The following is a 72089-nucleotide window of genomic DNA, read 5'->3' as shown; positions in this document are numbered from 1 at the left end:
CTGAATGGGTGTCTGCCCACCATGTTAATGCTCCTGATTTACTTAACCGTTTCCACCTTGCTTATCCTTTGAAGCCTGCTGCTTAATGTATTCTTCATTTTGGGTGGGCAGTGTGTCATGTTCACTGATTCAATGTAGTGTATACATTGTAATGTTTCACATGCCATGGCGCTGACACCATGAGTTTGGGAGGGAGCTGCTGTGAGACCTTGTACCAAGCTCTGTATGTGAAATCAGTACAATGGAATGTGTTTGGGTTATGTTATCTGTTCAAGGCCTTTTCCTGCAGACCATCAGAAACCGTTAGGAGCACCTGGGATTGTGAACTTGAGAAGATTTTACAGGGGGAGGGATTTCATTTGCACCGAGGGTTTTTACTTTGAATTTGGTGCGCTTTCATCATTCTCAGCTTTCTTTGTGATCCTGCATAGTATTCTTTAATAAATCAGATATCTTTGAATTCCTACTCATGAGTCTGATGGTGTTTTAGAATAGGCAACCGTTACAGCCATACTATTAGCTGAGAATCATTATTAGCTATGAATGTTTAATAAATCATATGATGCCATGGATCTGAAATGCAATGTATCAAAGACCAAGGTAGTTTTGTTTGACAAGGAAAATATAATGAACAACTGCAGGCTATATATAAATGGTGAAAAGCAAAAGCAAGATTAATGTCTGTACCTCGGTGGAATGTTTAAATGGATATGGACATTTTAAGATGTGCAAATACTGGTAGAAAGGTAATGGATATTAGGTCGTCATGAGGAATTAATGGATGTTATAAGAAGCAAGTATGGTTCTGTATAAGAACATGCTTCTGTCAGCTTTGTTGTATGGAAGTGAACATTGGATATGTCAGGAAAAAGATGTGGATTCAGTGGGAATAGTTTATTTAATTTAATTTATTTATTTATCAAACTTTATCACTGCCCATCTCCCTCCCAAGTAGGGACTCTGGGTGGTTTACAATAAAAATAGTTACTTAAGTAGTAGTAAACCTAGAAGAGAAAAGATCAAAAATGGCTGGATGGCTGGCTGGCTGGCTGAGGAGTGAATACAACAATAAGTGAACAATATAAAAGAAGTACTTTTGAAGAGGTCTGGTAATAAAAAGAGAATAAGGATTAAATCGCAATACAAATAGGAAATGAAATGATTGAGAGGAAGTGAAAGGCTTAATTGAGTAGAGGTGATGAGCTCTCTGAAGAGAGAGGTGAAATTTTTAAAGAACAAAGGCAACATATGAGTTGCTGTATGGATGTAGTGGAAGTAAAGATGCTTTGAATAGAATGGTATGGTGAAGTACACTGAATAGTGCCAGTGTGAATTCACTTATTCATTTCAATCATTTTATATCCTAGCTTTAATTTGTATATCTCAAGATGGAATATATACTTCTCTCTCCTCCTAGTTTCCCCACAACAACAACCCTGTGAGAGGGGTTGGGCTGAGAGAGAGTGAAAGGCCCAATGTCACCCAGCTGCTTTTGTTCCTAAGGGAGAACTAGAACTCACAGTCTCCCAGTTTTTAGTCTAGCACTTTCACCACTATACCAAATAGTCTGTAAACTAGATTAATTAGATTTTCCTTTATTTTTTGCCTCTTATCACCTGCTTTTAAATCCTTTTGCAAATATTTCTTTATATTTTCTGCTCTTTTCATAAAGTTTCTTATACCAAATAAGCATAGCATGATATGCATGTATGCAAGTACTGTAATAGCAATAATGAAATGTTTCATATTAGGAAAGCTGGTGCTTAGTTTTTAAAACCTATTTTTATGAAAAGTGGAGTTCTTGAGAAATCATTGTCTCATTAAAGGAAAAACTGTTCTCAAGCCACTTTTGGCTAAAAAGGAAAGGGCAAAACAGTTGTACAGTTCTATATTGATAGTTCTCCAGGGTCAACCATGCAACTGTATTAAAGTAAAGCACTTTCTTGTAACTTTTTAGAAAAAATAATGATTTGAAGGATGTGAAAAGATTTCTGTGTGACATTTCACCATCAATCACTGATATTTTTCTTATTATTGTGACAAAGCTCAGTGCTCCACAAGGACAAAATAACAAATTTTATAGTGACATGTATAAAGACTTCAGAAACTGATGATCTATCCTGAGATGGCTGTGTGATCCTAAATGCACTGAGATCCCAAATAAGTTAACTCAGAAGTACAGTAATGTCATCCAAGAACAATGTTTTCCATTTTTCCTCTGGAAATTAGAGGTAATTGTTTACACAGAAGGCAAATTATAGATACACAATGTCTACAGAACTATCTATATTGAGAATATATGTCCAGAATGCAAACAACAATAATTGTGGATGTTGAGGATTTTTAAAAATGATTTGCTGAAATAATTGGTGGAAAGAATTAGATGTGTTTGAATATTGCACTGATAAGGAGTTTGTTTAAGCTGATCACTAGTAGAATCTCTCCTATCTTCTCTTGCTTTTTCTTGGAATCAATTAGTTCTATGTTGGGCTATATTCACAATTTATCTAAGAATCACTATCTATTTTGAAGCTTGCAGAACTGCACTTCTGATCAGCAAACCAATTCATCATAGCATTGTTCTTCATAAAAATCACACTTTTCATCTTTGAAACTCAATTGAAGATGACATAGTGCTAAAATGTAAAATGTGAGAGTTTTGAAATGTGAATATAATAAAACCATAAATCAAGACAACATACAACATGTTTCTGATACTAAAGCAAGAAAGAGATTAAATAAAAACTACGCCAAATGTTATGTTTTTCAATATACTCCTATGAGTAATGGATCATTGGGTATTTTAAAATGTTGTTAATTTGCAAGTCATTTGTGAGATGTTGAGAATATCAAGGACCATGCTATTCATAATAAACAAAAGCATGCTGGACAGAGAAATCAATGGGCATAATATAGGAGATTAGGAACTCAGCTTCATGCATTCCTACCATGAAGGACATGTTTGTGAAGAAAGACAAAATCAGGAGGAGCACACATCTACTAAGTGTAGCTAAGGTTGCTATTACCTTAGCTACACTAACTGATCTATCAAGAGTCACATTTGCATCATCAGTTGGGAGAGTTAAGCAAGAGGATATAAACTAAGAAGATCTAAGTTAAGTTTCAGCCCAGCTAGTCTCATAATTGATAGACTGCTTTTTTTATCTGGAGCTTTACATTTTTAACTGTGTCAAAATTGGAACTGGAGATCAGTCCCTAAGTTACTTGAAGTACCCAAAGGAACTTTCCTGGAAAAGGTACAGTGATTTTGTCATGAAGTTTCTTACAAATATCCACAAATACCTTGGAATAGATATCCATAAATTCTTTAGCTTTACTTTAGATTCCAAAAAAGGGAAAAAGGGGCATATAAGACTCCAAAAAAATAAGTTTATTCTGCCAGTTATATTGATATTATATAAATACTCAACCCAAACAAAAGTTCAAAATTTATTATAAAAAACAAGCAACTAGAGCTGTGGACATTCATTTTCTAGATTTCCTGGAACAAGAGCTGTTCTTGTTCTGCTTAACACAGTTATGCTTAGAAAAAAGAAGAGTGACATGGCAGGAGGGGGACAGATTAGACAAAAATTTGGGGTTAGGGCGTGGTGATTCATGAAACATACATTGCACAATATTTGTTCCTTTCACATAAAAAAAATATTTTGATTATCAGCTTCTAGTTATCTGCCTGGGAAAACTAATTTAGGTATTACTAGGAAAGTTGCCTATTTCTTAACTGTTGTTATCAGACTCTTGATTGTAATCTTGAACTCATACTTAAGTGCCTATTTTTTTACAGTTAGTTGACTAATAAAATTAATTATAACATGGTTGTGATAAAAAACCAATATCCCTTCCTCAGCCTTTTTCCTCTTTTTCCAGTAGCATTTGAGAAACCAACCATGATGAGGTACCAGTTCTCCAAGTTTCACTGGGCCTTTCAATCTGAATTGTAATAATCTCTAAGAAAAGGGAAACTTCATTGTGGCAACATCTCAGTCCATGTTTTATTTCTCTGAAGTTACAACAGCAGCATCACTCTCTCTTTCTCACAGTGATCCAGTTGCATTTATTTCTATGCTGTACATGGGCAGCAGAAGAGAATTTGTTCTCTCTTTTCTATTCCTCAGTTTTTCAGATGCATCACAGAACAAACCCACAGAACAAACTTGTCCACTTTTTGTCAAGTAGGGCAAGAGTTCAGGAAGTGATTCACTTTACATGGTGTTCAGCTACAGAAGGAGAGGGCAGAAAGAGACAAGCCAGAAATAAATCTGATGTAGGTAGGTGCCTGATATTTCTACCTGATGGTTCTAGGCTTGTTTCTCAGCAAGGAGAAACCTAGATAATCTGAACAAAGAATCATCAAGACACATTCAAGACAACAAAGCATAATGGTAGAACCTGCAGACTTTTACAGAATTCCCTTCACTCTGTCAGCCTTGTGTGGTAGACCAGACAGGAAACATAGCCGGATGAGCTAATTCTACTTTATTATAAAATTACATTAACAGAATCTTGCAAGTCTGAAAGTATATACTATACTAGCCGGCAGGGGTGCCTCACTCACTCTTCCCCCTCCTTGACTCTCATCCAAGGAGAGAGGATCCACATACAAACCTCAATCAGTCCTGGGCTTCCTACCCATCTCTCACACTAGGTAGGGAGCACCCCACTCAACACACCCCAGGACAGTGTGGTGGTCAAATAGGACAGATGACTGCAGCTGAGGTTAGGGGTAAATGGTGCCCAGGCACTTTAGAGACTTCCTGGGGAGGCCTGGAGGACTTGACCTGGAGAGTGGAGGTGGCCCAGTGAAGCTAATCGGACCCCCACAAGGACCCCCCAGAGTGATGGAGCAGCTGAGTGGCAGAGGTGGCTGTGTCAAGGCTGAGAGGCATCTGCTGGCTGAGTGCCACAGAGACCCCCTGGAGTGGCCTGGAGGACTCAGGTTGGAGAGCAGTGGATGGCCCAGGGAGCCCAGTTGGGGCCCTGCAGAGTGCCCCACGGTGGTGGAGCGATGGAGTGGTGGAGATGTGACGTGGTGGTAAAGTGGCAAGGACGCCGGTGGTGAGGCCCAAAGGTACATAGTGATCAAGCACTGTGAAGATCTCCCTGACGGACCCAGATGGACCCCTATGGAGCTTCTGAGAGTGGGGGAGAGACAGAGCAGCGGAGGTGTGGCGGAGTGGCCAGATGGTGCAGGTTGCTGTGATGAGGCCAAGAGTTGGGACATAGTGGCCAGATGCAGAGATACCTTGGGGTGACCAGACAGATTTGGGTTGGAGCCCCACAGAACAGCAGAGGCACGGCGTGAGCCCCCAGTCATCGAAATAAGGAATTAAACATTCAGTGGACAATACCCCAACAGAAAGATCCGAGTGGGCGAGTGAGCCACCTGGAGCAAAGATCATAGCTGGGGTCCCTTTGGTGTGTTCCCTACCTAGTGTGAGAAACAGGTAGGAAGCCCAGGAGTGATTGAGGTTTGTATGTGGATTCTCTCTCCTTGGGTGAGAGGGAGGGGGAAGAGTGAGTGAGGTGCCTCCACCAGCTAGTGAGAGAGGCTGGTTACGAGGTGCAGTAGATATGTCAGAGGGGGGATGTGGGTGGGGGTTGGGTGTCCTCAGCACTGAAAGCATGAGCTGAAGTGCTGGGGAACTCGCCATCACCCTGTGACTGCTCGGGTGTTTGCTTGTTTGGTTGAATGGAGGGACCCCTAACCAGGGATCCCAGAGGCCTAGAATCTGGGGGAAATAGGAAGAGGAGCTCTGGGGGATTTAGAGTGGGGCATTCGATTCAGGTGGTGATAGGATGGGGCACCATGTTGGGAATCAGAGGGCAGGTCACCTTCAGGGAAGATGCCCCTTGTATTTGGTACTGGTGGCATGTTCAGGACCTCTGTGCTCAGACCCAGGCCCTGGACAGCAGACCCATCAAGGCCCTGGCTTTTGGCTGCTGCTTCTTAACACGGTTAACAACAAAACCCCCCTCATAAGTGATCTGATCATCAAGGAGGGGGCAGACCTGTCAGGTATTATCAAGACCTGGCTGGGCCCTGAAGGGGGGGTGCCCCTTTCAGAAATGTGCCCAGCCGGGTTTACAGTTTTGCACCAGCTGAGATCCCAGGGCAGGGGAGGTGGGGTGGCAGTTGTCATCTGGGAATCTCTAGTGGACTTCAGGGGCACTGCTCCACAAGTAGCAGGTTGTGAGACCCTGTTTTTCAAGTTGGGCTTCTGAGAACAGTTGGGAGTGTTCCCCAGGCTTATGGTTCTGGGGTACTTCAATCTGCCCTCCCTGGGGTGGGCCTCAGAAGTGGCTCAGGAGTTCATGGCCACCCTGGAGGCCATAGGCCTGTCTCAGATTATTCAGGATCCAACTCGAGAGAGTGGCCTTACGCCAGACTTGGTTTTCCTGTCAGAGCAGTGGCAATGTGATCTGAGGGTAGGGTTACATCTGTCCCCATTGTCATGGTCAGATCATGCCCTGGTGGCCTTGAGATTCTCCTATGCTGCCCCACTCCACGGGGAGGCAGGACCCATTCGATTGGTCTGCCCATGGTGACTGATGGGCCCAGCGGGGTTTCAGAGGGAGCTGGGGATTATACTCAAGGATCTGCTGCACAGTCCAGCAGAGGCCCTGGCTGCTGCCTGGAATAGGGAGGCAGTTGAGGCCTTGGATAGGATTGTTCCTGTGCAACCTCTCTTGTCCCATCGATCCTGGCACTCCCCATGGTTTACGGAGGAGCTGAGGTTTCTGAAGAGGATTAAGAGACTTCTAGAGTGCTGCTGGAGGAAGACAAAGACCAAATCTGACCGAACACAAGCTACAGCTGCTATTAAGGCCTACCCTGTGGTGTTAAGAGTGGTGAAATGGCAGTATTTATCTGCTCTTATTGCATCTGCAGAATGCCGCCTGAAGGCCCTGTTTAAGATCACTCGATCCCTTTTGGGGAAGGTGGACCCAGCAATCCACCTGCAGGACTGTGTGGAGGAGTTTTCTGAGCATCTGCAGGATAAAATCGCTCAGATCTGTTCCAAGTTGGATTCCAAGTGTGAAGCAGGGTCTGTGGACATGCCCGGGGACTGTACTTACCCAGTTATCTGGGAACAGTTTGATCCTGTTGGACCCAAGGAAGTGGACAGGATTCTCCAAGCTGTAAATGCCACTACTTGTCAACTAGACCTATGCCCCTCCTGGCTGATGAAGGCAGCCTGTGAGGTGACATGTGGTTGGGTCCAGGCAATGGTTAATACTTCCTTGAGAGAGGGGGATTTCCAGCTGCCTTTAAAGAGGCACTAGTGCACTCCCTCCTCAAGAAACTATCACTGGACCCTACTGTGCTGGACAATTTTTGTCCAGTTCCCCATCTCCCCTTTCTAGGGAAGGTAGTTGAGAACGTTGTGGTGTTACAGCTCCAGAGGATCCTGGATGAAACTGATTATCTGGACCCTTTTCAGTCAGGTTTCAGGCCCAGATATGGGATGGAAACAGCATTGGTCACACTTATGGATGATTTCTGGTGAGGGTGGGATGGATGCAGTACATCCATCCTGGCTCTCCTTGACCTCTCAGTGGCTTTTGATACCATCGACCATGGTCTCCCTTTGGGACAGCTCAGGAAGCTGGGGGTGAGCAGTGTGGTCTTGCACTGATTCACCTCCTTCCTCCAGTGCCGGTCCCAATCAGTGTTGATAGGGAGTGAGAGATCCAGCCCACAGCCCCTCTTTGTGGGGTGCCACAGGGTTTGATACTCTCTCTGCTCCTTTTTAACATCTACATGAAACCTCTGGGTGAGATCATCAGCTACCACAGGGTGAGATATCATCAATATGCGGATGATACTCAATTATACATCTCCATCCCGGGTGGTGTAAGTGATGCTGTGACCACCTTTTCTTGGTGCCTGGAGGCTGTAGGGGTCTGGTTGGGGAACAACAGGCTTCAGCTGAACCATGGTAAGATGGAGTGGCTGTGGGTTGGGGGCTCCTGGGTATCCGGGAATTTAACATCTTTGGATCTGGATTGGGTTGCACTGCCCCAGACAGGTCCAGTGTGTAACCTGGGGGTTCACTTGGACTCATGACTCCTGCTTAAAGAGCAGGTGGCAGTCATGGCCAGGGAGGCCTTTGCACAGCTTTGTGTGGTGCACCAGCTACACCCCTTCCTCAACTGAAAGTCTCTCCAAACAGTCATTCATGCCCTAGTCATCTCCCACATAAGCTACTGCAGTGTGCTCTACATGGGGCTACCCTTGAAGAGTATCTGAAAGCTACAGCTGGTACAGAACGTGGCTGTACAAGCAGTCTTAGGAGCCCCAAGGAGGGCACAAATAACACCATTGCTGCATGAGCTGCACTGGGTGCCAGTTTGCTTCTGGGTCCAATTCAAGGTGTTGGTTATCACCTTTAAAGCCCTACATGGCATGGGTCCAGGCTACCTGAGGAACCACCTCACCCCTATCACATCAACCCATCCCACCCAGTCAGAGAGAGAGCATGTTACTGACCCTGTCAATGAGGAATTGCCAATTGGTAGGGTCCAGGAGGAGGGCCTTCTTTGCCATGGGCCCCACCCTTTGGAATAACTTACCCCCAGAGATGAGGCTGGTGCCCACTCTGCCCTTTAGGAAGGGAGTTAAGGCCTGGCTTTGCCACCTCGCTTGTGGCAGAGGGAGGACAGTAGATCATGGAGGTGGCTGGTGCCATGATGTGGCCCCCATAAATTCCATCATAACCATCTTGGATTTTATATTTTATATTTTATATTTATCATATTATATTGTATAATGAATTTTTATTCTTTTACTTATTGTAAGCCACCCAGAGTCATCATTGAACGAGATTGGGCAGTGTTAAATAAAATAAATAAATAAATTGATTGATTGATTGATTGATTGATTAAAAATTTTTTTCCCCCAACCCCTTTACAGTCCACAAAACTGGGGAGGGTCACTTCTGAGCTGCTTGCCCCACCCACATTCCTGCTGCAGGATAAGCTGCCTTTTATCTGACTGTTCACTTGGCTGAGTCTCTTGCCATTGCTCCCAAGGTCGTTCCCACATATCATTACACACTCTGAGATAATATGGGTAGTCCTCAACTTATGATGACAATTGGACAAAAATTCAGTGGGGAACCAGTAGGAAGTTGCAAGTCCCAGACTGGCAGGTAGGTAAGTGGCTGCTGCCGGGTGGGGAGAGAATGAGGGGTTGTGTGGGGGTGTGGGGAAAGTGTGAGGGGACATGCAAGAGGAGCTGCGTGGGTCAGGAAGTGTGCAAGGGGATGCAATGGAAGCGCAAGAGGTGCTGCGCAGGTTGGGAAGGGTGTGGGTGGGTGACACAGGTCATGAAGGGCACAAGGGAGTGTACAAGAGGTGCTGCGCATATCAGAGTGGGTGTGCAGGGGTGCAGTGTGGGTCAGGAAGGACATGGTGTGACGTGGGTCAGGGAGGGCACATGGGTGTGGTGCAGATCTGGAAGGGCATGCAGGGGTGCAGCGTGGGTCAAGAAGGGTGTGTGGGGGTGTGTGGCACGGTTCAGGAAGGGTATGTGCAAGAGGTGCTGCATGAGTCAGGGAAAGTGCCATGTGGGTTAAGAAGGGCATGCGGGGATGTGATGCCAGTCAGGAAGGATGTGCAGGATGCAATGGGGTGCATGAGAGGTGCTGCGCACATCATGGAGGGTGCACAGGTGCAGCACGGGTTGGGTAGGGTACATGGGGTTGTGCGAGTGGCCAACGCAGTGTGATTACAGAGTGGCTGGGGAGGGGGAGTGGGTGCATGGGTGGGGGAGACTTACCCAAGTGACTTGCGACTTTCTCTGCCTGCTTCCCCACTGACAATCTGGGGGAGGTGGCAGGGAACTTTGCAAATGGTGATCATGCAATCACAGAGTGCTTGGCAACCAGTTGTAATTGTGAATGGGTTGCCAAGTGCCCAGATTGTGATTACATGACTGCAGGGGTGCTGCAATGGCCGTAACTTTGGGGACTGGTCATAAGTCCCTTTGTTTAGCACCATCATAACTTTGAATGGTTGTTGAACAAATGGTTGTAAGTTGAGGACTGCCTATAGTGCAAGGATAGCTGCCAGTCATGTGATGGCCTTATTAACAATTTTTAAACCAATTACCCAAACCAATTATCTAAGGAAGAAGCAGTGAGCTATTTGGGGGTATTGCTTTGGTTTGGCTTTTTCTGTATATGCATTTTGAAGTGGATATAATGCTAATACCAATTAGAATTATGAATAGTGTGTGCTTCCTTCAACAACAGACTAAGTGTACCCAGATGGGCAGAAACAGCCAACATACTGGTTTTGGTTCAAGAAAAAACCAGAAACAGTCATTGCCCTCTGTAGGCATCATAAGTTATTCCTTGCCTTGAAGAATGTTCCCACACAGCTAAGTATATAAGGATTTAATGCTAAGTTTTGATGAAGTTGTGATCCTAGCTAACAAGTGCCTTGCCTCTTCATTCCAAGGGTTAGCACAACTTTTATAGCATCTCTGCTACAAAACTGTTTAGCTGAGTCCATATTTAGGAGGGAAGTATTCAAGTGTTGGGAAATTAAGTTCTCAGTGTGGACTCTCCCATTTTTTTATGTATAAAAATTGTACTGCTGAGTATCTCAACTTTCCCTTCTGCTTGCAAGTAAATAACACTAATCCCAGCAAAACAGCAAAGAAAAAAACTTCCTCATTTCTTTGTTAGTGCAGCTGCAATGCAGTAAACTGCAATTTCTGAATGGCAAGAAATTTTCCTGCTGTGAACCTGGAAACATAAACAACAGGTGGCAACAGTGGAAACAGAAAGACAAAAAAGCAAATTTTGGTCCTAAAACTCCAATTAGAAGGTAAACATCTGCTGCAATCATGAATGCTATAGGGAAATGACAGAATTTTGAACGGATGAAGTGAACACATTGAGCTGTTGGTAAATAGTCACCTGGGGTAGGTAGAAAGAGACAGATACTAGAAAAACGTGTATTTTGTATTATTCCTGTTTCTTAAGAAGCACAGTACCATTTTTATGAAAGCCAATTACAGGGTCCTTCCTGCCTTTTTGTTAGAGCAGAAATGAAAATCAAGATAAGACTATAGGGAGGGGTAAGTTTATAGAGATAGGAGTCAGTCAAATGAGAGTAATAGATGCTTCTTCAAGACACAGGGCCAGCAGATGTGGTGAAAGCTGAATACGCCACAACTCCACTGCTATCCTTGAATCCACCTTGGGGCCTTTTTAAAAATTCTATGTATATTTTCCTTCAGTAAAGTGCCATTATATGAAGGGAATGTGAAGGAGCAAAAATCTCCCAATCTGTGAAAATATGCCTTAGGAAGTTTTTATATTTTTGAATGCCATGGGAAAAGCATACAGCCACATGTTTTCCCCCGCTTTCTTTTCTGTGGCATTCAAAAATCAGCCTGCAGAATTTCAATTAGAAATCACCAAGAAACAAAGGCACAATTTTTGGCTGGGGGCGGTGGCAAAACACATGTGCACACACAGGTACACACACTGTGTGAGGCTTTTTTTAATGCTTGACACACCATTACTACCAAAACAACAACAATGAAATGCAGTACTCTCAGAATCCCAGAACAAGGCAGAATTAGAAATCCCAGCCCTGCCCAGGTCTGTGGTGATATGCTCCTCCCCTGGCAGCCTTCAGCCACACCAATCAGAAGAAAAGGTGAAATGATGCTGCTTTTGGACCACCCTACATTTGAAAGTTGTAATTAGTGCAGAAATTAAGATCCCCCCCAAAAGAAGCCCCCTCCCCTATTCATGTTTCATAAGAACCTCCAACCATTTGACATTTGTTTGAAGGAGCAAAGATGTATTCACTGTGGAAGGAGGTGAAGACGTATCTGTTTCCAAGGAAATTGGGCCATTGTGCTAATAGTTACCATGGCAACAGAGGGGTTTGCCACTAAAAATATAACTAAAAATGAGGAGAAAGCATTGCTTTGTTCTTCTTGATGGTATTACTGTGGTCAAATCTATCAACAATATGGTACAGAATCTTCCTTGGCTGAGGTTTTCCAGGGAAGAAGATACCCTGCCCAAACGTGAATCTGCAGCAACAGCCAAGGGATTTAAAAGAAAAAAAATATTCTACAGACCGCTGAGAAGTACTAGGGTGATTTATCATACTTCACACTATCACAAATCCTGTTTTGTCTTCAGAATGATTGAGACCCAAAATGCAGGGCTCCTGTTGTACTGGCTGTTTCACAATTTATCCAGGACCGTTATCATCACAATTCATAGATTTATCTTTCATTCGCCAAGTGTGCTGCTGCTGCTGTTGTTTCTTTATTGTCTTGATACTGTGTTTAAAATTTCAGAGTTGTCTCTATGGCAGCATTGCCAGAACCATTTCAAGGGTTTTATGACTTTTTCTTCCAAGGACCTTATCCACCCGGATGTCTTCAACTAGGTGGCTGAAGAATGCTTCTGTGATCTGAGGCAGCATGCCCTGGCAGCAGCCATCAGTGTGGGAGCTATTGCATTCAGGTCCAGCTTGTGGGCTTCACATAGGAACCTCATTAGTTTGGACTAGACTAGATAGGCCTGATCTACAGTACAGCAGAGTATTCTCCCCATATCCCACCCGCGGTCACTGTAAGTTGCTGTTGTTACTGTTACTAATTCAATAACAATTTTTGGATAAGCCCCCAAGACAACTTACAAGAAACATATTTTGAATAATGGAACTGAAACAGTAAATCCAGGGTAAGATAACATTCCATAGGAGGGTAAGTAATACAATAAAAAATACAACTGCAGAATAAGGGGCCTTTCAGGGCTGTCGAGAGGGCAATGAAGAATTCTTAGTTTAGGATACACTGCAGGTGTGATGCTGTGAATGAAAAACTATCTTGATCAATTACTAGCCTAATTGATTTAGAGGTATGCCAAAAAAACTCGGCCTTTCTTGCACACACATTTTAAAGCAGTGTTTTTTCAACTTGGCAACTTTAAGGTATGTGGACTCCAACTCCCAGAATTCCCCAGTCAGCATGCTGGCTGGGAAATTCTGATAGTTGAAGTCCACACATCTTAGAGTTGCTAAGTTGGAAAAAACACTGCTTTAAAGTAATCACAAATTAGCTTTCCCCCCATTTTTAATAAAAACAAGAGTACATTGCCTTTGATTATTATACACGAAGTGCTAACATGAAGTGCGGTTAGTCTCCTAAATCACTCCTCTTCCATACAACCACTCTCTCTGTATTCAGTGGACTCCACTTGATTCCATGGAATATCTCTGGTACTTTGAGGGCCACATATTTGCTTATTTTCATAATCCATTTGTTACCTAACTAACCCAAAGAACTGTTTGCTATTATGTCTTTGGAATGAATGTCTTTAGTTGTCAAGCAAAGAATTTAGAGCTTGTAAGAAACTATGTGCCAAGATTGCAATCAAGAAAGTTCTAATTATTAGCTATTTTTTGATCTATTTTTAACAAATTGTGGTTCCTTGTTCCCAATAATGAGTTAGCATCCTTTCAGTTTTCCTTCAAAATTAGAGTCTGCTATTTAAAAAAAAAAATCTCATACACCATACCAAGGAAAGCATGAAGAAATTAATGTGGTTGGAAAGTTGCCACTTTACTAATATAATCAAATAAAAATCTGCAACACACACATAGCAAAAACTGGTATATATGTGAGCATCTAGCATGTTGCAAATGTAGACCACTTTCTACCATCTTCTGGACAGCAACTTCAGCTCTTGCATCAGAAAAGTACAAACCCTGGCCCTTGCTTTCATTGCCTGTGATGAAAATTAGTTGAGGGTTCCCCTATATCTCTTGCCACCATTTGGAATTCTACTAGAGACTAATTTGGGCTCAACCAACATTCCTGGTTGAGGATGTACAGGCATTGTGCTTTCTTTATACTCTTTTTCTTTTTCTTTTGACCTCACACACATCATTATATGACTACACAAATGATGCAAATAATATACTGTACGTCATAACACAACTGATGCCAATTACTTAAGTCACATCATTTGAGTGATGGCATCCTGTGATATCTTCCTGGCTTTGAAGGAACATCTATGAATATTAGCAACAACATCATTTGGGCATTGTTTGTCTCCCACTTGCCTCCTGGGCAGTAAAAGGTTGTAATCTACATAAGACTTGAGGGTTTCATTGTAATGTCCTGACACATGCCATTCCCTCCATCTCTGATACAAATGTATTCAAAAGCAAATTGTATAAAATAAGCCCACATTCTTGGCCACCAGAATTGGTGCTTGGTGTGGTGTAAAATCTTTACAAGTCCAAAATGCCCTGCTTTTTTTATCATGGCAGTGATGCAAAATTGGTTTTCTCATTGGTTCTGGAACATATAGTTTGTCCCCTTTCCACCAGAGGCCCTGCTCCTCTGTCAGCAAGGTCTGGTTTTCACACAGCCATTTGTCATCTCGACTGGTTGTGCACAGCTCTCACTGCAGATAGCTTTCTAAAGGCTTGGCTCTTTTTGCTTTCTGGGCCCACGTGACTGCTGCCAACCCCAGTTGCACTCTGGGAATGACAATGTCCACCACCTCCTCCTTTTGGCTGTCATGCTGAGGCGACTGCAACAGAGTAACCGCCAATAAGTTTTTCCCACCAGGAAAATACTTGAGTGTAAAATTGAACTGACTAAAAAATTGAGCCCACTGAATTTGTTTAGAGTTTAGTTTCCTAGGCTGTTTTAGATCCTCCAGGTTTTTATGATCAGTCCATACTTCAAAAGGGATGGCAGCTCCCTCTAGTAAGTGCTGCCAATTACTTAATGCCCAGTGCTGCTGATTCCTTTTCCCAAACATGCCAACGTCTTTCTGTGTCAGAGAATTTATGAGAAAAGTAAGCACAGGGCTTTAGTTCCCTGGTGGAGGAATGCTGCAGCAGCACAGAACCAATTGCCGCATCTGATGCATCTGTCTGCAGTACTAGGGGCTTCATTGGGTCAGGGTGCTTTAGTACTGGTTCTGAAGTGAACGATGTTCTCAATTGATCGAATGCCCTCTGGCATTCCTTAGACCATTTCAGCTTCACCCCCAGTTTTTTAACTTGTTTTGAGTCACCTCTCCCCTTAGTCGTTAGTAGGTCAGATATGGCAGAGCCACCTGAGCAAAATTAGGTATGAACTGGCGATAGAATTTTGTGAACCCAAGGAAGCTTTGTAACTGCCTCCTAGTCTTTAGGACCTGCCAAGCTAGGACATCTTTTACCTTGGCAGGATCCATTTCAATCCCTCTTCCCAACACTCGGTAGCCTAAGTAGTCCAGTTCCTCTTTGTGGAACTCACACTTTGACAGTTTAGCATACAGCTGATTGTTCTGCAACCTCTGGGGTACTTCTCTAACCAGTTTCACATGCTCTTCCATAGTCTCTGAGTAGATTAGGATGTCATTGAGATACACGAGCATGCCCTTGTGTAGAAACTCATGCAAAATCTCATTTATTAAATGCATGAAGACTCCAGGCCCCCCTGACAATCCAAAGGGCATCACAAGATATTCAAAGGCTTCCAAGGGGCAATTAAAAGCTGTTTTTCACTCATCCCCTTCTCTCATGTGCACCTGAAAGTAAGCTTCTTGCAAATCCAGCTTGGTAAAAATTCTGCCCTTTGACAGATGGGCCAGCAAGGTACTTGTTCAAGGTGCAAATAGCCTTTAAACCTCAACAGTCCATGCATAGTCTTAGGGACCCATCCTTTTTGGTTCTAAATAGTACTGGTGCAGTCATTGGGGATTGAGCTAGCCGTATAAACCCACGCTTTAAGTTTTTATCAATAAACTCCCGCAACGCTCCAATCTCCTTCTCCATCATGAGATACAATTTAGGCTTGGGTAGCGTGACCCCTGGTTCCAGTTCAATAGCACAGTCCAAAGCCCGATGGTGGGGAAGCTGATCCGATTCAGTCTCTCCAAACACTTCCCATAAATCCCAGTATTGGGGAGGAATGGCTTCCTCCACTTTCCCCCCAGAGGCCACCCTTGTAAGCCCCATCCATGAATTTGAACTGTCCAGTGACCCAGTCTATTTTGGGGTTCCTCTCCCATAACCAGGAGAGACCCAAGATTACAGATTGACTCCCAATGGGCATCACAACAAACCACAAGGTTTCTTCATGAGCTCTCAATTTCATCCGCACTGGCTCCATGTAATCCTCCATGAGGCCACCTCACATTTCAGACCCATCAAGTTGTATAACGATGGGAGTCTTTAATTTTTGTAGTCTCAGTCCCAGTCCAGTTACAATGGCTGGATGGATTAAACAGTGGGTACACTCGGAATCCACCATAGCCATTAGGTCAGCCTTTCCTCTGTCTCCCAAAGCCTCCAACCGAACTCTCACAGTCATGGTTGGGAAACCCTGACTCACCACTGGATCCTGGCACTCATCTTTAGTCACCTGCCACTCTGCGCCTCCTAGGACAGGCTCCCATAGTTTCCTGCCAGCAAAGGGTATTCATCTGTGGAGTTTTGGGTGTCCTCTGAGTCATGACCCTGGGAAGCCTCAGTGAGTGCCACTGCCGATCCTTTGAGTTCCAGGGTCTGGACCTTGGCAGTGTGTGCATGCTTTCCTTCAGCACCTACCACTGCCCCCATGCCCCCATTGCCACACCACTGGCAATCTGCATGGCAGGGAGGAAGTTCCAAAGTCGAACTTGATGCAGGGCTTCTGACCCGACACCTGGTTATTGTGGCATTTTTATTTTCAGTTCTCTAGTCTATCAGTGTTTTCCTTTTCTACCATAAAATGTTGCTTTCAGCTGACATGGAAGCACACACGCATACACATACACACAGAGAGAGAGAGAGAGAGGAAGAGACATAGACACAGATACACAATGAACAATGAAGATGTGAGATTTAGTTTTTCTGGAATTCTCAATAAGACAAAACCTTTCCAAAGTTGTTAGACTAATGGTATCATTTGTCCCAAACTATAAGAAAAGAAAATCAAGCTCTGGGTAAGGATTTGTGAAGATTTCTTCATATAATTACAAACATTATTCTATTGGGGAATGTGTATTATCTTGACAGCTTCTTCTGCTCCCTGCCAGGGGTCTAAAATATTTTTCCTGCAGTCTTTTAAATAAAACCCTAGAGCAAATTCTCTCTCCTTCTGGAGTTAATGTCTTTCATTTGTGTTCAGTTACTAAAGATTTCTGGCTCGCTAATTGTGAAATTATTCAGAAATTTTGCGTACAAATATTGTCAGAGGACATATATTCTGATGTGTAACTGCATCTGAGCATTTTTTTCCCTTTGCTGGTTACATATTTAGAAGTGATGTTCCTCTTTACTACCAGTAAGTCTTTTATGCAAATTTCTTTTTTTTTAAATCCCTTATGGGCAACTACAGTATTTTGTAATTTTCCAGAGGAAATAATAATCTTCATATTTTAAAAAATCTAATGTTTTCCTATCAGGCATTGACCAGGACCAGACCAGTTTCACTTCAGCAAAATCACAACACACGGGGCTTTCAGAAAATGCCTAGCTAGTTTTCTTTCTTCGTGATCTCATTTCTTCTGCAACTGCATTAACATTATTTCTTTACTGTTTAGGTACATTCAGTGGCATTTCTGTATTCAGTGCATACAGTATGCCAAAGCTCGACCTTTAAGGACAAAATAAAGTCTCTCGACTTCAAAGCCCCTGTACAGGAAATCCGTTCCTGTCGATGTTTAGACTGATGTGAAGATGAGATTTGCAACCTAGAAAGTTTGCAGCACGGGGCAAAGGAGAAGGCGTGAGTGGTGGGAGGCAGGCAGCATGCAGAGGGGACAGGCAGTCCTTTACCATAAATTTTGGACCCTGTCCCCTGATGTTCTTACTTCAGTTCTGCAACTGCGCTCTCTGCTAAACGTTCCCTGCGGTCTTTTCAAAGAAATATTATCAAAACTGGGAACTAACATTTCACAAACTTTATGAAAAGATATCACCTGTCAGGTGCGGGTCTCCTTGTTTTAGATCATAAGCCATTTAATTAGTTATCAGATGGTTTTTGCGGCAAACAGTGAAATGCACCCTGACTCCAATACAAGTATTCCAAATGTTCGATCATATTGCTAATTTAAAAAGAAAGAGTGGAATGCATGCAAATATGTTGGCCATAAATAGTGGTTCCCTTAAAGAGACACCTGAATCATACTTTACTTTCTGTGCAAGGTGAAAGGGAGAGACATCTGTATCAATCTACCATGTGAAAGCTGTCATGGTCCAGTAAATAACAGATCAACTGAGCTATTATGACTGACAATGATATACAAGATCTGACTTTTTAAAAAATGGTGTTTGAGTTGTTTATGAATTTAAAACACAAGAATATAAAAGAGTTGTTCTGGATCAGGCCGAAGATGTCCATTTTGTTCCCATAATGGACAATCAGTTGCCAATGGGAGTTAACAGGCAGTGCATAAGGGCAATAGCAAACTCCTACTTGTTCTCCCCAACCACCTTCTTCCATGCTAGAAGAAAAGTATAGCTATTATGACTAGTGACACTGATAGTCATATCCTCCATGAATTTGACTATTTCTCTTTTAAAACTATGCCAGCTGGTGGTTATTGCTACATATTTGGATGTAAGAACAATTTTGTACATGTCCATTAGAGGAAAGAGACACAGTCTCTCATGTCCTCTTGTGATGCCACTTTTAAATGACATGGCAAACTGAATTAATAATGTCTCTCTTGTGTCAGTCATAAAACATCAGAAGAAATTATTTCCCACCTTTTATCTGATAGATTATCAAACATCTTCAGAAGGTTCTCTAAATTTGTTGCAATTGCAATGATCATTTGCATTTTATGTCTATTTTACTTGTTCATTTGTTTTTAATACGTATGCTTGTGTTGGTTCATATTGTTTAGTCTTTGACCATAAAATCAATCTATAAATAAAAAAAATTAAAAAATCCACATTATTGTGACTATGAGCAATCCACAGTTTCCTATGAAGTCAATATGATATTATCAATGTTACTTTCAATTTTTCCCAATGAACCCCATCATAGAATTTGTCTTCTTTCCCAGCAAGTGCACATTGGGTCGATATTATTTGTCAACAACAACAAATTTGAACAATTTTGAAATTACTCATCACAATGCAGAACTTATAACATCTGTTGGATGATGCCATCTGTACATTTACTGAGGTCTTCAGAGACCTCTGCTTGCCCCTCCCCACCTCAAAGTGCAACACAATCTGTTTATAAATCTATTTGATTATTCTTTAGCAAGACCTGCCTTTCTTTATCAGGGGTATGCCAAAAGCCATATTTCAGGACAAATTTAATAAAATGAATATAATACTCTGCAATTTGCCTTCTTTTCATATTAAAAATTATAATTAAGAATACATCTTCGATAGGGCTCTGGATGCCACAACCACCTGCAGTCCTTTGGGCAGAGAATGTGTATCCTGTTCCACAGACTTAACTTTTTATCTTTCTAAATGTTTTCTACTAATTTACTTGCAACAGAAATGTTGCAAATGAGCTGTCATTCCTTAGGTTACTCTTTTGGAAAAATTTCCTTCAAATGTTCTGGTTGGCATATCTTATGATATGTTACAAATTATTTGTTAAAACAATCAGCAATTCCATATCTGAGTTTTTAAAGAATTCTTGAATGGGCATCATCTGGATCCATTTTGCAACTCCTGTATCATAACTGTCCCAGACTTTGGATCTTAGTACTCCTATTTTGCCCCTTAACCCCAGCAAACCCCACCCCCAACACAAAAAAGGGCTCAACATTTTATTCTTCTCATTCTTGAGGGTATGAAATACTGTATTGCTGACCATGTTGCCTTTGGCTCTTGGAAATGAAGGAAAAAATGGTACGGCCCAGCTACAAAAAGGCTGCTTACCATGGCTGGGTTTCATACACTATAGTAAGTCAAAAGTAAATCAACTGCTAAAGAAACTGCAAGTGACATCATCTTTCCTATTCTTTCCATTAAGTTTGCATCTAGAGATTTCACTATCCCAATCATATTCTCTAGGTTTCCATTATGTCTACTATTCAGTAAATATTCCTTGCTATATCTGTTTTATATTTTATACACACACACACACCACACACATTATGTGTGCTTGACAAAACTTGAACACATGCACACACACACACACACACACTCACAGACTCATTTAGAGTCAGATATTCTTTTCTAGTAAGTATTCAGTTGCATGACTATTGCCTTCAATAATGCCTGTCAGTTTCATACTATTTCAGTACAATGTTATTGAAAGATAAGCATTTGGATTGATGGTGCTTGGTCAGATAGTCTTATGCTGTGACCCTATTTGCACAACATTCTTAACCCACTCAGCCACTAACTCAGCTATCTCTCTAGGGATGGTTCTGGCAGCATCCATCACCCTGCATGAGTCAAAAGTCATCATTTTGTTGAAGGCAGAATTCCTTCCCACTTTCCAAAGACCCAATATACCAGGAGACAAGGCTTCATTATATCACTAGCCTCTTCCCTATTAGCTAGGCAAGCAGCAGTAGATGTGGCTTGACCTCTGCAGTTAATCAATGCTTGGTAAGTGTACTCTGTGCTGCCAAGTCTTGGCAATCAGTTCTGTAATGAAGATGCTTCCTTTCTTCAGACTGTTTTTCTCTGCAGCTGTTCTTCTTGGAGGACAAGGTACACAAAACTGGTAAATTAACTGTGTTTAAATATTCCCACAACATGGGTGCAGTTAACCCTGTGCATGACAGGGTAAGTTTAGTGCTACATTTGACTGGATCAGTTATTTCCTTTTTGGTGTTCCATATCAATCTTCCACTGATCCAGTTAAATATGTTATGGGAATAGGGCCAGGGAGTAACATGAATCATCCAGTTATGACTTTCTTCCAGAAATATTTTATTGCTTGCACATATTTGGTCCACTGTGTGGTTGGAAAATATATCCCATTTTATGTTAGGGAAGCAGAAAAACCAATCTGATCACAGCTGATGGACTCTAATGCTGTGGTGGAGGCACAATGTATAAGAGGACAGAACTCACGTACTTAAGTCAAAGGACAGAAGAATTAAGACAGAAGGATATCAAGTTCTAAGAAAGGTATCTGACCGATATGCATAAAATGCATAGCAATTTTTATGTGCCTTTTCTTTAAAGTATCTCAAACTACTGTAGAAACAATAGATGAAAACAGAAACTGCAAGTAACTGAAACTGACAGTCACCCATTGCTAAGAACCTTAGGAAAATAATGTTTATAGAAACTATCTTAGTTTGTCTGAATATTCTTCTGCTTTTTGCCAGAGAGTGAACACTCACTTTCCCCAATAACTAGGACTTATGAGCATCAAGTAACTTTCATTTCACTGGTATGGGGTTTTTAAATGTAGTTTGCATAACATTACTGGTTTTCTACCCAAGCTCTTGTGAAGAGGGTTTTTTTTAATGGTTAATAAATAGGATATATAAAAAACTTTATGAACTTTGTGGAGAGAATGGATTAAAATAAATGTTTTGCTATTTATATTACTAAAGCTCATGCTGACTCAGTGAAATTGAATAGCTGGACATTCAGGAAATACTTATTTACAAAGTACAGTATGTAAACTGATTTATGGGATTTAGAATGCCTTAAAGAAATTTGGTATTGTAATAATATAATCCATTTCACCTCAGGTGATCTGTTCTTGCTAAAATACAATTTAAAAAAAAATCCTCCCTTGCTGTCAGGTTACTATTTAAAAATGCATGCACTTTTTGTTTCTTTCCTCTATTATTTCACTGAAAATGTGGGTTGGGCCAAGCCACTGTCATGTAACAGGACTGTTTTTAGCCCCTCTTTTTGGGACATTCTATGTCCTGAATTTCTCTGGAGGAATTTTGTACACATAGGTTCAGCCTCAGACAGCAACCACATCTACATATGAACATTCAGGCCCTCAAGCTCCATGTCTCGAGAGAGAAATAGAGGAAGTTAGCTATTTGTATAAAGAGGGTGGAAGGCATAATATTCCTCTTCCACGACCTGTCATGATAGCTTTCTAACAACCCAGGTATCTCTCAGACTGAATTACAATATTTGTTCTAAGTCCAGCATGATGTGCCATAAACACCTCAAACTGAGTTTTTGTTACCTTCCAGTTATAGTAGATGCTTTGTGAAATCATTTCAGCAGCATCCCCAAAGTTCTCAAATCCTTTGTGAGACCATCTTAACTGAGGACCAGCCCCTATTCTGCCTGTTTCTGCGAAAGGCGTTCTGATTTACGAGCAGATTTATTGATTCCTGAATCCAATGTTTCTGGGAATACATTCCTTTGGGAGCTGCATTCAGCCCTCAAACCTCTCTTTTTGAAGAACAGCCAATTTGCATCTCTTTCATCAGGCTTGTCATTTTTAAGTGACACTAGACAACCCATGAACCTGTTGGGTCACTGTTTCAGTTGGGTCATTGTTTCAGAGATATTTACTTACCTAAACAGATCAACAGAATGATCATGGGCAGGCAAAAAAGCAGTGGGAGCGGGAGCAATTTCAGACTTCCTGCTGGCTTCCCCACTGACTTGCTTGTGGGAAGCTAGCAGGGAGTGTCAGCAATCACAACCAAGTTTAGACTTCCTGCCAGCTTCCCCATTGACTCGTGGGAAGCTGTCAGGGAGCATTAGAAATGATGATTGCATGACTGCAGCTGACCACAGCAGTGTGGCGGTACTGAAGTGTCCACAACTTTGCCAAATTTCAGTCCCATGGGAAGTAATGGGTCCTGGATCTTGGATGCCTGAAAGTTAGCCCATTTGAGGTACCTTGGTTCAAAAATTGATGCCCTATGATGCACCATTTTGCCCAATTGAAGGTTACAAACAAACAAACAGACACAAGAGTTTTAGTAGTATATAGACTCTAATTGGTTTTAACTTATGTTTTTGAATTAAGTTACATTAACTTAATAGATTCTTTACATGGAAGCCTAAAAAAAGAGTAAGGTGCTTTAATGAATAGTAGAAAGGTGCTGTGCTTGCATAAGGTCTAAAGTACTTCTTCCAAATCATGTTCAACATCTGCACAGCCTTACTAATCTTGATCATTATCATAATTATTAGAATAATCCTCATCCCTCCTTCCTTACCAAGGTGTTTTATGCAAGCAAATGTCAAAGGTTTTAAGTTTTCTCCTTTTTTTGCATACCAGTTTAACTCAGGTGTGTTTTGCTCCAAGCTATAGCACAGCCCTGCTATATACCTAAATACATTTCACTGTAGGCAACACTTCAGTAGTAATTCCAATTAGTAGGCAAGCAAGGAGTTCTTATCACAGGAACCTTGAGGGCAGTTATCCTATGGTAACTGTAATGTTATATTTGTTTCCTTGTTTGTTTGCTAGATCCATATCCTGTTTTTTTCCTCCAGGAGCTCAAGGTGGCATGTATAATGCTCTTTCCTTCAGTTTCCTCCACAACCATCCTATGAGCGTCCATGCTGAACTTGGACTTGACTGTCCCCTGTCGTAGTCCAATACCACTACACCACATATGCCATTTTATGAGTCCAGATGAGAAAGCGACAGCCACCCAAAAGTAAGCTCAATGACATATTATCCCTTTTCCCCTGCATAATTATGGAAAGTTATGATGTAATATAATTTTATTGGACATTTTTCCTTTTCTTGATCCCTCACATTTAACAGAACTGAATGAATTTTCATTATGAAAAATATAAGTACAGATATCAATAATGGATGTTACAGGAAAATACCACACAGATGTGCAAATCTGGTGTAAAACAGCACAAATTTTCACTGCCTTGAACAAAATGTTTATGTATTTTCTAATTCTATCAACAGTTATATGCCATAAAATACTTTAGTCCATCATTACTTTTTACTCTGTTTTTTAAATAATTGAATTAAATGGCTATGTTGTACACATACATAGCATGCCTGCAAATGTTCTGCCTGAAATTACATATATAAGGAACAGGATTGTAGTATGATTTCTCAGCATTCTTCTTTGAGAATACATATGTAAATCCAGACTGTAATATGTTTTTTTAAATTGTCATTGAATTGACATACATACATACATAATATATACATATATACTGAAATCCTCATTTGCAGACATAGAATGGCACCAAGCTTTCATTCCACATTGGAATAACTATGTCCTTTCTTTAGAGACAAGGTTCATATCCCATGCAGTCTCCCCAGTTCTGTGAACCCTCAGGTTATAATAACCACAATGATAGGGCCACAGTTACATCTAACCTCTACAAATTAGGATTGCAAATGAAAGAAATATGTTTACAATATCAAGCTGCACAAGTATGTGGGTTATTAGTTTTGTAAAAACTAAACTAAACTAAAATACTGTTAAGGAGCTAGTGCTTGTTGGGAAGAACTCTTAAGTAAGCCTTATTTTCACTTTGAATTATGTTAAGGAACAAAAATGGATGCTTACAATACCTTTTGAATGAAGATAAATACAGAGAAAAGCAAAGTTCACTTAGGAATACGAAATCAGATAAACAGGTATAAAATAGGGGATGTCTGCCTTGCTAACAATATGTGTGAATGAATCTTGGAAAGTAGCTGATCACAAGCTGAATATGAATCAGCAATGTGATGTGGCAGTAAAGAAATGGAAATGAAATTTTAGACTGCATCAATAGAAAAATAGTTCCCAAATCACAGGATATAATTGTCCTATTTTATTCTATATTGGTTATACTGCCCTTTAAATACTTGAAACATTTTTGCACACAACTTTTAAAGAAAAAATCAAAGAATTTTTATTCAGTGTATAGGTTCGGAGAAGAACAGTAAGGATGATTGGGGATCTGGAAGCTAAATCTTAGGTGAACAGGAAACACTGGTTAAGTTTTGCTTGACAAAAAGGAGTGGTGATGTAATAGCATTTTGCAAGTACCTGAAGAGCTGACAAAAAGGAGAAGATCCTTTCCTGTTTCAGACTTCAGGGTGTGAAATAATGGTCTTAAGTTACAGGAAGGTATGTTGCAGTTGAATAATAACCCCACCTTCCCCCCAGAAGTTCCTAATAGTAAGAGTAAACTGACAGTGGAACAAGGGAGTGGAATCTCCTTCACTGTGAGTTTTGGATTTGGATTGTTCCATTGGAAAGAGAGATGGCCACAAGGGCCTCTGTGGTTCCTTCTAATCCTATGATTCGCTGATTCATTAAATAAAAGTGCAAATGTATCACAATGGTAACAGGGGCCACAGGCCGGGAAAAGAGGTTGAGGCAGGGAAACATTCTTTTTCTTTGGAATAAGAAGAGAAAGAGCTGACTGGTGTTTTCTTTGGAATAAGAAGAGAAAGATGTTGCTGCTGCAGGGTCTAGAAGAACTAAGCTATCAGCTTACAAAACAGTTGAAATAAAGAACTAACCTTTGCCTTTAAAATCTTTCCTGTATTACCTGAAATCACAAAATAGGTTTGCTCAACTTTCTTGGCTGAATGAAGGGGTAAGGGAGGTCCCATTATCATCTCATGATTGATCTTACAGATTTTTGAAGCACTGTGAGCACCTGCAGGAATAAAAATTGGACAAGGGAAAAAAATTAGTGCAGGCACTACAAGCTATGGTTTATCTTCACATCTCTCTAAAGCAAGAAGAATGATTGCTTCTCTTTGCCATGTGCAACTGAAATAATTTGCACCCTAGCTAAGAATGGGACATTTGAGCACATGCTTGTTGAGAAAAGTTTTATTAATTAATTTCAGAACAAGAGGAAAATGGGTACCTTTGGGGTCTTTGGGAACTAGCTAATGACAAATGGATCTTTATTCAAGCATGTGTAGACCTTTGGAGAAGCCCAGAAGAAATATCTGCCTTGGTGCTTTGAAGGTCTTCTTAAACATTAAAGCCTGCCCAAGGTTATTATGTCTGATAATACACAAATTTGTATCATATTGAGCATTTGTCCCTTTCATTCCATTTAGCATTTTGGAAATGAGGTCATTTTCTTTTTCCTCATGTATCAGTCTTCTTTTTAAATGGGATCAGTGAATTTTAATTTTTTTTTCCTGGCTCACTACTTTAAATTTTACAGGTTTGATAGGCTAAAACCTCAGCAGGTGGTAAACTCAAGAATTCTACTGAGCTTACTGGAGTGTCACAAAGGGGACCCCTGATGATTTGATCTTGCCATTCTAAAATAGGTCAAGGAACAAATGAATAATGCATCCCATTTTGAAAATATATGCTATTAGATTTATTTTTCTCCTTCAATCTGCAGTCCAGATTTTATAGTTGTAGGCTGAACTCCTAAAAAAGTTATTCTTCCAGGAGAATTTTCAGAAGTTTTAGTGTGGCTTTGGTTTTACAATGTACCTTTCCCCGTCTCCTCCTCCTCTTCCTCTTCCTCTTCTGGGCTGCAGCCAGATAATCGTCAGATCTTCCTTCTTTCATTATTACTTTTATGATACCATTTCTGTTTCCCATGTTTAGTCTATCCAATTATATCTCTTAACTATTTACAGTATATACAGACTGGAGAAAGGAAAGGGAAAAAAAAAAAAACAGTTGGGATTTTCTTTAAATATTTAACATTAGTTTTTTCTGCTATCAGCAGCAAAATCCTGAAAATATCAAGGAAAATTAAAGAATAAAAATGATTTCAAGAACTCAGCAGAAATTGTGATTCAGTTTCAGTGTCAGGCAATCAGATGACCAATGCTGCCCATGTGCATATTGGGGGTGAGGATACATTTTAGGGCATGTCCAAAGAAACATTTATGGGTTAGGGTTAAGGGAAGGCATAAACATAGACACAGACAAACATCTGATTTGCATCTCCAATTCCTATTTCTTGTTGTTGTTATTGTTCTTTTAAGCCTACACTGAAATAAAACTTTCCCATGCAGGCTCCTTTGGATGAATTGGTACAAAAATCAAGTGGTAATTATGGCACATCTAGAAGAGAATGAATGACAAGATAAGACAACATTGCACTTTACAAGGTTTTTTGAGTTCTTGTTTTCTTATTTCTGATTCCCTTTATCTGCTCCAGTATCTTTTCAGAATGTGCCTAGAGGCAATATAATATTTTTCTGGACAGAAAGTCCCATGGAGCCTGGGGGTAATGAGTTGTTTTAATATTTAATATGTAGTATATAATACAGGTTTTTGTTAGGGCAACCAAATGCTTCAATATTTCCCCTTTTTTTCAGTTTGGTATCTCTGGGAACCAGGATATTTAGCAAAATTCTAGGTATCAGTCCTAAAGCAGGACTTTTCTTTAATTTTAAAAAATCAAAAAGACCATGAATGTAAAGTGACACATCCTCCCCAAACTACTGCACCAATTGGCTTTAGCCAGGTCCCCAACCTTTATAGCCAGTGAATCCAGCAGATATTCTGCCTCCCCTATGACATACTTAACTAAACTCAAGGAACCCAACCATCAGAGGGCCTTTACTCTGGCAGGATGTCACACCCTCCTCTCAGCTGTCCCTTGTTAATATGTTATCTACTACAGATTAATGTTACTATGGTAACTAATCATTTTGGCTGGGTGAAGAGGTTGAATTTAATTGTCCCCTTTTAATGTGTTAATGGTTGCATTGCCTAAGGGAGGAACTTGCCTGAACTTGTTTTAGTTTCAGTTTCCCTTCTGTGTAGGCTTGCAGAGAATATGCAGCTGAGAGAAATCTCTCCTCTCAGCAAACAGCCTTTAAATATGTTTGTTTCCTGTAAATAAAATTATTTTTATAGAAATGCCTGGTGTGTGACTTTTCTGATCTCTCCTGGGCCAAATGCTTTCTAGCACTCTGCCAATAGGTTATGGGCCCAGTAAACCCAGTAAGAAGCCCAGTAAAACCCAGAGAGAATAGAGAGATCAGCTCCATACCTCATGCACAATTTAAAGGCAGGTAGCAAAGACCTGTGAAGATTTTCTTTGGAGCTGCCTGGAGATTTTCCAGCAACTGCCGGTCTACAGGACAAAGAAGCCAGCTGAGGTGACTTGCAAAAGAAGGAAGAAGCCATGGCTACCTCCCAGCCCTCAGCAATGCCTCTGGAGTGCCTATCAGAGACCAACTATTTGAATTGGGCCCTGAAGATGGAGATGTATCTTCACAGAGAGAATCTTGGGCTGCCAATTGGTGAGCAAAACCCCCCACCCCACAAAATCCCAGTGGTGAATGACTGAGACAGGATGAGCAGGCTAGAGCCACCATTATCCTGGGAGTTGAGGACAATCAGCTGGTCCACGTGTGAGGTATGCAGTCTGCAAAGCAACTTTGGGACTCTTTGAGAGACTTGTATGTAAAGGCAACAGCAGGGAGTAAAGTTACCCTGACAAAAAAGCTGTACAAAGCCTACCTTGCAGAAGGAGATAGCCTTCCTGAGCACCTGCATTATATTCAGCAGCTGTTTGTTGAGTTGCAGGAGAGAGGAATGGAATTTACACCTCTCACAAAATCCTATATCCTCCTGTCCTCACTGAATGAAATGTGGGACACGCTGATTTGTACCCTGGAGGCTATGTCTGAAGCAGACCTAACCCCATCGTATGTTACACAGTGCTTACTCGCTGAATGGGAGAAGAGAGAGGAAAGATCCCCCCCATCTCTTCTGGAAAGCTGCAGTACCAGAAAAGAAGGGAAAAGAAGGGAAAAGAAGCTGAGGCCACAGCACTAGCCAGCCAGCAATGCTTCACCTGTGGTTCAGCTGGACATTTGCAGAAAGACTGTGCCTTGAGACCCAAGAGTAGAAAGACAGAGAAGAAGAACACAAGGGCAACACAAAAGAAGGCTCTTCAGACAACCCAAATTGCACAGGTTGCTGAGAAGCATAATTCTGATGTATGAGTGTTAGATTCTGGGGCCAACTGTCATTTATGTAATTGTAAAAGCTCTTTTGTTATTGTGTGAAACTGACAGACAAAGTGTATAATGGTGAGATACGTAAAAATGGAAAATTGTCTGCGACTGGTCTATTAAAAGAGTCCTTGTACATTGTGCAAAATGCAAGGAAGCCAAGCTGCAAGGCTGCAGTTGGCAACATGCCATATCATGACCAATGTCTATACCTGATGCACAGGAGATTTGGTCATGCTAATTTCAAGTATATAGCACAAATGCCACAGCTGTGTGCTGACCTAAAAATAAAACCCTGTGACAAATACTTAGATTGTGTAGTTTGCAAAGAATGCAAAACACTAAAAGCTCCTGTGAGTAAACATAGTGACAGAGTTACAACTAGATCTTTGGAAATTGTACTCTCTGACATTATTGGTCCTTTTGCTCCAAGTCTTGGACAAGCAAGGTATGCAATGACCATCACTGATGATTTCTCAAGATACACATTTATCTACATCTTAAAACATAAACATGAGGCATTTGAGAAATTTAAAAGGTTTGTGACATGGGCAAATAGAAAATTCCCTAGGACTGTATCTGCACTCCAATGTGGTAGAGGAGGAGAGTACCTTTCTCACAAATTTAAAAGGTTCCTAGGAGACAAGGGGATAGAACAAATTCTTTCTAACCCTTACACCCCTCAGCAAAATGGTGTTGCTGAAAGAAAGGGCAGAACCTTGCAAAATGCGATGGAATGCATGCTTAAAGATTCACATTTATCCTTTAAGTATTGGGGAGAGGCCATATCTACTGCCTGTTATGTACAAAACAGATTGTATAACTCTGTGATTCAGGACACTCCATTCCATTTGTTTTATGGTGTGAAACCAAAGGTAAACCATCTTAGAGTGTTTGGTAGCACTGCCTGGGTTCATATTCCAAAACAGCAGAGAAGGAAAGGAGGCCCCACAACAAAGAAAGTCATTTTTGTTGGCTATGAACAAAGCCAAAGGAGCTACAGGTTCATAATGGGAGAGAAATTGATAATTAGCAAAAGCACTTCTTTTGCTGAACAAAACTGGGGGAGATTAAATTCTAGCTCTCCAGTTGAGCTGACCACCACAAGAGAACTTCAAGGACTTGCTGATGGTGATCTTTTGTCTGATGAGGACATTAAACCAGAAAAGCAAACTGAAGATCTGTCTGATGAGACAGATGCTTCTCAGGAAAGTGATAGGAGTTAAAATTTAAGCCCTGTATTACCTCGCAGATGTCAGAGAAGTAATAAAGGCGTTCCTCCATCAAGTTTGCAGGCTGAAACAGTAAAGGCTTTTCACATATTCACAGAACCTGAGTCTTTAGAACAAGTGAATGCTTTACCACCTGAGATTGCACAAAATTGGCATTCTGCCATACAACAGGAGTTAGCATCCTTGAAAGAAAATAAAACATGGAAACTGGTAAATCTACCTCCCAATGAATGCTGTCTAGGTTGCAGGTGGGTTTTCAAACTGAAAAGGGATGCTGATGGCAAAATCCAAAAATATAAAACAAGGTTAGTTGCAAAAGGGTTCACTCAAAGGAAAGATTTAGACTTTGACAAGACTTTTGCACCAGTTACTAAAGGTGAATCAATTAGATTACTGTTAAAAATGGCTGCACTCAAAGGAATGTCAGTTCACCACTATGACATTCAAACTGCATTTCTCTATGGTGATTTAGACCACAAATTATACATGCAGCAACCCCCTGGCTATGAAAAAGGGGAGAATCTAGTCTGTGAACTGCAGAAGTCAATCTATGGGTTAAAACAAGCTGCTAGATCCTGGAACCAAAAATTAGATGAAAAACTGCAGAATTTTGGTTTTGAAAAAGGAAAAGCAGATCCATGTGTTTATATGAAGAAAGACAAACAAGGCTGTATGTATCTGTGCATTTATGTTGATGATTTGTTGCTGTTCACACCAACAGAAAAACAAAGGCTTGATTTTGAAGCCTGCATGAAAAGCCATTTCACATTAAAAAGCCTTGGAACTGTAACAAATTACCTAGGTTTAGAAATACACAGGAAGAAGGATGGTAGCTTTCTGTTAAACCAAAGGGGAGATAATGTTAAAATATTGTGAATGGAAAGACATACACAGTTGTCAAAAAAAAATGGTTTGTGTCTTATTCTGTAGTATAAAAAGGAGTGTTCATATGTTTTCTACTACAGATTAAGGTTACTATGGTAACTAATCATTTTGGCTGGGTGAAGAGGTCGAATTTAATTGTCCCCTTTTCATGTGTTAATGGTTGCATTGCCTAAGGGAGGAACTTGCCTGAACTTGTTTTAGTTTCAGTTTCCCTTCTGTGTAGGCTTGCAGAGTATATGCAGCTGAGAGAAATCTCTCCTCTCAGCAAACAGCCTTTAAATATGTTTGTTTCCTGTAAATAAAATTATTTTTATAGAAATGCCTGGTGTGTGACTTTTCTGATCTCTCCTGGGCCAAATGCTTTCTAGCACTCTGCCAACATCCCTGAAGGCTGATACAGGAAGATTCCTTACCCAGAGAGACAATGCTCCTCTGACTCTGGTCACATAGAAACAACAGAGCATGTGGTCCTCCAGTGCCTGCATTATTGTTATGGACATTGCTGACAGAGGGGACCCTCTCCAAGGGCAGAAGCACATGCATAGTTCTGATTCTCTTCAGCTTCCTGTCAAGAAATCCCAAAGAGAACCGCCTTAACTTTCTGAGCTTTTTTAGTAGGAATTGCTGATACTTTCTCAGTTTAGCAGGATTCTGTACTATAGGGCAGAACAATAAACACTAGAGCTAAAGCATCTGATCTCAGTGTGGTTCTTAGTCCTATATCCTGACAATTATAGAGACATTCATACTAGCCTCTTTTTACCATTATAGTATAAATGCCCAGGATGCTCAGGACAATTTTACACCTCCCTGCTGCTGTCAGATTCCAACCCTGCTACAACATACAATGTTGCCAGGTTCGGCACAGCAGCGCTTAAAATTCATCCGATGATGATTGGTGTCATAAACTAGTTTTAAATGAGTCCCTCTTTTGGGGGAGATGGGTGGTGGCTAAATTTGAATAATAAAATAAACAAATAAATAAATAAACTAATTGATCATACTAGAGTGCTTTGTACTGATAGACATACTAACCTTTATGATCCCCTACACCCATCTAATGTTCCCTTCTTTTTGGATTTTTTTCCCTTTCCTTTTAGACTTTTGTGATGTATGTATGTATGTATGTATGTATATATGTATGTATGTATGTATATAAATAAAATTCCCTTCTCACCCCTATGGGTGGTATGTGTCTTCCTCAACCTCGGGACCTCTACCAGAGGCCTGGGAGTTGGAGGGTTCTGTACAGTATCTTAGCTGTTCCTAGCACTGCACCCTTCTGGACAGAGAGTTCTGGGATCTGTTGGAGCCACTCTCCCAGCTTGGGGGTCACAACCCCAAGTGCCCCTAACACAACTGGGACCACTTTGGCCTTCACTTTCCAAATCTTCTCTAGTTCTTCCTTAAGGCCCTGGTACTTCTCCAGCTTCTAATACTCTTTCTTCCTGATGTTGCTGTCACTTGGCACTGCTACATCTATCACCACTGCTGACTTCTGGTGCTTGTCTATTACCACGATATCCGGTTGATTGGCCAATACCTGCCTGTCTGTCTGGATCTGGAAATCCCACAGGATCTTAGTCCTGTCATTCTCCATGACCTTCTGTGGAATCTCCCATCTGGACTTGAGAGGGCCTAGCCCATACATTGTGCAGATGTTCCTGTACACAATGCCAGCTACTTGGTTGTGCCGTTCAGTGTATGCTGTTCCTGCCTGCATGTTACACCCTGCCACTATGTGTTGGACTGTCTCTGAGGCCTCTTCCATGTCTGCTGCTGCCTCAGGCATTCTCTCAACAGCTCGTCTTTAGGTGCCATCTTACTGATGTACTCCTGGATGCACTGGGTCTCACCCAGGACAGTGGCTTGGACACTCACCAGACCACGCCCTCCCTCTTTCCACCTGGTGTACAGTCTCTGGGTTTTGGACTTGTGGTGGAAGCCTCCGTACATTGTGAGGAGCTTCCGGGTCTTCACATCAGCAGCCTCACATCCTCCTTTGGCCAGCTCACTACAGTATACTGGCAGGGTATCTGATGACTGGCAGGGCATACATGTTGATGGCGTGGATCTTGTTCTTCCCATTGAGCTAGCTCTTCAGGACCTGTCTTATCCTTTGGTGGTACTTGGATGTTGCTGTCTTCCTTGCCTCCTCATTGTGGTTCCCATGTAACGGTGGGATACCAAGGTACTTGTAGCTGGTCTGTTTGTCTGCTATGTGGCCTGCTGGTAGTTCCACCCCATCAGTCTTAACTACCTTCCCTCTCTTTATTACCATCCGGCCACACTTCTCCAGTCTGAATGACATCCCAATGTCCTCACTGTAGATCCATGTCAGGTGGATCAGTGAGTCGATGTCTTGTTCACTCTTAGCATACAGCTTTATGTCATCTATGTAGAGGAGGTGGCTGATGGTAGTTCAACTCTTGAACTTGTATCCATATCCAGTTCTTGTGATAATCTGGCTGAGGGGGTTCAAGCCCATGCAGGACAGCAGTGGAGACAGTGCATCACCTTGGTATATGCCGCACTTGATGGCCACTTGTGCGAGCTGTCTTGAGTTGACTTCCAGTGTTGTCTTCCACAGTCCCACTGAATTTTTGAGGAAGGTCCTGAGTGTCCTGTTGACTTTGTATAGTGCCAGGCATTCACCGATCCATGTATGTGGCATTGAGTCATAGGCTTTCCTGTAGTCAATCCAGGCTGTGCTCAGATTGGTCTGTCTAGACCTTGAGTCTCAGGCCACTGCTCTATCTATGAGCAACTGGTGTTTGGAGCCTCTGGTGTTGTTTCCAATGTCCTTCTGAGCTGTGCTCATGTACCGGCCTATATGGTCCTGCAGCTTAGTGGCTATGATGCCTGATAAGACTTTCCATGTTGTGGGGAGGCAGGTTATTGGCCGGTAGTTGGATGGTGTTGTTCCCTTGTTGGGGTCTTTCATGATCAGCACTGTCCTACCTTGTGTTAGCCAGTCTGGGTGGGAGCCTGCTGCTAGCAGCTAGGTCATCTGTGCTGCTAGGCGTTCGGGCACTGCTGTTAGTTTCTTTAGCCAGTAGGTGTCCTAACAGCCAGGAACCACGCTGAGACAAGAATAGGTCTCTAGTGTTTTATTACTGCTACATGACAGAAAATCCTAACAAACTGAAGAAGCGTGGGAGAAACCCAGACATATAAACCCCAAAGGCTAAGGCAGGCCCGATCTGTGTCTTTTTGAATGGCTACCTAATTCCTCAGTACTATGCATGCGTTTTACAGCCTGGATGGGAGCCCCCTGCTCGCCATCATTACTCATGACAGTAGGTTTGGATCATGTCCGGGCCAGGTGCTGTCCAGCTCTTCATGTTCTTGACCCACTACTGGTTATCTGCTACTGTGATGGTGACTGGTTCCTGCTCTGGGAGATTTCTATGGTCTGCTGTCAAGTCCTGCAGGCACTTTGCACTGGTGTTATGTGTCTTCTCTTTCTCCCATATGTTCTTCCAGTACTGTTCAGTTTCTGCTGTTGGTGGCTCTGCTGTTACTGTGTTGTTGCACTGCAGTTGGGAGTACACCTTGGATGGTTCTTTTGCAAACAGTGCATTTATCTTCTTGGCCTCTGCTTCTCTAGTGTATTTCCTTAGCCTGGTAGCCAGTGCTGTGAGCCTTTGTTTAGCAGTCTCTAGGGCTTCAGATGGAGTCAGGCCCTTGTATTTTTTCAGTAGCTGAATCTTATCCTTAATCTCCACACCCTTCTGTTGTCCCACCAGCTGACTAACTTCTCTCCGAGTTGCGTTGATCTTAGCCTCCAGCCTCATTTTCGGGGGTGGTGGTGGTATGTACCCCTGTTCTTCTTGAACATGTAGCATATACTAGTTCAATGGTTTGAGTTATAGTGGTAGTAGGGATTGTCACGAGGGCTCTGTTGGCATCTTCTAGCATACTATCTAATGGTACTTCTCCACTGAGCCTTGGTAATTGGTCTCAAGAGTTGACTGTAGCTAGTTTATCCACAATCTTGGATAAGCACAATTTTGCCTCATATCAGCTGCTGTGCTCTCTAATGGAGAGGGTATCAGTGATGTTCCAGCTTCAGGTGTTGGCTGCACCTCCAGTTGTTCTTCTGGGTCTTCTTGAGTCTGGGATATAATGTGTAGTTGGTCTATCTCAAGTTGTGAGAGCAGCTTCCTCTTTGCTACGTTGAAGTGTTGGGTAACTAGCTGTTTCTCAGTGTGGATGCAGGTCTTCTGTCCATCCATAGTTCCCTCATGCTTTTCATATATCCCCTCTCATTAGGTCTGCTGTTGTAGTAGCATTCCATCAATTCCAGGTTCTCTTGTCTCGTCCATGTATGGTTTGTTCCAGTAGCCCACTTATCGACAGGTTGTCCTGGTTCCCCAAATTCTGACGCAGACCTTGTTAATCCGGACGGTGTCAGAGCCATCATGACTCTCTTAGTTCGTATCACTCTCATAGACAGGTGAAGTGTTAGGGGCTCTTTGCCCAAGAACCCCTACTGGTAAGGTAGGTACATCCGGGATTTGAACCCCAGTCTCCTGCTCCAAAGGCAGCGCTCTAACCACTGTGCTATCCAGCTGCTTTATGTATATATCTACATTTATATTATTTTTTAGATTTTAAGGTATGCTTTTAGCTGACTATACCCCACCTTCCTTATACTGGTCTTTGACCATAATAAAGATTTGATTTGATTTGATTTGACTGTGGTCTTTAGTTATAACCAAAGTAAGAAGTAGACATTCAAAAAGGTTCAACTTAGACATTCAGTAGCACTGCTCTTTCTCTCTTTGCTCACCTCCAAGTGTCAACGTGGGCTCCAAACATTCCCTGATAACAGAATATTCCCTTGAAGTACATCTCTAAATTTTTCAGTCTTTGACATGAATTTAAAGCCATATATAATTCTTGGGGGGAAAAAACGAACTTTCAAATCAATTGTTATCCTATTCAGGAGTGAAAAGTGACAGAAGACCAGGAAGGAATCCTAATCTTATCTCCAGCATCAGCATCAGCATCAGTCAAAATCATAGCACTGGAGCATTTATTCAATTGTCGCAAGACAGGTTGTCCTTCTGTATGGATTTGAGGTTGATGCTAATTGTTTCACAGTCTCTCATATACTCATGCTGCCTTTAGGGAATGAAAATCTTTAAAAGGCTGGCAACTACAACAAGCCACTGTGTTAACTTTAGATTGTGGCAAACAGATACCTTCCAGAATGGCACCTTTATGCAAACAAAGGGTGAAGGAGAATGAATATTTATATAACAATGTCCCCTGTATGGGCAGCGGGTTTGCTCCAGTTTCTTACATTTCAGAGGATAGGATAGGATAGGATAGGATGGGCAATTTCTGTCTGACTATGAAACCAATATATAATTGCAAGGTAAATATCAGAAAAAGAGTCAGTTTGATGTAATTGTTAAGGCATCAGGCCAGAACCAGGAGATCATTGGTTCTAGCGCTGCCTTAGGCATGAAGCCAGCTGGGTGACCTTGGGCCAGTCACTCTCTCTCAGCCCTAGGAAGGAGGCAATGGCAAATGAAATCTTGCCAAGAAAACTGCAGGGACTTGTCTAGGCAGTTGCCGGGAGTCAAGACTGACTCAAAGCTTGCTTGCTTATTTATTTATTTCCTTGAAAACCAACCCAAACATGCAATATTCATGGACTTTTGGATATCCAAAAATTGGACTACCAATACTAGTGGAAAGGAGGGATGTGCCTTTATAGTAACTCAGATTATATTTCCTTCTTGCATAGAGGGAAGTATCATCATTGCTCTGGGACTTCTGATTCCATCTTGAATGTTTGTTTTAACAAAAGTGGTTGCATGGGAAGTAATAAATGCAATGTGTTTTAGCTCAGGGGGCATTATGTTAGGACCCAATACTGAGGGAGCCTTTCCTACTTCATTAGTGAATTAGATCCTTCATCACTCATACATAACTGTTTTCAATGTCTGTACACTAAATTGGTGGATAATGTGAGAGGATTTGAATAATACTTTAGATTTCTTTTGAGACTGTACTACCTTCCAATTATATTGTCAGGTCTGTATATTTTGAAAGATTATATAATCAAATCAATTCAAATAAAATTCTTTATTACAGATCTTACAACACAGCATAAGGCATACAAGGTAAAACATGTACAATCATGCTTGCATTGTTTTGCTATCAACAGCGTGCAAGTTTTACAAGCTGCAAAAATAAATTTTGCAATGGCAAGAGTTACCTTGAGGTCTTTATCTGATCAAATTTAAGTGGATGTTTGATATGTTATCCTTCACAAGGTGAATATACTTTCTTCTCTTCTGTGCATAAAATGTTTTCATTTTGATTTTCTCTTGATATGTCATTCCTTTGTATCTAATCACACAACATATATGCTATGAATCTTTTTCCTTTTTATGCATTTTATACATTAAGAATTTTTCCTTTTTATGCATTCCATCCATCTCCTGAGAGATGATAGTGGGTGGGGGGAGAATAGCTGCTGGCCTGTAGACTTAAATAGATTAAGCCTTGCAATACTATAGCTTCTACTTGGGAAAGTATAGACAGGCTCTAAATCAATCAACCAACTAAGTTTCTTAAAAAGGAAAATCAATTTATATTGTTCCAATCTCTCCTCAACTGATGATGAGATACATTCTTCTTTACAGAATGTGAAACGACCAACATTTTCACAGGATAAGACTCCCAATCCCATTTCACCTCTTCCTCTGCCAGAAATTGTGACTACAATTAAATCTATGATACTGGGAAGGGCTTGGGGTTATGAATTCCTTCTTATATAAATGAGAGATCTTCAAAGGGTTAATGTGTTATTAACACTTCTGAGGTGAGTTAGCTGACAAGCTGAACCCCAACTAAAAGGTTATAATACTGGATAGCTGTCTCCTGTATTAAGTAAAATTTTCTGCCAAATAACCCAGAGGAACAGTAATCATCCCCTAGGTAACGAAAGTATAGTTTGATTATTGGACAATGAAGAGCAGTGACAATGCTGGTTCCCCTGGACACCAGAGAGGGCATCTCAAAGAGCATGCCCAGTAGAAGCTGACCAATCTCAATCCTACTTTGAATGACATTTAAATTCTAAAAACAACCCACCCTGAAATTTGCTAGAACAGTTCAAGAAGCCAACTACTTTGTAGCAGAATTGATAGTTAAAACTTTGAAATGTCATATAATCATAGAGACACTGATTCTTCCTGCTTGCCGTTCTGTAATAAATATATTTAGGAATAAAGCAGAACAACAGCTACAGCAAAAGATTCCTCTTTGGGCTAGTACCATTAACGGATATGTCAACTGACATTTAAGGAAGTGCTTGTACCTCAGGGGAAGATAAGTGAAATGTATGCAATGCAAATAGATGAGTCAACAGACACTGGAGAGAAACTCAATTACTGGCATCCATTTGCCACACTGATTATTGTAAAATAGTAGAACAAACAGTCTTATATTCTAAAGACCTTGAGGGAACAACAACAGGCCAAGATGTTTACTCTGTTTTAACTAACTAATTGGAATCTGTTGGCTTGTCTTGAAAATTCTGTGTAGGATTTTGTAGGTACTCCTTCAATTCAATAAAAGGGTCAATAAAAGGATTTAAATCAGTAGCAAAAACAGTAAACAATGATATTATAACAACACATTGCTTTCTGTATCATAAGGCATAGTTACAAAAGCAGCCATGCTTTGAAAACTGTGCTAGGGCAAAGATGTGAAAATAATGAACAACATTAAGAGGGGGTCATTTACATAATGCCTGTTTATCAAACATGGTGAAGAAATTGGAACAAATCACTTCCTCCATACAGAGCTTGTGTGGTTAACAAGAAGAAATGTGTGTTTAACTGAAGAATGAAATGTTGCTTTTCTTTATTCTAGAGAAAGAATATTCAGTGGACATGTTAGATGTGAATATGGTTGTGCAATTCTAAAGAATATTGTCAATTAGGTGTCATTGGTTACATGGCAGAAGATGTGTCTTACTTCTTTCGGCTCTCTTGCCTAAGTCTTTTCAGTTGCCGACATTCCCCTGCTCTTAATTTACAGTTTTTCCCCTTATCTTATGATAAAATATGTGGCTTCTGAAAGACTCACCATCCTTTCTTAAAGAACTAATGTTTTCCTTTGGAAAGGTTTGATCTCTGTATTCTAAGCAGATCTGCCCTTTGTTGCACGGTGCTCACAGAAGGTTTGCACTTAAAGGTGATTGGGCAGCAGCAATTACTGGGTATCCACTTGGTGAATGACCACTATTCTGTGACATTTTTAGAGCCTATTATCCCTACAAGAACCTTCAACACATTTGCTGCAAACCTTTTATGCTTATACAACATAGGACAAATTATAATGACTCATCAATTCAACTTTTTGTGCAGAGGGAGTTGCAGTCCTCAAAAGACATTTAAGGAAGGATGATTATTTCATCCATTCTTTTCAGGGTACATTCTTTCTCCTTCATTGTCTTAAATTTCCTATCCTTTCTCCTTTTCTCCTGACTTTCTCTTTCTGTTCTTTATTTATTCTCATTTCAGCTTAATTTTTATTATTTGTTTTCAACTTCTTTCCTTAGTTAGAAAGCTTGGAGAGAGCTCATGGATTGTACTGAGGACAGGGAATTGCAGCAGAATAAACTTAGAATTAGTAATTTGTGAGGGGTAGATAGATGAGACTGGATGGATGGATGATAGATGGGAGAGAGAGAGAGAGAGAGAATCTTAATTTTACCATATGTTTCACTTCATTGTTTGTTGGTGTCTCATCCTTAGCATTTGTATGACAATATCTTGATATCTTGTGAGCTGTCTTAGCTACCTGACTGGCTTAATTACTGTACAATTTCCCCCTCAATCCCTGACAACCAGCTGTACCATACTGAGGAAAAGGTATCATTATTTCTTACAATCATCCATTCCTTATATTGCCCCCCACCCAACCTATCCATCTGAAGTTTGCTACAGGGGCTCCATGCCTCAACAAAATTATTACAGGTACTTTAAATAAACAAATAAGCAAACAAGAATATATTTTAAGGTGTGTGTGTATGTAAACATTTGGATTTTTAGTGGCAGAGTCATGTCCAAAGCACATTACATATTCCTGCTCCCTACTTCAGCAATGCAGGGATTTTATAAGAGAGCTGTGATAGTGTTCTTAGCAGTTGTGTAAGCATATCGAGATATTTATTTAAGTAGATACATAGATGGGTAAAACATAACAAGAAGGCATAAATAATGACAGAACCAAAACAAAAGAGTTTGTGGGCTAGAATTCTTTCTATGAGCTGACTAGGTCAAGCTAGGTTTATAGGCCTGAATCCATATTTTCCAAGTAAATACAGAAAAGAGAAGAACATTTTCTGCTATAAGAAAGGAGAGAGAGGAACAGTCCATTGCAGCTGCCACCCAACACTGCTTGACAACCTTGGCTTGAATAAATAGATTTTCTTTGATCTCCACTGTTCATCTGGCATGTTTTATTGGATTTCCAGCTTGGGTACGAACAATGGGAAAAGAAGGTATCTGATCCTTCTGACACTCTGGCAGAATTCCTGGCCTCTCCATATCTCTCAGAAAAGAAAAAGAATGTCAGAACTTAAAGCAGACCTTCAGTTTATAGTGTATATGGAGAAGCCAAGCACAATTGTCCAAAGAGTGATGAAATTTGAGTGTAAAACTAAAACACAAATTATAATCTTTCTGGCATGTGAAAGACAGACAGCCACAACCGCTTTATTGGAATGCACACTATACACATGCAAAGGCTCCAACATGCCCCAAATGTAAAGTCTGAATTTAAAAAGATGCCACATTCCATTTTTCTCTGGAAAGAGCAGCAGAGGCTCTTGGAAAGAACAAGCAGAGACTTGTTGGGTATTCCTTATGGCTCATGAAATGTTCCAAGGCATTGTTTCAGAGTTTCACATAGCTAATTAGACCTCTAAAGAACTGCTAAAACTTTCCTCCAGCGAAGAAAGGAGGAAATCTTAATTAAATTTGCATGCTTGGTTGACAAGCACATCCTAAGAGCAGATGCTTAGATGATTTGGCTTCTCATTTCCCATGGGCATATGTTAAAGTAGGGCTACTAGATCTAGGCTGCAAAAATCAAGATGACTGAAAAGAGGTATGGAAAACTTCAACTCTTTGCCTCCATCTAGGGGCTGTCTGGAGTTTTGCAGCCCAGATCTGATAGCCCAACTAAAGCAATTGACAGGGAATTTCCAGTTAATGGATGGTTCTAAGGACCAGCCCTTAGTTTCAGACATTTTTTGTTCATTTGTTATCACCCATACTGATACCATGAACAGAAAGCTCTTCATATTTTGGACTAAAAATAATCAAAGATGATTTGGCCACTATAATCTTTGATATTTCTATCAAAACAAACCATTCAATCAGTAAAACCTAAAAACAATACATCATCTTTTTCTAAGACAAGCAAGTTGTCTAAAAGTGGTTTCCAAGTGGAAATAAATCCAGAAATAGTATTTTCTCTTATTAATGCCATTAACTTAGCCATTTGGGCCAAGTCCATTAATTTAATAATCCAGTCTTCCACTGTAGGTATTTGTGGATCCTTCCATTGTTGTGCATATAAAAGCCTCGCTGCTGTAATCATATATAGAAGCAAAATCCCTTATTGGTTTTCCAGATGCTTCTCCATCAAACCCAAAAGAAACAATTCTGTTTTTTTTTGTAAATCCACTTTAAGAATCTTTTGTATAGTAATACATATCTGATCCCAAATTTTTTTTGCCTTCTCACAAGTCCACCAGAGATGATAGAAAGTCCCTTCACCCTGTAAGCATTTCCAACAAAGGTTCTTTATACCAGTGAACATTTTTGACAGTTTATCAGGAGTTAAATACCAATGGAACATCATTTTATAAAAATTCTCTTTTAGATTGTAATTCAGAGTGAACTTCAAACCTTTGTTCCACGTGTTTTCCCATTGCTCCAACATATTATATCCAAAATTCTTAGCCCATTTAATTATATAGTCTTTAACTTGTTCATCTTCTAAATTCATCTGTAACAACAATTTAAACATCTTACTAATAATATGTTCATCATTAATGCAAAGTTCTATTTCAAATTGAGTCATTCCATTAACAAATTTAAAACTCTTTTTATCCAGTTTAAAACATTCTGACAACTGTACATATGTAAACCACTGACATGGAAAACCTTCCAACTCTAACATTTCCCTTGTTTTCAACTTTGATTCATTTCCATCAAAATTTAATAAATCTTTATACTTTAACCAATGCATTCCTTCCACATTTCCCCTTTTAATAAATGCTTCATGCAGTGATAACCACAATGGAACATTAGGAAATAATCTTACAATAATAATTGTAAGATTATTTTCTTAAAATAAATTTTATATTTGTTCCAAACCCTCAATATGGCATTCCTAACAAAGTGATTTTTACAATCCTTGTTAACTTTAACTTTATCATACCACAAATAGGAATGCCACCTGAATCTCAATTCAAATCCTTCAAGTTGTAATAATTTCTTGTTCTCCAAAGTTATCCATTCCTTCAACCAAAGCAAACAACAAGCATCAAAATACAATTTTAAATCAGGCAAACCCAAACCTCCTTGTTTCTTGGCAAATCCTGTAACAATTTATATTTAATTCTTGGTTTCTTGCCTTGCCAAATGAACTTAGAGTTATCTTTCTGCCATTGTTTAAATGGTAAATCTGTTGTCAGAATCAGAATAGTCTGGAAGAGAAACAGCATCCTAGGCAAAACTTTCATCTTAATCACAGATACTCTGCCCATGAGACAAATTCAATTTTTCCCATCTTATCAGGTCCTTTTTAATTTCAGCCTAAACATTAACATAATTATTCTGGAACAGCATATTATTTTTAGTTGACAAAATCACCCCCCAATATCTGACCGTTTTTTCAGTCATAAAACCAGTCTTACCCACCAACAACTCTTGATTAGGCAAGGTCATATTTTTGATTAACATTTTTGTTTTTTGTTTGTTTACTTTAAGACCTGCCAGTGATCCAAATTCTTTCAATTTCTTCATCAGTTGTTCCCCCAAATCCAAAGGATCCTGTAAAATCAAAACTAAATCATCAGCAAAAGCTCTCAATTTAAATACTTCTTTCTTAATCTTTAATCTCTTTATTTGTTCATCTTTTGTAATATCTCTGCTGAAGACTTCCAGCATCAAAATAAATAATAAAGGTGACAAAGGACATCCTTGTCTTGTTCCCTTTTGTATATGACAAGTTTCAGTTAACTCCTCATTCACCATAATATTTGCCTTTTGAGGTGTATAAATTGACTTGATACCTTGAATAAATGTTCTCCAAAGTCCATATTTTCCAGAACTCTAAACATAAAACTCCAATTCAAATTGTCAAAGGCTTTCTCTGCATCTAAAAATATAAGAGCCACTTGACATTCATTATGGTATTGTAAATACTCTATAATATCCAAAACCACTCTCACATTATCTTTTAATTGTCTTTTAGGTAAAAATCCACATTGGTCATGGTGAATAAATTCCTGCAATTTTTTTTCATTCATATAATGTATTGCATGCTGCTTCTGATAGAACTATTGATCTCCCAGGATTCACAGATGCAGTCAGGATCCCTTCAAAAAGTTTTGCATTTGCACCAGTGTCTCCATTTCTGGCAAGTGGTCGTTCTTTGTTCTGACCCCCAAAGCTACATCACAAGCAGCATCAGAAAATGAGGTAATGAATCCAACTTCCCCAGGGGAAATAGGAAAAATCCTTCAATTTTGGTCTCACAATTTTGAGTGTGGTGTCTCCCTCCCTCCCTCTGCCTCCCTCCCTCTCTCTTTCCCTCTTGGCTATGTGTGGTAGGGTCCCTTGTAGAGAGAAAAATGCCAAGAACAGCTTTTATGACAGGAAGACAAAAGCTCCAGGAGAGTCCCTCAGATGTACTATCATGTTTTTCAGAGACTTCCTGAGAATTAACTCTCTTATTTTATCTCCCCTTTCAAGAACCCTCCTCCCTTCTCCTCCACCATCCAGGGAAAAGTAGATAAAAAGGAACATCCATTTCTTCCTCCCCTCTCAAAGAACTGGGGGGGGGATTGAAAATTGGGTGGCATACAAGATGATGATGATGATGATGATGATGATGATGATGATGATGATGATTTCCCCAGAGAGGAGATTGCAGCCAGGAAAAGTTCCGGCATGTCAACCTCCTAGTCAGAAAATCTCTCCAAATCCAAAGTCATACTCACTGGGTCCTGAAGGTGGGTAAGTACAAGACTGCCCATGTCAACCATATAGCCAGAGACAGGCAGGAAGAAAAGTTAAATCCAGGTATAGCTTCAGTCACTCCCCTTCACCCCTTGTCCAAAGCCTGTCCAGTGGATGCAAGCTGAGGCAGGTCAGGACCCTTGCAGGCAGTTCTTTCAACACCTCTTCCTCAGGATTTAAAAAATCTGTAGGTGCCTTGGGCAGATTGGAAGAGCACTTAGGAAGACTGAGTATGAGTGAGCACTGCAAATGGAAATGGCAAAGAGGGCAGGGTTCATGGGTATTTTCTGCTGCTTCTGACTGGAATCAGATATTTGCCTTCAGAAGTTTAAAATTCATTCCACCTCAAATTCCTTCTCCTGTCCTAACACTGGAAGGGGTGGGGTACAGGAATATAAGGGTCATAGTGGTTTTCAAAGACCAGAAGGGAACAGTGAATAACTTGTGTATCTTCACTGGAACAAGGAGTTGCAGGCAAAATGCAACTGGGTTTATCCAGACTGATACAGAGAAAAAATCAATTAATTTGGTATGCAGCTTCTTGGAGGGATGTGTGAAGGGTACAAACTTGGTAGAGATCCCAACAGCAGTGGGGGATCCTCCTGGTGATAGCTCCCAGCAGAACACTTATAGAAAGCCTTGCCTTGATGAAGCTGTTCCTTGAGGAGTCACTGTGCTGCCTGATGTGAGGCCTCACATACTGAGAGGATGGGGCAGAGTCTGTGAACAGGCATGGGTGGTAGTCATAAGCTACCTGAAAAGGTGACAAGTATGTAGAAGAGTGAACTGAGTTGTTATATATAAATATGGCCATACAAAGCAGTTAGGCCAGTTGTCTCACATAACAACAAAGAGTTGCTCCAAGGTAGGAATGGACTTTTTTGTCTCAGATTTGGGGTGAAATATCAAGGAAAATGGAGTCTAACATCCCAAGGTTCAAAAATATTCTTCCAAAAACAGCCTGTAAATTAAGTACCTCTATTTGAGAGAAATTAATTGGGAACATTTTGATCCCAAAACATGGTTAATAAATAACTGAGCAGTCTCTAGTGGGAGATGTGGGTAGAGTAAGGGTAGGTTATCCAAATACAGGATCAAATAAGAGCCAAAAATGTCAGGAAAAATATTACTCATACATCTCACAAAGACTGAAGGAACATTCACCAAACCATAGAGTGCATATACAATATAGTGCATATACAATTTTCCATAATACATATCAATGTCAGTTAAGTATTGGTAACTCTCTTTCATGGAAATCAGGTTGGAAGCCCTTCTAAGATCCAAGCTGGTAAATCCAAGCTGCAGCTGTCCCAAAATGAGAGGAAGGAGGTAATGGTCTCTAATGGTCACAGAATTACAAAATCTATACTCGTGACTACAGGTCCTTTGAAGACATTGGTGATTGGCATTTAGAAGGCATTTTAGCTCCTGGAACTAAGTTTATAGGAGAGTCACAAGGTGTCCCTTCCCTCCCCCAAATGTCAGTGTAATCAGATTATTTAATAGATAAAACAGGAGGAATGTCTTGCTCAGTTCTGACAAGATGGAGATGGGCTTTGGGTGTGTGATAGAAGACTCTATAACATTGGTCATGACCTCTGAATTAATCAGGGCTTCATTACAGAACCAGTTTGAGAGCAAAGAATAACCAGTATTACCAAATGTCATTGCTGAGCATTCTACATATGAACTCCCCTTAATTGTCAGATCCTTATCTCTGAGCTAATGTAGGGGAGGGATTTTGCAACTTATGTACCTGCAACACTTCAGTCTATAGCTTCAACACTTCACTGTTGATTCAGGGCAGGGAAGCATAACAAGGAAAGCTAGTACAAAATGTTCCAAAGTCCCACAATATAAACAAAGACCTTGTGTGCATCTGCATTGCTTTTCTGACAGTGGAGGCCTGCTGGTTTCCAGCTACATGGGTTTGTCACCTGAAGGCTGCTAAATAGATAGAGGAAGAGGGAAAAGGGAAGGGGTATAGAGATAGAATAGTAATTGCTCTCTTACTTCTTACAGTTAAACATTTTCTCAGCATTTTTATCTTTTAATAGTTGAGCTAATCTATCCCTCATGTGATATTTTTCTAAGGTCAGTCTTCCCATAGACATTAATGGCTACCATGTGTCCCTTGGGCTTAAGATACAACTTTAGCTGAAGCAGCATTGGCTGAGAACTTCAGGGGAGTTCTTTGTACTAACTGTTGCACAGCTCTCCTGAAGAGATTAAAAAGAAAACCACTGAGATGATAATGCTAATAATAATACTATTCATGCAAGTGTTATGAGCACTTAACATTTGTGTTAAGATTATAAACACTGCAAAATATCATTTGGACCTCAGTAACCTTGAAGAACAGAGTAATACCTTGGGAAGATGCATTAAGTTTTAAGATTTTTGTGAATGACTAAAGCTTAGAAAATGCAACGGATCACATATTATCATGAAATATGGAAATAACTTGCCTGTGAGTCGCATACAAACTTCTTTCATTTACATAAAAGAACTGATAAATGGTGACATATATTCTAACTTTAGCTAACAGAGGTCATATATATATATAATATATATATATATTCTTATCCTTACATGCTTCACCCTTTCTCTTTCTCTTTGAAAGTGTGCTTATATAAAATTTTATGATTCCCAATCAATCATCTCCTTAGCCAAGAAATGCTTAGCAATTGGCAGTCTTAGGGATGGAGTAGCAACTGTACCGAGGACCTTGGCCAATCTTCAAAAAGCTTGATCAGACCTGGTCTGTTTTTGGATTGGAAAGCATTGAGGACTTTTAGGGCTGCAAATGAGACTGGAATTTGAAAAATCATTTCTGAAGAAGGCAACTCACTTCTCTGCTATTACCGAGAAAACTAAATGGATATGTTAATGTTGTCACCAGAAGTCAGACTCAGCTTGAAAGGCCATGGAGTCCATGGAGGGGGAGATCAAACTGGCAAGATGGTGGGCAGGGTGTTGGAATGTAAGCCCCACTTGTTTTGCCTGAGTCTTGGTGTCACTGTTGAGAGGGTCTTTACTTAAATTCACAAAAATGAATTTTGGTGATGAATGGAAGTAAATTGTTTTGCTTGACCAAGAATGGGACAGTGGATCCAATGAGATCTAACATTAAATCAATCTTTGCATCTGTGCTTAGGATTTTCATTTCTGCAATAAATAATTTTGAGAGAATCTAACATTTTGAGGGAATACTTTAGAGATATTTGCAGGGGGGGAAACTGGCATGCAAGCAGGAAGTATTTCTTAAATCTCCACTCTAAAATTTTTCTTCAGGCAAAACAAAAAAAGCTCAGCTGAAGTGAGGGTTAATAAAGCTTTCCAGTGCCTACCGGGGGACAATGAACTAGAACTCTGACTGTTTCCAGGGCAGGTAGGGAAGGATTACTATTTTGGTTGCTTTGTTTGTCTAACTATCATTTGGGGAGGATTCCTCCACTTTTGGGTAGGCAAGAACAAAGAAAATGCCTTATATTCCATTATTTTAAGGATATTGAAGACTCACCCATATCTGTTAAAGCTGGCATAAAGTTGCAAATAATTAACCAATTGATGAACCAATGAAATATGACAGTAGGTGAAAGGGCCCTCTACTCTAGCCACTTAGGACTGATTGGAAAACAAGCACATCCAATGTGGTCTTATTGGACCAGCTGAAATTGGAATGACTTGGTGGGTTGCCTTGGCACCATATTTATGTCTTCAATGCTCACTGGATAACTTTTGTCAAGTCACGCTCAGCCCAGACCACCTCCTTGTGTTGTTGTGGGGGAAAATGAGAGAAAGGAGCACTATGTGCACTGCCTTGAGCTCCTGAATGAAAGACAAGGTATACATCTAATGAATAAATACGACTGGAAACCCCTTATGGACTTTTTATGTAAAAAAGAAAATAATTTTGTGATTTATGGTTTTGATGATTAGAAAGAATAGGTTACAGAAAGAAGGGAATTATGATGTAACCTTAGAGGAGAGATTTGATTAGAATTGTATATATAACTGCCGAGAGGAAGATCGGAAGCCATTTCTTTATATTTCTTTTCATGTTTTCTCTTCTGTTCTGTTCTGTTCTGTTCTTTTTCTTTATTTCTATCTCTTTTCTTTGTCTCTTTTTTCCTTTCTTTTCTTTTTTTTCTCTTTCACATTTACTATATCTTTTTTTAAATGTACTTATTATATATGTAAAATCGAATAAAAACTATTTTTTAAAAATCTAATGAATAAATATATAAACAAAGGCAGCAGTGTCTGTCTCAACTGATGAGATCATAAACTCTGTTGACCTGCATACCAAATCATGCTGGAAAAGGGGAGGGCAAATCACAGACAGGCACATGCAAACACATGCCAGATTCTGAGCACAAGTCTTTTTGATGGGTTTCCAATAATGTTATAAGTAGGAATCACAGCATGTACTTGAACATATGAATTTTTTTCACTGAAAAATTCAGCAGAAGCCTGTGAATCTCTATAGAAAATGCTTCATCCTAGTAATAATACTTTGTAGAGTAGAACATCTGTGATGTATAAGCTAATTCTAAACTATTGAGATGTAAAACCTCTCAAGTTAAAGGTTTCAAAGCACAGAGTAAAGTTAAGGGAGGTTGTTGCAAAGAAAGTTTTTCAGAGCTCTTTGCATTTTGATTCTTTTACTTGGATCTTTGATAAAGATCCCAAGACAATATGATCCTTCGTTCATTTGCTTGGCCTAAATGTTATTATAAAAACTCCATTTTTTCTACCTTTTTCTACCTTTGTTTAAAATAAATTCTGATACTGATTCATCTTTTCTCCTTCAATGAAAAGTGCAAGATCATACTTCCTTAATGGCATCCTCTGTGTCATGAACTCTTATCAACAGGGATTGAAAGCAGGAGGAAGGAGTTTTGAGTCTACACAGCCATATATGAGGCTTGTCTCAATCTATGCAATCATTTTTCATTTTAATTATGTTTCTTATACAATTTGAATGCACAGCAGCAAACTAGTTTGGTTACAGTGCTCTTTAATCCAAAGAAGTATTGCATTAGAATGGCCTCCTTTGTGCAGTCCAAGCTTCACCATGGTGCATCACTTTTCCTTTTAAACCCATGTAGCTCATGAAGTCTCATAGTGCTCAGTGCTTATAGAGCTCAAAATGGATAATTAATAGTATGCATTTGAGGTATTCAGATAAAAATAATATGTGTCTTCTCTGGGAAATTCACAAAGCTTGTCATACACATAGAAATGGCCTGTCTATGACTAAGACAAGTTTTCTACCATGACTGCATTCCAAAATATGTCTGTTTAAGAAGTCTAATAAGTGAGGACATGACTTTTAATGCCAATCAGAATTCAAAACTAACAATTTAAGAGAAAGAAAAAGGTAACAATGGACAGCAACAAAGAATGGAGAATAAATGTACAAGAATTACTGGCAAGTCTAGTTGCTATGCATGTAAGGATAATGCTTTCCTAGGAAACTTTTCCAGCAGTCTGTTTCTGGTGAATATTTGCTACCTGGAGCCTTAATTCTCTCTGCTTCAATTGAAGGAGGTTCAGTTGAAACTGAACTTCACATTGTTCAGAGAGAGTTGCTTCTTGATAAATCTCCATAACATTGCAGACCAAAATGTCCTTTGAAAATGATTAGTAATAAGTCTAGAGCTGGCAAAAGAATAGGTCTTCATGTGATACATAATTAATTATGGAAAATTTATAAAATCAGATTGTTTACTTTGTTCATTAAATGGCCAGTTCTGTACACACCTAAAGGCTTCCTGTACCTGCACAGACATCTAGAAGCGTGCAGCATTGTGTACCCTCCTATTGCCCATGCCTCACCATTATTTTATTGAAGCCACTACAGTAATAGTCCCCAGTCATAAGTGACTACACATCCAGTGATAGTGAGAGGGTGGTCCAAATGCACAGATGACCACCAAATAACCATAGGTACAGGTAAGCAACTGTTGAGGGTTCTATATCTCACAAGTACAGCTGATTCATGTTAGAGAAACAGAGATGACAATACATTCCATCCAAAAGTAGCATATTGATAGCATCCAGATGATAATGCCAAATAAAAATCAAGGACTGAGACCATATAGCTTCTGAACCGATGCCTAGAAGTGGTATCCTTTGTAGGACTATGATAGAGATCGCAAAAGCCCTTTTAGAATGTTCTCCACAATACAGAGTGGAACAGAGGAATGTTGGCTAATGTAAATACAAGGGGAAAAAACACCTGTTATTCAACAGAGAATACCCTGTGAAGATGCCAGCCAACTTTTCTTAGGCTGGCCATAACAATACAGCAACTGTTACATTTTTCACAAAGGATAAGTCCTGTCTGCTTAAAAGGCCAGACTTTACTGGACAGCCAGGGAATATACAGCAGACTCCAAGGGAAATACTGTGGAGAAGAAGAACAATATCTGAGTGACATGGGTGGTGATTAGATTTGAAGTATAAATTTGAAGCATAAAATCTTGTTTAAGATGGAAACTGGAATCAACCTTAGAAAAATACTGTCCATTTGGACACATCATGTTATCCTTGCTGAAACTATATTGCACTCACTGTTGCAAGAGCTTGATAGTAAAATAGTGATTACTCTTTGTTACTGAGTAAGCAGTACTAGAAATATAACCTCCATCTCTTGGATGCTTCTCCTTACATTGGTAGACATTAGCTAAGGTGAAGATATTTGCCCCTCTATCAAACTGAAAAGTAATGGTCATAATTACAGACCTAACTAACTATAAGATGTTAGAGAGCAGGAATGAGAACGGTATCTTTCATGCCTTCACAAAGAATAGATGGAACATACTGAAGAATCTAAATATAGAACTGTGAGGGGGATTTGGTTTTCTAAATCTGGAAATATATCATCAACCTTATCTATTGTCAAGTATTAAATGCTGGAAGCCAACAACTGGTGCTAGTTTTCCAATTTGGGCAACACTTGGATATACATATGTAGCACTTTTGGTTGGATGGACAGTATTAGGATCTAAATACAACAGAACATTAGTATCTCTGGAAACAATTGTGTCAGAAAGCTATGGAATATATTGTCTAATAAAAAAAGATTTGATCCTTTTTCCCATGCTAAATTGACTTTATGGAGAAACCCAACATTAAAAATTGGGAAAAAGATGGTGATATGGAAAAATTGAATGAAAGTGGGGATATTGACTGTAGACCAATTAATAGATGATGAAGATGAATTTTTAACATATGCTGTGTTAAGAGATAAATATCATCTACTGGATGAATGCTAATGGAAATATTTATAGTTACATTTGTTAACAACATTGTTTGGACTAGCAGCATTTTCAGCTTCTGAGACACCTGAGATACTAGAACAACTTGTTAAATCCTTTAAAAGTAAAAAACCACTATTAGTTTTTAGAGATATTTGTTATCAATAAATCAATCTGACATGCAGAAGTTAAGAGATGAGTGTTATAAAGAATTAGAGGTTTCTATATTGCCTAGACAATGGGAGAGTGTCTTAACTTCTATAGCAAGAGTGTCGATGGACCTTAAATTATGACTTATACAACAAAAAATAACATTTAGAATTTATTGGACTGTACCACATTTGTATAGAAGAGGACTGTCTAAGACATCTTTGTGCTGGAGATGTAATAAGTATAATGCTTCTTTAAAATATATGTTCTTACAATGTCCTATACTTACTAAGCTTTGAGAGGAAGTAGCGGATCATATTAATATGACTGTGCAACAAAAGCTAAAATTTTCAGAGGACAATATTCTCCCAAATTACATACCTAATACATGGAATTTGTCAACTGGACAGTGTAAATGGATTTTCCATGCCCTTACTATGGCTAAAAGATTGATATTGTAACACTGGATAGATAAATGTATGGCCCCATTTACTCAATGGATTACTGGATTTACTCAGTGTTACCTGGTTACACTTGCCACCTATGAGAGGATTGCCTATAGACTTTGTATGGATAACTATAATGAAATATGGGACTCATTTATACGAAGTACAGTAGTTTAGGGAAAAGCATGATAGTCATATAATTGTATTAAAAATAAATATAGATATATATTTGCATGATATTTGCATTAGATAAATATATAGAATTGTAACTGTTTACTGTTGTAATGATATATTATATTACATATTTTACTTTACTTATTCTGTTATATTTTTCTCACTTTTTAAAGCACCTGTAATGTATTTCTTTCTTTTTTTGATAATGTATGTATCTTTGTGTATTTTTTGTTTTTGTTTTTTTCTGTTTTTATTTTAAAAAGCAATGAAAAATTAATAAAAAAGAGAGCAGGAACAAGAACAGTATCTTTCATGACTTCACAAAGAATAGATGGAATATACTGAAGAATCTAAACATAGAACTGTGGGATGTCAGTAGATAATTGTTCTCGGCAACGTGGATAGATCTATGTGATACCCATGGGAAGATGGAGCCTTCTCAGATGGAAACCTGGATCTCATCACTTTGTCTTCTAATTATTCAGAAACAGAGCTAATCCTGACCTGATTTGGAGGGCTAAAGTATGTTGACAGGTTTGTCAACCTTTAGTACTAATTGTGGTACTCAGGCAGGAGATAAAGAGCAGAGTAATTTAACATTCCCTCCAAAGGAGAAACTGGTCAACCTGCCTGTCCATTCTTGCTTTTACTGCAAGAAGACTTCTTGAGGCATGGCAAAATCAAGGTTCATATTAGGCTGCTTCCTACATAACTCTTATGATGGAGCCATAGCAGCTGATATTACAAGACTGTCTAGTAATGATATTACAATAATGCCTTAGTAGAGAAAATAGATGCTGAAAGCTTTTTGAGAACCTGAACCTTTTGTCAGTGATGAGGCTCTGTGGGCTACCTGAAGGGCATTTAAAGTTGGAAGGAATAATTTCATTATGCTTCTTCTGTAAACTTTGACAGTGATGACAAAGGCCCATCAAATGTCTTTCAAAAGCAAAACAAAAACAAAAGGCAAATGAGTGTCTATCAGAGGTAAAATTTATGCCATAATTGATACATTTTCAAAAAGACAAATCTCAGGGCCATAAGACCCTGAAGATACATCAAAGGCATGACAGCAGTCAAGAGCATTTTTTTTTTATTTTATGAAGGCAATTAAAGAAGAAAAAGGGACAAAACTGAATAATTCTCAGCAAACACAATAATTCATGCAGAGAAGGAAGTTCATAGATGTTACCAATCCAAATGAACTAAGAGAGATAACCTCATACATGTGTTGTACGAAAATCATGACAAGGAGCTCAGGGTTTTTAAAGAATGTGAGAAGGATAGAGAGAATCAATAGAGGCTATTATTGAGTATGGCAGCTAAATCCAAATTCATAGAATACCTCTGGGCAGCAGATAAATCTGTAAATTTCAAAATGCCATTGGATTCAGAGATCCAAAGCAGTAGAAGTGGCAAGGCATAAATCACATTTATTCTGGTAAAATAATCCACATAAGAAATAATTTATTTGGAAGCCTTTTGTTGACTGAGGCCCTCTGATTTCCTGGAATTCTGATCTAAGTCAGCCAAATGGTTCTGCTTTATAAATCAGTTGCACTCTATTATAATCTGAAATATAAATCTGTAGAAATGTCGAAGTAGCCCAGAGTTTGTTAGGGTTTCTTTTCCTGATAAGAGAAATGTTATACTTCATTATAAAGTTGATGAAGAATATTGGAGAACTACCAGGAAAAAAAACATAACATTACATTTATCTCTGTCTGTGTTCATATTTAAAATGTATAATCTGCCTTTTATCCATTTTGGGCACTGTACTTACATCTATAAAACAAAGAATACAAAACATAATGATAACATTATAAAATAAGAGGCATGAACTATTCAGTCAGCAAACAAATCCAACTGTTGATTAAAAACAAAAACAAATTAAAATTAAAAAAAAAGATTTTTGTTAAAATTAAGGCATCCAATATATTCATGAAATAATATAGCTGACAGGGATTCTAAGGAATTAATATTAATGATTTATGGTGATAGCTTGATTAAGGATTTAGCAGTATATGATAAAATATAGGTGTGTATTGAGAATATATTTGTTTCAGGATCTGAAACAAAAGCACCCAAAACAGCCTAGTTTGGTATAAGTCAATCCAAAGTAATTTGAATTGATTTCATGTTCTGATCAGGAGCATCTGTTTCAGCCAAAACGTTTTGCCTGCCATAATCTAGCATGGGGGCAGTGGGGGGAGCTTTGTGTTGGTTGGTTTTTCATCTTTACCATGGTGCTTATCCTGAATTATGAAACTTCCATTAGAGTAGATTCAGATCTGCTGTACCCACATGGAATTAAAGAAAAAAGTTATTCTGCATTGTCTCAATACCTAAAGTGCACCCAAATTGATGCATAGCCCTAACGAAGTGTTGATGGGTGAGATCAGTAGGGAGGAGATATTCCCCATAGATGCTTAGGAGTTGTACATGGAAGTGGTTTACCTTTTATGCAAATAACTATAAATAAACAATATCTTGGGTACACTGCCATATTACTTCTGGATGCCTTACACACGTCATTTGGAGATGTTTAGAAATTGACAGGATTCTGCCTAGGTTAATGGGAGTACAGAGAAGAAAGTGAGGGTGAGAGAGAGCAGGAGAGAGAGAGAGCACAGAAATATAGCAGCAATCTAATAAGGAGAGTTGTGAAAAAATAGTGCTTGGCAAGATGCCAATTAAGCAATACCATTCTTTTTCTTTGATGATATGTTGTGTTTTTTTTACAATGATTTGTATTGTTCTAATTTAAATTTTATTCATCACCCAAAGTCATTTTGGCAAGAGGGGAAGCCATATAAAAACAAACAAATAAATAAATATAATAAGCAATGATCCATCTCTGCAAAGTATGGCAGATTGGATCCAGACTACATGTTACACTTTGGCTGTAGTGAAATCAATAAAACGTAAGTTACTTATGACCTGTATAGGCCAGGAATAGATTGGTTTCTTTCCAGTCCATGCCATTTTAACATGCATTAGATTTTTTTATCTTATATGTTCATTAATTTGCAATTATTATTTGAAAATCTGAGTCAAAACTCATACATTTTTAAGATGATTTTCTGACAAGATATGTTTTTCTTAAAGTAAGCTATTCTAAAATATTCATTTGAACTTTTTAACCTTTTTTTTTCTTTTTGAACGGAGAACTGCATCAAAATATTTGGGAAAATGTTGAAATGCAAGGCATAACTATATTTGAACCTCCACTTTAATTCAAGTGATAGAGATCAGGTCAGTTTGCTTTGGACTAAACAACCATCTTGATGATCCCTATTCTAAACCAGTCATCAGTAAGAGTTCAGGTTTGGCTTGACGCAATGGTACAAATGATAAAAATAGGTAAAGAAATAAATAATGATAGTTTTCTATTTATGCCATATTACAACTTTACATTGGTGCAAATGAGGAAGCCAAAATGTTTAGGAAGTTCAACTTCTCTAAATAGAATACTACAGCTTTTGCAGCTTTTTTTCCCTTAGAGAAAAGTAAATAAAGGGCAGTATGACAAAAGAGTATAAAATTACATATAGTATGGAAATGCAAATACAGGGCTTTTCTCCCTTTTCCTTTTAGAAATTGGAAGCTACTTAGTGTTACCAAATGTGTGAAGATTTTGGATCAATAAAGAGAGTTGCTTTTTTCCATGTTAAATACTTAAGTGATAGATTTTGTTGCCAATAGCTGGGGCTGTGATGGTCACAGGTGGGATTAGGTAAATTCATGGAAGAGCTAACTATCAGTCACTGCTAGTTTTAATGGCTACATAATACTTACTGAATCTACTTACTAGTAGCCAGGTGCGATGCTCAGCTGGCCTCTCTGACAGTTTTCCGGTGATGGTCAGAGTACACCAAGGCTCCGTGCTGTCGCCACTCCCATTTATATTAGACATGGATACCATCACACGAGACCTGCAGCGAAATGTACCCTGGACCATACTCTACACTGATGATGTCATGCTTGCTTCTACTATTAGGAATGAACTGCAGTAGCAAGCACAGGCATGGAATGACCGCCTCAGCCGTTTTGGACTCCACCTGAACATAAAGAAAACTGAGTACCTAGAGACTGTAACCACCCATGGGATGCTCCAAATAAATGGAGAAAACTTAAAGAAGGTGGATATCTTTTGGTACCTTGGCTCCCATCTCCAATGTGACGGTGGCATCAGCAGTGATGTGTGAGCGAGGATGAATGCAGCCTGGTTGTGCTGGCGAGAACTCACTGGTGTGCTTGGTGACAAACAAATACCAACCTGTCTCAAAACTAAGATCTATAAGACGATCGTTCACCCTGTGGCACTGTATGGAACCAAGTGTTGGGCAGAGACAAAGGGTATAGAGAGCCACCTCCATGTTATGGAAATGCATATGCTCCATTGGATATCGGGCATCTCTCTGCTCAATCACTTCACAAATGATGCCATCCGACAACAACTAGGCATGTCATTAATTACAGAGAAGATAAGAGAAAGCCGGCTTTGTTGGTATGGACATGTCCTTAGAGCGGAAACTTCCACTGTCACCAAAATAGTTTACCATCTTAAAATTGATGGCTGGTGGCCACGTGGGCGACCAAAACAGAGAAGGCAAGACACCATCAATAAGGACATGCAAATTGAGGGTCTGTGCCCTGAGGATGCAGATGATCAGGCAAAGTGGCATTTCAGGATCTGAAAAGCAGACCCCGCGATAACAGGAAAATGCTAGGAAGAAGCAGAAGATAATACTTATTGAATCAAAACATCTTTTAAAATGCCAGTTACTGGGAAGCAACAATAGAAGAGGATTATGACCTTTCTGTCCATGTTTAGGAGCTTCCTGGGTACAGCTGGTAGGCCATACGTATCATAGAATGACAGACCTCTGGTTTGATGGCTTCTGGCTTGATCCAGCAAGGCCATTCTCAGATTCTTATTTGCAGGAAGGGTTGGATGGATACATGTACAATAGAGGAAGGGGAAGCTAAAAGAACCAAGCCATTTTCATCTGAAAACAATATGGAGTCCTCTTTTCCTTATTTTCCAGTCCTGATCCAGATTCCTCAGCCTCTGGCTGCTTACTTCCATGGCTGGAAGAAATGGGATCTTATCGCAGATTGCCATACATTCAAATAGTTTGTCCAGAAGGCTGCTACTTGTAGCCCTTGTTTATTTACAATCACATAGAAATAGATAAGGTGGGGTGGAACAGACAGACATTGAGACAGACTGTCCCAAACTTTCAAGAAGCACCCATTCTCAAGAGGAATCCTTGAATCCATCATAGCTGCAAAACTCAAGCTCTTGTCTCTTTTGGTGACCATAATTTGAAATCTGTCAATTTCACTGCCAGACACAAGCAAATATACACATATATAGACCCAAGCAGATTTGTTGTTCAGTAGTAACATTGATTTGACATGAATGTGATCTACTTTTGTATGCAGGATTATAACAATTTTAAAAATATATATTAATTTTCTGTATTACTTCTGTGTAACATACATCTGTATATACTTACTGACAATAACTAAGAAGGAAAACTTGTAGCTTTATATCCTATTTGTGGATTTTCTAGAAGCATCTGGCTGCCCAGAGGACCAAATGGTTTGATTCAGAAAGGATCCATGTGTGTGTGTGTGTGTGGAGAGAGAGGGAGAGAGAGTTAATTGATCCCATGCAGGTGTACAGCTCTATCTATGTTAGAGAAGGATGTGCTTCCTGAGGTATGTATCCAGATGGTGGTGAGGGAAGGATGAAGAAAAGACATTAAGCACAGGGAGGCAATTGCTGCAGGTGGCAGACATTGACAGCAAGAGTTCCCAAGGCATTCCTGCCTCTTCCACAAGATATGGAAGAAAATGTCACCATCTTGTGTTTTCCCTCAGACAACAATTGTCTGGGCTCAGTTCTAAATACAATGAGTTTGGATCATCTCTCAGTGGGCTGTACAAATCAATATATGTCATTCTAAAACAGAGTTTCCCAGTCTCTAACCATGTAATTTGCAAATGGGCCCAATGAGGTTCTGTAGATGGTGAAAGCAGTATAGTGTCTCTGTCTCTGTCTTCTGCAATTGTCTCTGCCCACCCTCTATTAAACATTGCCATCTAGTGGGACCATGAAAGTGTGCCTTCTCTGTGGCTGCCCCCACCCTCTGAAACAGCATCCTCCCAGAGATGCTAATGATGCCCACTTTCCTGGGGTTCTGGAAAGCCCTTAAAACCTGGCTCTGTTACCAGGCCTGGGGTTAATGGTTTTATTGAGGTGTTTGTGGAGCCCCTGTCACATCTGTATGATTTATCATTTTAGTTGTTTTAGTTTAGGCTGTCTGTCCATGTGTGTTTAATTGTTTTTATTGTTTCTGGATTTTGTAAGCTATAGAGAGTCTAATAGAGTGGGTGGCTATGAAATCTATATAAATTTATATAAATGCCTTGAAATAACCTTTTAAATTGAAAGCTTACATCCTCATAATGCTTTGCCTAAAAAAATCTTTCCTAAATCCTTTTCTTAACTGTCTTCAGTTCCTCTCCCAACAGCTCAATTATTATGGTCTGAAATTGCAAACATTAAAACCCTCTTATAAAAGATGGAATTGTACCTCTAAGGTATCTTTTTATGAGAGCAGCAAGAAAAAGAAAATACCATTTAAAAGAAACCAAAATGGGACATGTAATCATTTTGGAGAGGAAAGTGCTTTTTGTATCATACACTCCACTATTGTTCAGTCACCTGCTTTTGGTTACTCTCCATAGGTTATTTTCTATGTTTATTTTTTCTAAGATGTATTGATTTTTTTTCAAGTAAAAACATATATTAAGCTTCAGAAGATGCAAATATTTTGGAAAGATCCTACATGCTTCATAAATTAACCCCAGAGAACAAATTCATGTGTTAATTTTAACCAATGTGCTTGAAAGTGCTGGAAAGGCAATTACCTTGTCTACAAATTTTCACAGTCATGTCTTGAAGACTTGTTATTTTCATATTTTGAAAAGAAAAAAAAATCAGCTACAAATATGCATCACTTGGCAGCTGCAATGTCATAAACCCTTTCCATGTGTTTACTTCATCACTTGCAGCAGCAAAGTGTGTTAGAGAACACAAAAATCCTTCTCCAGTGTCCTCATTTGTGCCTGGCTGCTTGAAATCCTCAAGGGTTCACTATGAAAATTCAAGGTAACTATAAATCCAGTTTAATTGTCCATCTAGCCAACATTTACTTCTGTTTGCTATTTCTCTTTCCTTACATTCTTAAAGTAAAAGTGCCAGACATTGAAGCTGTGCCACTTTAGAAATACATGTTGTACCATATTGTTACAAGCCCTCCCTAACTGCTACACTAGAACTGTATAGATGTAACCTTTACTGGTGAACATCCCAAAACAACAGTTACAGGCACTTGAAAAATAATATTGTAAAAGAATATAGTTCAAACAGCTCTTGCACTTATTTTTCTGCAACTTAACACTTTTCTTCATTGCCTTGCTCATGACATCACTAAGCAGCCAATAGGTTGGTCACCTCCACAAAAAGCACAGCATCTGGAAAAGAAATATGCTTCTGGCTTTCTTCCACTGGTCTATTTATTGTGTCTCACTTTCAAGTTACAATTTGTTCAGGCAAGTTTCTTTGGGGAAGGGGCAGATGTGGGTATGTGGATGAGTAAGGGAGGGAGGGAGGGAGGGAGGGGAAAATGGCTATTCTTTGTTATTGTCCATTTGTTTTACTCAGTTCCACTTGTGATACTCTATTTCAGTATTTCTCAACCTTGAGAACTTTAAGATGTGTGGACTTCAACTCCCAGAATTCCCTGGTCACACATGCTGGCTGGGGAATTCTGGGAGTTGAGGTCCACACATCTTAAAGTTCCCAAGGTTGAGAAACACTGCTCTACTTCCTTCCAAATTTCACTTACCCTTCTGTTTTCTGACTTGTGTTAGTAGTCTCCTGTTCAACTCACTGTGTATAATTTGTCTTAGCTCTTTCAATCACTCTTTTAATTTTCCCTTCAGTATTTTTCAACCCAACTGAATTTGTCTTTAATCTGATATTTGTCTTTATCTTTAATGAGACTTGTATAAGTGATCTGAAATAGAATGCTGTTAGATTACTTCATATATAATATCCTTTACTCTGTATCATGTCGAAGTGCATATACAATAACGCCATCATGCCCACATCTTAAAGAATGTTTTCCCCTAAGTGCAGAAGCATAAAGCAACACATATTCATTGTTATTTGTACATAAACTATTAACTGTAAAAATAAGTATGGTGGCGATCACTATGCAGGTGTTGCTCCACCATTCTGTTCCCCCAGTCATGCTGCAGGTGTCGCTGTAGCAGCTTCTGTGCCTCCTGTACAGTTTCTGTAGCACAGATGAAGATGGAGATGTTTTCTATGGAGGAGGAGGAGGAGGGAGAGCTCTTGATGGAAGATGAAGATTAGATTCTGTGAGATTCCAGCCAGCCTCTGACTCAGAAAATGAAACTCTTTCTGAGTCAGAGGGGGAAAGAGAAACTTACCAGGCTGTAACTGGGAAAGTGAAACCCAGAGATGAGTCAGCAGCACAGGAAAAGTCACAGACGCTGATTGGTCAGTCTTCGGAGGAGGATTTGAATCCTCCAATCAGCATGCACGAGCAACAGGCAAAAAAGCGTGCGAAGGAGAAGGCAGCCCAATTGGCTGCAGAAGGGAATAGGCATGCAAAGGATTGGCATAAAAGGCAGATGCACGAAGAGCAAGCTGCCAGAGACAACCGATCCTTTGAACCCACAGTCACAGCAGAGGAGTCCTTACCTGAGTTGGAAAACTGATCTGTAACTGTAGGGGAATCAGCACCAGTGTTTCCTACTGGAGAGGACTTGGATCCTGCATCTGCTGCCACCGAGGATCTTCTCCTTGCCAAAACCAGCAGCTTCAGTCTCGTGTCCAGCTTCAGACCTCTTCATCATCCTTGTGTGTGTTTCAGGCTTGCTTCCAGCCTTGCTTCAAGTTTCCAGCCATGTCCAGAGTCTCCAGTCCAGCATCGTCATGCTTTCGACCTCCAGCCTTGCCTTGAAACTTCAGCCCAGTCTAGCCGCACTCTGGTTGCCCTACATTGTCCAGGAACTTCACATCTGTCTTGTCGTGAACCAGGTTTGCAACCTTGCCTAGAATCTGTGGTCCAGTCCAGTTGTGTTTCTAGTCTTTCACCTAGTCTAGAACCCCAGTCCAGCCTTGTTGTGCACCTAGCTTACAGCCCAGTCAGGAATCTTCAGCTGAGTCCAGCCTTGCTTTGAGTTATCAGCCTTGTTCTGAGCCTCTAGTCCAGAGTACCCAGCCCAGCCTGAGTCACTGAGTCCAGTCCAGTCCTGCCTCTACAGCCAAGTCTTGTCCAGTGGGTCCAGTTTGGTCTCGCCCAGCTTCCCGGTGCCAGCCTAGTTCGAGTGACCTTCCAGATTGTGGACATTCGCCTTGAGTTTCAGTAGTGCCATGTACCCTAGCTTCTTCCAGCCTTCCAGCTTTTGTCATGGAATCCTGCTCCACTGTTTTACCACACTTTCCTCCTGCAACCTTGCCGGTTTCCTCATTGCTACCCAGTTGGTCTTGATCGAAACCAGTCTACCTCTTGACCCTAAGGACTTATTTATTGTAAATAGTTATTTAATAAAGAGTATTTTTTGATATTAAATCTGCCTGGCTGACTCATAGTCTGAACAGGACAAATTTTCCAGTCCTTTTCAAGCTTTCTTCTATCAACTTCAATGAGTGACAGCAGTGTCACACCTTTCATTGAATTTACACTGGCAGTGGGGTGTGATTTGTTATGTTCAGCATCCACACCAAATCCAAAGCGCATGCAGGTAGCATTGCACAGGATCACTTCAAGCAATCAGAAAATGATCCCTGTTGCAAGAGCAGGATTAGCTACAAAAAGTAGTGAAAGCACGCCCCTCCCCAAGCTAAAGTGTTTACAGTCTAAGTGTCTAAGAGACTTCTTTGCAAAGCCCTGACCATATTTTGTCAGGCTGTTAAAGCCCAGATACTGGTTTGCCTTTGTGACATTGATAAATTAATCTTTTCCTGTGATAATTTAGTGTTCTTGGTTTTGCAAGGTAATACCATTTCCTATTATGAAAATTTACAGCAGGATTTCTATTGCAGTGGGGGGGGGGTGTTTAACCCAATTTTTAATTTCTCTAAAGATGCACTTGGTGATGACTGTTTTAAACAAAGTGTTGGGGATCCTGAATGGCAGAGCAATCTCATCTCTTAACCTGCATTTACAAGTTTCATAGGGAAAAGAAGACTTGTACCCCAGGAAGGTATCCCTGTCTTCATCTGAAAAGAGCCTTTAGCTTGGCTCAGTTTAAAGCTTTCCCATCAGCTTTTTTGGAAGGCACCATCCTAAAATAGTGTAGTTCCTGTGAGTCCAAAGCAATTGTGTCAATGTGTGCTTGCATTGCCTCCTGTATGGAGAAATCTGGAGGGTTTACATTTTCGGTGCAAAACAAAGGTTCAGAGGTTGTGAAAGAGCTGCACATAAACATTTTGCTTTCCAGTCAGAATAATGGAATTGCTTTTAAAAAGCTACTAGATTTCATGTTGTTGCAATTACTCTTTGATGGTCTATGTTTGACTTTTCTAAAGGGAACAGCTTGTCTTATACTATGTGAGATGCTTTTGATCAGTTTGTAGAGCCATTATTTCCCTTGCATCTGTTGAAATTATACCTTTTTAATAATGTAAGCTTTTGACCTTAGCTGCAAATAATAAAAAAGAAAGTATCCCGGCTTTTGCATATGAGGAGGCAACATTGACTTATTTGCAAGCAAGCAAAAGTAGCCCCCGCTCCTGCCAAATATCTTATTCCTGGGCAGGCAGGATGAACCACCTGGCCATATGGCGAATCTATGGAAATTATCTAAAGCATAGCTGACCAGCCTTTCAGTCTGATAGGGTACAGAAGGGCTTGATGTTTAATGGGACTAGTGGCTCAAGAATACAATGAATAGATTGCCTTCAGCTGAACAACAGCTCTTGAGGAATGTACCACAGGAGCAGGGTTACACATGGCTCTAAACTTCATCTCTCACATATGGGATAGCTGAAGAGGATGCCATGCATTTCTTTCCCTAACAAGGCACTGGTGGGAATGTATTGGAATCATTTTCTGTATATAGTAGGGATGAATAAAGGAGCTGATGCACACCATGAACTGAATGTTGATGGTGTCCTAACAGTCAGGAAACACACTGAGACAAGGAACTGGTCTCTAATATTTATTGCTAGTACTTAACAGGAATCCTAACAAACTGAAGAAGCGTGGGAAAACCCAGACATATAACCCCCAAGGGTTAAGGCGGTCCCGATCTGTGTCTCTTTGAATGGCTGACCAATTCCTCAGTGCTACGCATGCGCTTGACAGTCTGGATGGGAGCCCCCTGCTCGCCATCCTTACTCATGACAGATGGGGAGAACAAACTCATCCATGCTTTCAGAGTGACTGACAGTGACATTAGGATGGTCAAGGCAGTTTGTGATGCCCACTTCCTCGATACTCAGTGCTTTGCCCACATGTTCTACCTGGCCATCCTTTGAAGCTGGGGGTGGGAGGGGGGAGCTATTAGTGAACCTGGCAGGGAAGAGCATCTCATAGAATCATGCTGTAAGGGAAGCAGGTAACTGTGGGTGTCCCACAGCACCAAATGTAGTTAAGTGAGGAGTTATCTCATAGATCTTGCTAACAGAGATGTGGCTTTACTTTATCTCACATGAATGTCATATACCTTTCTTCTGGAATCCCTAATGCTGATTATACTTGCTGATGATGAAGGGGGAGGTTTCTTCTTTTTCTTTTTTTCTTTTCTTTTTTTTCTGCACTTTTAATTTTTTAATTTATATATATATATATATTATACTATGTAGATTGCATTAATTTTATTTGTATAATATAATCTTTAATAAAAATTATTCTACAAATAGAAGTCCCACCAAATTATTCACTCAGGACCTGCCCATCACACAACACAGCTTTTTCTTTAGCCTGCTTCAGTATCTTCCCTTCTACAATATTGGAGAAAAGATATAATAATATCCCTTTTGTAGAAAAAAAATTGCCTGTGTGCTCTGAAGGTCCACGTGCTCCTTCACTGCCCTTTTTATTATGCTCATCCTCATACTTCTGCCCTGAAGGCAATCTTATTTGAGCCTTTCTGTCAGACTAGAATCCAAATACTACCAAGAAAATTACAAAATTTCTTTCAGCTGCCATTGTCCTTTATTATTTTTTTATTATACTAATGTATAATCTTACTTGGTTCACTTAAGTCTCTTACACTGTGTTTAGGTTTTATATTTCATTTGTCACTGACCAACATAACATTATATTTATATACATTTATAGTTGCATAAACCTATATAACCACATATTCACTTAATAGCTTATTATTTAATAGGTAGAATGTCAGTTTTCTACGCTTAAAGTATTTTTAATTCATTCATTGATCACTTTGTTTCTGTTCAGGTCCTATTTTCTGTACTCACTCATTCTAGTAAATTTTTATATGCACTCTTACTGAAGTTTTAGAAACATTTTAGATTTTAGGCATTTTTCTGCCTTCTCTAGACAATGTTTATTGTTTTTTCCTTTGTATGCCATAGCTTCTTTTCTTTTATTCTTTTAAGGAGCCAACTGTTTAATTTGTTGGTCAGTGACCATAATCTAGCTTTCTGTCTGCTATCTCTCCCTCCCTCCCTTCCTCCCTCCAAGCATTCCTCTTTCTTCCTCTTTCTATCTTCTATCTGCAAGATTTAGCTTATTTCTGAAACTAATCCTGCTTTTTTTCTCCCTATGACCCTTATTCCTCTGACTCTAACACTGTCAAATGCCCCAATGACTTTGTACTTTCTTCCTTGCTTCCTTAAGCCCAAACACTCTTTTAAAGAACACTACACATTGCTACTTCTCTTTTCTGTTTGTTTCTTTTCTGCTTTTGGCTATAGAGCCATTAAGTTACTATGGTAACAAATCACTCTGGCAGAGTGAACAGGTCAAACTTAAGTATCCTCAGTTTTGGGTGTGAAAAGAATGACCATATAAGCAAATTGCCTGGGGAAGGAATTTGCCTGGGCTTCTTTCAGTTTCAGTTTCCTTTCTACCTGCCTTCCTTCCTGTCCTCTCTGAGCTCGTGTGAATGCATAAGCTTGTAAATATGTTTATGTAAGAAGCTTTCTGTAAATACATTTATTTTTGATAGAAATGCCTGGTGTGTGATTTTTCTGATCTGTCAGGCCAAACACTTTCCCGCAATCTCTGACAGGTTATGGGCCCAGTAAACCCCAGAGGGAGCAGAGAGATCAGCTCCACACCTCATGCAACATTTTAAAGGCAGGTAGCAAAGACCTGTGAAGATTTTCCCTTGGAGCTGCCTGGAGTTTTTCCAGACACTGCCTGTCAGCAGGACAAAGAAGCCAACTGAGGTGACTTGCAAAAGAAGGAAGAAGCCATGGCTAACTACCAGCCCTCAGCGATGCCTCTTGAGTGTCTATCAGAGACTAATTACCCAAATTGGGCCCTGAAGATGGAGATGTATCTTCACAGAGAGAATCTTTGGATGCCAATTGGTGAGGAAACCCCCCAAAATCTCAGTGCTGAATGGCTGAGACAGGATGAGTGGGCTAGAGCCACCAATATGCTAGGAGTTGAGGACAATCAGCTAGTGCATGTGTGAGGCATGCAGTCTGCAAAGCAAATTTGGGACACTTTGAGAGACTTGTATGTAAAGGCAACAGCAGGGAGTAAAGTTACCCTGACAAAAAAGCTGTACAAAGCCTACCTTGCAGAAGGAGATAGCCTTCCTGAGCACCTGCATTATATTCAGCAGCTATTTGTTGAGTTGCAGGAGAGAAGAATGGAATTTACACCTCTCACAAAATCATATATCCTCCTGTCTTCACTAAATGAAACTTGGGACACGCTGATTTGTACCCTGGAGGCTATGCCTGAAGCAGACCTCACCCCATCGTATGTTACACAGCGCTTACTCGCTGAATGGGAGAAGAGAGAGGAAAGATCCCCCCCCCCATCTCTTCTGGAAAGCTGCAGTACCAGAAAACAAGGGAAAAGAAGGGAAATGAAGCTGAGGCTACAGCACTAGCCAGCCAGCAATGATTCACCTGTGGTTCAGCTGGACATTTGCAGAAAGACTGTGCCTTGAGACCCAAGAGTAGAAAGACAGAGAAGAAGAACACAAGGGCAACACAGAAGAAGGCTTTTCAGACAGCCCAAATTGCACAGGTTGCTGAGAAGGGTAATTCTGATGTATGGGTGTTAGATTCTAGGGCCAATTGTCATTTATGTAATTGTAAAAGCTCTTTTGTTTCACTGTGTAAAACTGACAGACAAAGTGTATCTTTGCCTGATGGGTCTGTGACCACAATTATGGGACAAGGTGACATGTATTTATCCTGCTTGGGAGAAACTGTGAAAGGTGTGCTGTATGTGCCAAATCTACAGTCAAATCTTTTATCTGTGGCACAATTGACGGCAACAGGGTATGTCATAACATTTAAGAAAAATGGTTGTGAGATACATAAAAATGGGAAACTGTGTGCTACTGGTATGTTAAAAGACTCTTTGTACATTGTGCAAAATGCAAGGAAGCCAAGCTGAAAGGCTGCAGTTGGCAACACTCCATAACATGACCAATGTGTACACCTGATGCATAGGAGATTTGGTCATGCTAATTTCAAGTATATAGCACAAATGCCACAGCTGTGTGCTGACCTAAAGATAAAACCCTGTGACTAATACTTAGACTGTGTAGTTTGCAAAGAATGCAAAACACTAAAAGCTCCTGTGAGTAAGCACAGTGACAGAGTTACAACTAGACCTCTAGAAATTGTACACTCTGACATTATTGGTCCTTTTGCTCCATGTTTTGGACAAGCAAGGTATGCAATGACTATCACTGGTGATATCTCAAGATACACATTTATCTACATCTTAAAACATAAAGATGAGGCATTTGAAAAATTTAAAGGGTTTGTGACATGGGCAAATGGAAAATTTCCAAAGCTTGTATCTGCATTCCAATGTGATAGAGGAGGAGGGTACCTTTCTCACAAATTTAAAAGGTTCCTAGGAGACAAGGGGATAGAACAAATTCTTTCTAACCCTTACACCCCTCAGCAAAATGGTGTTGCTGAAAGAAAGGGCAGAACTTTGCAAGAAACAATGGAATGCATGCTTAAAGATCTGAAATTATTGTTTAGATATTGGGCAGAAAGAATATCCACTGCCTGTTATGTACAAAACAGATTGTATAACTCTGTGATTCAGGACACCCATTCCATTTGTTTTATGGTGTGAAACCAAAGGTAAACCATCTTAGAGTGTTTGGTAGTACTGCATGGGTTCATATTCCAAAACAGCAGAGAAGGGAAGGAGGCCCCACAACAAAGAAAGCGATCTTTGTTGGCTATGAACAAAGCCAAAGGAGCTACAGGTTCATAGTGGGAGAGAAATTAATAATTAGCAAAATCACTTCTTTTGCTGAGCAAAACTGGGGGAGATTAAATTCCAGCTCTCCAGTTGATCTAACAACAACAAAAGAACAGCAAGGGCTTGCTGATAGTGATCTTTTGCCTGGTGAGGACATTAAACCAGAAAAGCAAACTGAAGATCTGTCTGATGAGACAGATGCTTCTCAGGAAAGTGATAGGAGTCAAAACTTAAGCCCTGTATTACCTCACAGGTCTCAGAGGAGTAATAAAGGTGTTCTTCCATCACGTTTTCAGGCTGAAACAGTAAAGGCTTTTCACATATTCACAGAACCTGAGTCCTTAGAACAAGTGAATGCTTTACCACCGGAGATTGCACAAAATTGGCATTCTGCCATGCAACAGGAGTTAGCAACCTTGAAAGAAAATAAAACATGGAAACTGGTAAATCTACCTCCCAATGAACGCTGTCTAGGTTGTAGGTGGGTTTTCAAACTGAAAAGGGATGCTGATGGCAAAATCCAAAAATATAAACCAAGGTTGGTTGCAAAAGGGTTCACTCAAAGGAAAGATTTAGACTTTTACAAGACTTTTGCACCAGTTACTAAAGGTGAATCAATTCGATTACTGTTAAAAATTGCTGCACTCAAAGGAATGTCAGTTCATCACTATGACATTCAAACTGCATTTCTCTATGGTGATTTAGACCACAAATTATACATGCAGCAACCCCCTGGCTATGAAAAAGGGGAGAATCTGGTCTGTGAACTGCAGAAATCAATCTATGGATTAAAACAGGCTGCTAGATTCTGGAACCAAAAATTAGATGAAAAACTGCAAAATTTTGGTTTTGAAAAAGGAAAATGCAGATCTCAGTGACAGGAAATCCACTTCTGGGATTTTAATTTAATTTGTCGGGTCAAGCTTACTGTAGGCTGGCATTCTAGAAAGCAGACACTTGTTGCTCTTTCCACTGCAGAAGCAGAGTTTTATTCCCTAGCACAAACCTGTAATGAGCTTGTATGGTTTAAACAGTTGTTAAAAGACATAGGCATGGAAGTGAACCAGCCTATAACTGTTTATGAGGATAATCAAGCTTGCATTCCATTGGCAAACTCTGAAGCTTTCAAGAATAGGACAAAACATATAGATATTAGATATCATTATATCAAAGACATGATAGCCAAAGGGGAAATAATGTTAAAATATTGTGAATCAAAAGACATGATTGCTGATATTTTAACTAAGCCTCTTGCTCTACCAAGACACAAACAGTTAACAAAGCAAACTGGTCTACAGTTCACTCCTTAGCATAAAAAAAAGGGAAGTGTTGGTATTTGTTTTTTTCTGCTTTTGGCTGTAGAGCCATTAAGTTACTATGGTAACAAATCACTCTGGCAGGGTGAACAGGTCAAACTTAAGTATCCTCAGTTTTGGGTGAGAAAAGAATGACCACATAAGCAAATTGCCTGGGGAAGGAATTTGCCTGGGCTTCTTTCAATTTCCGTTTCCTTTCTAGCTGCCTTCCTCCCTGTCCTCTCTGAGCACGTGTGAATGCATAAGCTTGTAAATATGTTCATGTAAGAAGCTTTCTGTAAATATATTTATTTTTGACAGAAATGCCTGGTGTGTGATTTTTCTGATCTGTCAGGCCAAAAGCTTTCCAGCAATCTCTGACATGTTCCAAGTCCAATAAATAAAACAACCAACCAAATATATACTTTAACATCCCAACATAATGTTGGCTTGTTCATTAAGGGACTTAGCCCCTTAACCCTCAGCTCCACCTGAGACATGAAGCCCAAGTATGTACGAGGGGGCTTAGCCTTCTCATTCTTTTCCCTTCCATTCACCCCACCTCCAAATGAAATTTAAAGTACTGGAGTTTTGTACAATTTGTGTTGTACAACTTACCAGAGCAACCAAGCAATCAGCCTTTACATCATTATATTTTCTGACAAATTCTGAATCATAACAAACAAATGATATCAGTATTTTTTCTTTTTTAAAGCAGCAGTTTCCATCAATTATATTTCTCTCATTGTGTGACAGATTGGGCATTTACATTTAAGGCATCAGAAACTTAGCACATAATTCAGATGTATCCTGGTTCCACAAACATCTTAATCTGAAAATAACCTTTAAGACTGAATTATGCAGAAAAATCTCAGGGTTTTTACAGTTAACAATATAACATAAGAAAGATCAGTTAAAGAAATATAAAAAACATAAAATGACTTTCACTAATATTATGAAAATGACCCTTCGGCAAAGGATCGTTACCTTGTCGTGGTGCTGGAGCTTGAGCACCTCAATGATGCCATGAGCTAAACCGTGAAGGGCCACCCAAGACGGGAAGGTCATGACAGAGAGGTCAGACTAAATGCGATCCCTGGGGAAGGTAATGGCAACCCACCCCAGTATTCTTGCCGTGAAAACTAAATGGATCAGTACAACCAGAGATATGTCGGTATACCATCGGAAGATGAGACCCCCCGGGAAGATGGTGAGAATGCTACTGGGGAGGAACAGAGGATGAGTTCAACTAGCCCCAGATGTGATGACACACCTAGCTCAAAGCCAAAAGGACAGCTAGCGGCCGACGGTGCTGGCGGTGAATGGTGAATCCGATGTTCTAAGGATCAACACACCATTGGAACCTGGAATGTAAGATCTATGAGCCAGGGCAAATTGGATGTGGTTATTGGTGAGATGTCAAGATTAAAGATAGACATTTTGGGCGTCAGTGAACTGAAATGGACTGGAATGGGCCACTTCACATCAAATGACCACCAGATCTACTACTGTGGACAAGAGGACCACAGAAGAAATGGAGTAGCCTTCATAATTAATAGTCAAGTGGCGAAAGCAGTGCTTGGATACAATCCAACAAATGATAGAATGATCTCAGTTCGAAGTCAGGGCAAGCCATCTAACATAACAGTGATCCAAATATACGCCCCAACCACAAATGCTGAAGAAGCTGAAGTAGAGCAGGTCTATGAGGATCTGCAGCACCTACTGGACAACACGCCTAAAAGAGATGTTATTTTCATCATGGGAGACTGGAATGCTAAGGTGGGCAGTCAAATGACACCTGGAATTACAGGTAAGTATGGCCTGGGAGAACAAAATGAAGCAGGACATAGGCTGATAGAATTTTGCCAAGACAATTCACTCTGCATAACAAACACTCTCTTCCAACAACCTAAGAGACGGCTTTATACATGGACTTCACCAGATGGACAACACTGGAATCAGATTGACTACATCCTTTGCAGCCAAAGGTGGCGGACATCTGTACAGTCGGTAAAAACAAGACCTGGAGCTGACTGTAGTTCCGATCACGAACTTCTTCTTGCACAATTTAGGATCAGACTAAAGAGATTAGGGAAGACCCACAGATCAGCTAGATATGAGCTCACTAATATTCCTAAGGAATATGCAGTGGAGGTGAAGAATAGATTTAAGGGACTGGACTTAGTAGATAGGGTCCCGGAAGAACTCTGGACAGAGGTTTGCAGCATTGTTCAGGAGGTGGCAACAAAATACATCCCAAAGAAAGAGAAAACCAAGAAGGCAAAATGGCTGTCTGCTGAGACACTAGAAGTAGCCCAAGAAAGAAGGTAAGCAAAAGGCAACAGCGATAGGGGGAGATATGCCCAATTAAATGCAAAATTCCAGAGGTTAGCCAGAAGAGATAAGGAATTATTTTTAAACAAGCAATGCGCAGAAGTGGAAGAAGACAATAGAATAGGAAGGACAAGAGACCTCTTCCAGAAAATTAGAAACATCGGAGGTAAATTCCAGGCAAAAATGGGTATGATCAAAAACAAAGATGGCAAGGACCTAACAGAAGAAGAAGAGATCAAGAAAAGGTGGCAAGAATATACAGAAGACCTGTATAGGAAGGATAACAATATTGGGGATAGCTTTGATGGTGTGGTCAGTGAGCTAGAGCCAGACATCCTGAAGAGTGAGGTTGAATGGGCCTTAAGAAACATTGCTAATAACAAGGCAGCAGGAGACGACGGCATCCCAGCTGAACTGTTCAAAATCTTGCAAGATGATGCTGTCAAGGTAATGCATGCTATATGCCAGCAAATTTGGAAAACACAAGAATGGCCATCAGATTGGAAAAAATGAACTTATATCCCCATACCAAAAAAGGGGAACACTAAAGACTGTTCAAACTATTGAACAGTGGCACTCATTTCACATGCCAGTAAGGTAATGCTCAAGATCCTGCAAGGTAGACTTCAGCAGTTCATGGAGCGAGAATTGCCAGATGTACAAGCTGGGTTTA

Source organism: Candoia aspera, chromosome 4 (genome assembly GCF_035149785.1).
Source record: "Candoia aspera isolate rCanAsp1 chromosome 4, rCanAsp1.hap2, whole genome shotgun sequence".
NCBI classification, from domain to species: Eukaryota; Metazoa; Chordata; class Lepidosauria; order Squamata; family Boidae; genus Candoia; species Candoia aspera.
This window is presented reverse-complemented; position numbering follows the sequence as displayed.